This window comes from Patagioenas fasciata, chromosome 5 (genome assembly GCF_037038585.1).
Source record: "Patagioenas fasciata isolate bPatFas1 chromosome 5, bPatFas1.hap1, whole genome shotgun sequence".
NCBI classification, from domain to species: domain Eukaryota; kingdom Metazoa; phylum Chordata; class Aves; order Columbiformes; family Columbidae; genus Patagioenas; species Patagioenas fasciata.
The window spans coordinates 35,906,645-35,962,989 of NC_092524.1; the positions used below are offsets into that span (position 1 = coordinate 35,906,645).

The 56,345-nt window shown below is 39.9% G+C and overlaps 2 protein-coding genes and 1 long non-coding RNA gene across 3 annotated transcripts; 2 read left to right on the forward strand and 1 right to left on the reverse strand.

Moving 5' to 3' along the window:
* The first annotated feature begins 4,622 nt into the window (after positions 1 to 4,622).
* Positions 4,623 to 10,847, forward strand: SRP14 (signal recognition particle 14). The gene is made up of 5 exons (XM_065840272.2): positions 4,623 to 4,762; positions 5,241 to 5,313; positions 5,936 to 6,048; positions 7,134 to 7,166; positions 10,555 to 10,847. The coding sequence occupies exons 1-5, from the start codon at positions 4,739 to 4,741 to the stop codon at positions 10,642 to 10,644; spliced, it is 333 nt and encodes a 110-aa protein (XP_065696344.1). The 5' UTR covers positions 4,623 to 4,738; the 3' UTR covers positions 10,645 to 10,847.
* Positions 10,848 to 13,422: 2,575 nt separating this feature from the next.
* EIF2AK4 (eukaryotic translation initiation factor 2 alpha kinase 4) lies at positions 13,423 to 54,475 on the reverse strand. The gene is made up of 38 exons (XM_065840271.2): positions 54,078 to 54,475; positions 51,987 to 52,102; positions 50,728 to 50,830; positions 47,958 to 48,131; positions 46,415 to 46,495; positions 45,774 to 45,922; positions 42,693 to 42,808; positions 41,851 to 42,008; positions 40,881 to 41,416; positions 40,387 to 40,496; positions 39,684 to 39,841; positions 38,932 to 39,344; positions 38,093 to 38,174; positions 36,911 to 36,994; positions 35,630 to 35,752; positions 35,046 to 35,150; positions 34,792 to 34,849; positions 34,030 to 34,109; positions 33,254 to 33,355; positions 32,562 to 32,612; positions 31,324 to 31,560; positions 30,613 to 30,688; positions 29,155 to 29,276; positions 28,138 to 28,187; positions 27,888 to 28,056; positions 27,286 to 27,402; positions 26,576 to 26,641; positions 25,895 to 26,065; positions 25,174 to 25,308; positions 24,936 to 25,043; positions 24,242 to 24,370; positions 22,550 to 22,636; positions 21,120 to 21,232; positions 19,531 to 19,589; positions 18,303 to 18,397; positions 15,805 to 15,873; positions 15,147 to 15,191; positions 13,423 to 14,125 (listed from the first exon to the last, which is right to left on the reverse strand). The coding sequence occupies exons 1-38, from the start codon at positions 54,228 to 54,230 to the stop codon at positions 13,931 to 13,933; spliced, it is 4,995 nt and encodes a 1,664-aa protein (XP_065696343.2). The 5' UTR covers positions 54,231 to 54,475; the 3' UTR covers positions 13,423 to 13,930.
* LOC139828104 (uncharacterized) lies at positions 14,121 to 20,440 on the forward strand. Its single transcript, XR_011739364.1, has 2 exons — positions 14,121 to 17,297; positions 17,912 to 20,440. It is a non-coding gene; the product is annotated as an uncharacterized lncRNA (long non-coding RNA).
* Positions 54,476 to 56,345: the final 1,870 nt, after the last annotated feature.

A 56,345-nucleotide genomic window follows, 5' to 3' on the forward strand; every position in this document is an offset into this window, starting at 1 on the left:
ACTTAAAAATACTGTAAATACACATCCCTTATCTTCCCTGACAGAGCAGGTTTCTACAATCTGGATGATATTTTAAAACCACTAAACCTTTTTCCAACAAGCAATCTTTTTGTGTCTAACTCCAGATAGGCTTTGGTTTGAACTACAATAGTAATGTGGTGCATTAGAGTTTTAAGAAACATATCTCTATTTCCTGGTCTCCCTCACAAAATATAAATCACCATTAACATTGCTATTACACAACAAAAGTCAGTGCCTGTTGAACTCAAGGTTACACTCAACCTAGCTTTGAAAATAAATTTGTGGATGTAAAACTTAATACTAAATAAAACAGGAGAAATTCACGAAGATGAACAGAAATGTTTAGGAAAGAGCTCAGGGTGCATGAACTGGTTCTTAAGACATGAGAGAACACCTCTCGTTTCTTGTGGAGAGCTTCTCTTTGGAAGTTGGCCTTCTCACCAGAGGCTCAGCAGTTTTCCAGTGGCACATCCTGGTCTCATCCTGTTTAGTTTTCTGCCTGAATCTGTAAAGGATTCAGAATCTCTCTCTTTTTTATGGTTACTGAATGACCATGCTTCGTGCCTCTATACCTCTTGTTCAGTAGATCTCTCATCATCATCCCCTGGCATGTCCTTTATTTCTTTTTATGAGGACCACCTGTAAAGCAGGTTAAGACCCAATCTTGGGACTGACATTCACCTGCAGGCATATAACCTGCTAATTGCTTTGCTGGAAATCCACCTAGCATCAGAAAAAAAGAATAATGCTTCACTGCTCTTGTTAAAACTTTTCTTCTTTACTTCCCTGGCACAGAGCTCGGCGTTGTTTTGGTAGCTGTTCCAGGCTCCCCAGTATTTCTGTTCTACCGGCTGCTGTTAAATGTTGGGTTTTCTTTTGCCCATTCATCTCATATCAGGTGAGGCCAGTGAGGTGTGCATCTCTATGTACTTGAGGTGGGCATCTCTGGTGTGACACTGCTCGTGACAGACTTTTAATGGGGGGAGGCTGTTACTGGGGTTTTGCTGTAACACTGTCTCTTTTTCCTGTACATAGCTATATTTTGACATGGTATGCTTGAACTTACAGATCAAAGAGAATTACCAGAATGATCCACTTGTGAATTGTGGCCCATTATCTGTTATTAACTCATCTGGAGCACTGTGGTGAGCAAGCTGTAATTTACAGAATGTTATTACATTTCTGCTCGCTGTGGTGTGCAGCAGCTGAATGTGTGTGTCTGATAGTCCCTAACGAGAAGTAATGTTTTCTAGCTAATTCAAAGAGATCTTTGCCAACCTCAACTAAGGTTGAATAAGAATTTAATTTACTTGTAATAATTTTGTTTTGCTGCTTCCTGCCCCTCCCACCACATTTAGGAAAGCAGAAGGTTTCAACTTCTCCCTTTCTCTTCAGTACACGCTTGCTTCCAGGAAAACTTGGAAGCGCAGCAACAACCTCCTCCAGTCCTCTGCCAGATTTCCTTCAGGATTTAATGATTCAGGTGGCTTCATTTGCTAAATTTTTGCCAAAAAAAAGTAGTTCTCTACTGACACCATATAATAAGGTTGAGCAAACAAGAGGGCTGGTAGGAGACTTATTTTTATTGCCTGGCTCTAGTCACATGACAGATCAGGTTACAAAATACTAATACCCCTGCCAGCTCTCAGGATCCACCAATTCCTCTTACTACTGTTTTAATCCAACCTGTCTTCCACACCTCCCCCCCCCCTTTTTATTTCTTTCCTGAGGGCAGGCTGTCGGGGGAAGGCATTAGGCTGGGGCAGGAGATAGAGTGAAAAGCAAGTATATCATGATTGGGAGTATCCCTTTAGCTCCTTCAGTGTTTGTTCAGCACTTTTTCACCAGCTGAATAGCTTATTCCCTCTGAGTGTTGGCAGCCTTTGGCAAAAGTAAAGCAATGTCAGCATTCCCCTGTTCCATCTGTTTTTTGGAAAAGAATCGTTAAAAAGATTCCATTTTCACCTTGTTTGCAAGTTGCAATGAAGGCTTCTCCCCCAATTTAATTGTGATGCTTTGGCTTGAAAAACAACTTCAAGATCAGGAAGATAAGCTAACACATACGCACACGAACCAAAACGCAACCAAAACCAACAATAACCACACACACAAATCCTCTTTCTTATGGAAAGAAATTCAGCTCATTCTGTGGAGCCACTTCTTTCATTAGCAGTGAGACAAATACATTTTCAGAAAAATTGCTGATAAAACAATAGATTTGAAAAATGTAAACTTTATGCAACTCTCTAGAGTTGTTCATAAAGGTTTCCCCTTTGTCCCTTCTTCCAGCAGGCAGCAGTACCAGAAGCTTTGGTGTTACTCAGCAACAGAAGTAGCTACTAATGCTGGGCTGAGATTTTTGTGCAAATGGGGGAAAAACTCCATGGTGCTCATCCCACAGGCACTGATGCTATTTGTTGTATAAAAAGTACAGAAAACAACTACATATCTTTCTTTACCTTTATGAAAGAAGAGCTGCAGTACAGGGAAGAGACCAGTTCAAGGCAACACAAGACTCTTCTGGTGAATTCAAGGGCCAGAATTCAGGTGAGAGTTGTAGTGCCGGTGTTTCAGCAACAAGACCACCCATCTTCTCTTCTGGCAAGCATGAATGGAAATGCATTTTTTCTGCCTTCCAGTGTCTGTAACCACAGTAGTTTCAAGGGGAAGTATGTTGCAATTGTTTTAGTTTTTCCATTTCTGCTCTTCTTTCACTAGTTGCCTATAAAATCTGCAACACTATTGCATTGTCCTCATTCAAAGCTCTTCTGAAAATACAACCCTACTCTAGATTTCTGACAAAACAACCTCTAGTAAATAGGAGTTTGTTCTGATTGCTCCTGCAACCAGGCAAAGGCTCCTTGCATCCACCTGTCCTCACTTGTTGCGGACACTGACTGGAAGCTTTTAGGGGCAGGGACCTTCCCTTTCTACAAGCGCACAAGGCTTTGGCCTGTCAGTACTTCCGACCACAGCACTGATGATGTCCCTTTAGAGTGCCAGTTTTCAGAAGACTTACATAACATATATTCCTCACTTCAGTTTTTACGAGATTTTTAGTGCTATGAGAAACAGCAAAATTTACTTTTGTTAAGTCTTTCCTCCTCAGCTGCAAAGAGTAAACATCAGGAGGATAATACAGTGAAGGAAAGGCAGTGTTGGATTTCTACACTTCCTTTGACTCCAACATAATGGATTTAATTTAATAAACTGATAGATTTTGATAAACCATGGCCTTGTTGTGATGACCTGCTTCTTGGGGATTTGTTTCCTTGTTCTTTAGGCAGTTTCTCTTCTGTCTGCGCAATCACAGCACCCTCTACTGCCTCTGGACAAACCTGCAAAAGGATAGCAAATGATTGTAAACTCTAAATAGGACTTTTGGAGTGACTAGACGCTTTCATTACAAAGTGTTGTTTTATATATGAAACAACACCCCCACCATGAGAATGATAATGTGATAACACAGGAAGGTATTTCAGTTCTGTGTAGAATGCTGTCCTAGCACCAGCTCCTATATTAGCAGTAGAAATTCCCCAGAGCCTAAAGCACCTATCAGTGCAGTTTTTTCCCTTTTACCTGTATGGCATTATGTACCACTTTTGTTAGGTCCTTAGAGGAAATAAGAAATTTTTTCTAGTGAGAAACATGGAAAGGCACTAGATCAAATGCTATTTCTGTGTGTTCCCAGATCAACAAACATGGGCCTGACAGAAAACTCCCCTTTCCAGGATCTGCCCCTCAGCAGCTCCAAGTACTCTGGGTGTGAAGTCCCTGCCCGCCCGCCCGCCCAGATGCTGGTTTGTTGTACCAATCTAGGTGTCTTGTTCAGTTTGAAATCACACCCTCTACGGTCTGAGCCTTCAGCCAGTCACTCTTGCCATGACTCTTTGCAAGGGCCATTTTGGCCCTTCACTGGCAATAGTGGCCAGCAGCAGCGGTTTTCAGGCACGTGGGTTTGCGAGCTGCCCCTGGTGCCTGGGGGACACTGAGGCACAGGGGGCCTGAACACCCAGCCCACGGTACTGTCAGCCAAGAGCTGGCTTGCAACCTCCCACGCTTGTGGGAGGCGTGGCGCCCAGGCCCGCGTCCTGCTCCCCAGCAGCCCGAGCCTCAACATCTGCGCCCACGGCCGGTCCCTCAGCCCGAGTTCCGGCCCGTGGGCCCGCAGGGATGCGGCCGCCCCGGTGAGACCACCACGGGCCCGGCGCGGTGCCGCGGTGCCGGAGGAGGAGCCGCGGTGGCGGTGCCGCTACTGCCGGCCCGGTGCGCGCCCGTTGTTTGCTCGGGAAAGCCCGCGCTGCGGCCGTTACTGGACAGCAGGGTGCACAGCGGGGTGGAGCGCGTAACGGCGGTAGCGGCAGGGCTGGCCCTTCCCGCCGGCCTGATCCGTGTCTCGGGTGACAGACCAGCTACTGCCACCCCACACAGCACCGGTGAGGCCCCGAGGCGCAGTCCCGCGGCGGGGCGGGGCGGGGCGGGGCGGAGCGGAGCCGGCCTGGCGGGGCTGACGTGGCGCTCCCCCCGGGCTCCTCCCGCGGGGCGGGACCTCACGCCGCTCCCCGCCTCTCCGCGCGCGGCGCTCTCCGCCGGGTCCGTTCCGTCAAGCGGCACGAGCGGCTTAGGGGCGTGGTCGCCTGCGCGGTTCCGCCTCGCGTTGCGGTGCGCGTGCGCCCGCGGGTGCGTGCGCGCGGCGTTTCCGGCCTGGCGGAGCAGGATGGTGCTGCTGGAAAGCGAACAGGTCGGGCATCCCGGGCCCATCCCTATCCCCGGGGAGTCGGCGGGTCACTGGTCGCCTGGGGTGTGCCCGTTGCCGGTTGCTGGGCGGGGGTAGGCCCCGCAAGGCTCCGGGGTGCGCCGGGCCCGTCCCCTCGCCCCATCCCGGCGGTGGGGGAGGGGAGCGAGCATCGCTGTACCCAGCGGTGTGGGCGAGGCGGGGAGCGCAGAAACGCCGGGGCCGTGGCAGGTCTGGGGGGTTCAGACCTCATTTTGCGGCTGGGCCGCCCTCGGCTGGGACCTCGTGTCCTCCGGCCTCTGCGTGGGGAGACCCGGGAGTTTCCTGCCCTTGGTGCCAGTTCCCGCGGCGCCGGGACGGCCCGGCCTGTGGTGGCGACGGGGCGGGGCGGGGGCTGCCCTGGGGCAGCGAGCCCCGGGTGCACCGGGAGAGGACGGGAACGCTTGGGGCTCTCAACCAGCGATGGCCACTGTCTCTCTTGCAGTTCCTGACAGAGCTCACCCGACTCTTCCAGAAGTGCAGAACTTCGGGGAGTGTCTTCATAACGCTGAAGAAATGTAAGTTTTAACTCTGTTATTGGATTAAAGAGGTGCTCATCTAAATCAAACTTAGTGTTGTTAGCATGGATTTTTTAATACACAGCTGTAATTCAGAGCATCTGAAAACAAGAGTAGGCATGTGGACAAATCAATCATTGTAGCTGCAGTACTAAAAACCTTGAATAAGACTGTGTTTCAAACTGCAGGAAATATTGGGACTTTATAATTATTAAGCAATAATTGGGAATCCTTGGATATCTGTAAAAGGAGAATTACAGTGTTGTTTTTACATGTTTGTTTCTCTGTTTTCTGGCTAGGTGGCACCCACCACTTGAGAAGTCAAGTGTCCTAGGCTGCAGTTTGTGCATGTAAAACATCCTGCTGCTGAAGCAGGCAGTTCATACAGCATGTCAGAGAAAGGATTTACATTTTTTTTTTCTGGCAGATGTAGTTCATGGAACAGATATTTCTGGGGCTACAAAGGAAGGGGTCTGTCAACGGTTTGGCAGCAATATCAGTTCAGATGGCCTTAAATTGCAAGGTGTTTTTCAGATCTCCTCATGAGCAATTTTTAACATCTTGGGAAGCATCCGGTGATTTTAGTGAAATATGAATAAACCTCTTGTGTCTTTCAATACAGATGATGGCCGAACAAAACCAGTCCCACGCAAAGGCCATGTAGAAAGTTTTGAGCCAGCAGACAATAAGTGTCTTCTAAGAGCAACTGATGGAAAGAAGAAAATTAGCACAGTGGTAAGTGACAGCTTTGGGTTAGAAAGATGAGTGGCCCTACTTGCCTTTTGTTTAATGTCCCATATTTCAAGTGAAATTTCTCTTTACATGAATTTCATGAGAACTACCCTCTTAATTCCAGATAAGCCATATGGTAGGTAAACGCACAGCTAGACACTGAGGTCTTAGTGCTTGCACTCAGCACTACAGATGGGACAGTAGTTTATAATTTTACTCTGTCTGCTGGATTTTTCTTCAGAATGGTATTGCAGGAAAGCAGATGGGGACTCTGCCTGTTTTCAGCAACCCTGGCTGTTGTGAGTCGGATGAGAATATTTGGAGGAAAGGGGGAAATTGTTTCTAGAGACATGGGCAGAAGGACACAGGGCAGATACAGAATCTGCAGTATGAGGACAAATGTTGTGGCTCCAAGAACAGTCCTACACTCAAGCATCAGGTGACGTACAGGTAGTTTCCCGTAGACCTCAATGGATTTACTGAAGGTTTGTAGAAACCAGGGAAGAACTGAGTGTTCCCAGTTTGGGGAACAGTAGGGGAAGCATCTGTGTTTCCTGGCAAGAACGTGTGGGCATGGGTAGACTCCTCTAAGCCTTAAACTTGTTGAGCGTTATCTATTTTTTCTCATTTACAGAGCTATTTGTATTTCAGGAAATGTTAACTAGAAGTTGAAAATCTGATGTGTGTTTACTTTGAATGAGAGATTGGGAGAGGCTTTCACTGACTGTAGCTCTCCTCTGTGATGTAACCCAAGGAAAAATGTTCCTTTGAGAAATAATTTAGAGAATCTGGGCTGCAATGTATTTTTATGGCCCTATAAGTAAATAAAACCTTCCTTGGAACATTATTCCTATTTGAAAAAACAAATTTGGGGCTAATGGCATCCAGAGGATTTTGTTAATTGAGTAAGGAGTGTTTTCAGTTTTCTGAATGAGTGAAATTCTATGATACGTCAGTGCAGCCTACCTACCACTGAATGTGGCAAGTTGATCCAACTAGATGGTCACTGGTGGGTAAACATGTACTGGTACTTAGTTTGTAATAGAAGCTAGTGTTTTCTTGGTTAACCTTCTGTGTTGCTTTTGTAGGTGAGCTCAAAGGAAGTAAATAAATTCCAGATGGTAAGTTTTGTATGCCTTTACCTTCCATTTCCATAGGTACCTTCCATTTCCATAGAGGCAAAAGGATGCTGGGGCAGGAATTAGCTGGGCTCATTTGGAGAGCTTTAAACTAGCCTCGAAGGGGGATGGGGTTGTAGTTGGGCTTGCCCCAGAGGGGCAGCATTCTAAAACAGATGAGGACCGGGTGGCCTCCTGTGCCCCTAGGGAGAAATTGGTGTGCTCTGCTCGCTCCCTGAAATGCCTGTACACCAATGCGCGCAGCATGGGGAATAAGCAGGAGGAGTTAGAATCCTATGTTCGGTTGGGAGATTATGATCTGGTGGCAATTACAGAAACGTGGTGGGACAGTTCACATGACTGGAATGTGGTCATGGATGGCTATGCCCTTTTCAGGAAAGACAGGCCAGCCAGGCGTGGTGGTGGAGTTGCTCTCTATGTGAGAGAGCAACTGCAATGTACTAAATTCTGCCCAGGAGCGGATGAGGAACGAGTTGAGAGTATATGGGTCAGGATCAAGGGACAGGCTGGTAGGGGTGATACTGTTGTAGGTGTCTATTACAGGCCACCAGATCAGACTGAGGAAGTTGATGAGGCCTTCTATGCGCAGCTGAGAGTGGCCTCACAGTCACAGGCCCTGGTTGTTGTGGGTGATTTTAACTTCCCTGATGTTTGCTGGAAGGACCATTCAGCCAGCCAGCCACAGTCCAGGAGGTTCCTCCAGTGCATTGATGATAACTTCCTCATGCAGATGGTGGAGGAGCCGACCAGGAGAGGTGCACTGCTGGATCTCATCCTCACTAACAAAGAGGGTCTGGTTGAAGCAGTAAAGGTTGAGGGCTGCCTGGGTTGCAGTGACCACGAGATGGTGGAGTTCAGCATCTCGTGTGGCAGGAACAGAATAGCAAGTAGAATTGCAACCCTGGACTTTGGCAGGGCTAATTTCGGCCTTTTCAAGCAACTGCTGAGGGAAACCCCATGGGCAAGACTGCTTGAAGGAAAAGGGGCCCAAGAGAGCTGGATTGCATTCAGAGATTGCTTCTTCCATGCTCAGGATCAGAGCATCCCCACACGTAGGAAGTCGAGGAAGGGAGCCAGAAGGCCTGCGTGGTTGAATAGGGATCTGTTGGGTATGCTCAAGCAGAAGAGGCGAGTTTACAGGTCATGGAAGCAGGGACTGGCCACTTGGGAGGAATATAAGGCTGCTGTTAGAGGATGCAGGAAGGCAGCTAGGGTAGCCAAGGCCTCCTTAGAATTACAGCTGGCGAGAGGGGTCAAGGACAGCAAAAAGAACTTTTTCAAATACATAGCAGATAAAACTAATACCAGAGGCAATGTAGGCCCACTGATGAATGAGGTGGGTGCCCTGGTGGCAGAAGACACAGAGAAGGCAGAATTGCTGAATGCCGCCTTTGTCTCTGTCTACTCCGCTGGAGGATGTCCTGGGGAACCCTGTACCCCTGAGACCCAGGATGAAGCCAGGTTAATGGAGGAGTTTGCTTTAGTCGATGAGGACTGGGTTAGGGAACAATTAAGTAGTCTGGACGTCCATAAATCCATGGGTCCAGATGGGATGCATCCGCGGGTGCTGAGGGAGCTGGCTGAAGTCATTGCTAGACCGCTATCCATCATTTTTGCCAAGTCTTGGGAAACGGGAGAGGTGCCCGAGGATTGGAGGAAAGCAAATGTCACTCCAGTCTTCAAAAAGGGCAAGAAGGAGGACCCGGGTAATTATAGACCGGTCAGCCTCACCTCTGTCCCTGGGAAAGTAATGGAACAGCTTATCCTTGGTGCCATCTCAAGGCACATCAGGGATAAGAGGGTCATTAGGGGCAGTCAGCATGGCTTTACCAAGGGTAAGTCATGCTTGACCAACCTCATAGCCTTTTATGAGAATGTAACAAGGTGGATGGATGATGGCAGAGCGGTGGATGTGGTCTACCTTGACTTCAGTAAAGCCTTTGACACAGTCCCTCACAGCATCCTCACAGCTAAATTGAGGAGGTGTGGTCTCGACAATAGAGTAGTGAGGTGGGTTGCAAACTGGCTTAAAGAGAGAAGCCAGAGAGTGGTGGTCAATGGTGCGGAGTCCAGTTGGAGGCCAGTATCTAGTGGAGTGCCTCAGGGGTCAGTACTGGGGCCAATATTATTCAATATATTCATTAATGATTTAGACAAGGGAATTGAGTGTACTATCAGCAAGTTTGCTGATGACACTAAGCTGGGAGGAGTGGCTGACACGCCAGAAGGCTGTGCCGCCATCCAGCGGGACCTGGACAGGCTGGAGAGTTGGGTGGGGGATAATCTGATGGAATTTAACAAGGGAAAGTGTAGAGTCCTGCATCTGGGCAGGAACAATCCCAAGTTCCAGTATAGGTTGGGGCATGACCTATTAGAGAGCAGTGTAGGGGAAAGGGACCTGGGGGTCCTGGTGGACAACAGGATGACCATGAGCCAGCACTGTGCCCTTGTGGCCAGGAAGGCTAATGGCATCCTTGGGTGTATTACAAGGGGGGTGGTCAGTAGATCGAGAGAGGTCCTCCTTCCCCTCTACTCCGCCCTGGTGAGACCCCATCTGGAATATTGTGTCCAGTTCTGGGCCCCTCAGTTCAAGAAGGACAGGGAACTGCTGGAGAGGGTCCAGCGTAGGGCAACAAAGATGATTAAGGGAGTGGAGCATCTCCCTTATGAAGAAAGGCTGAGGGAGCTGGGGCTCTTTAGTTTGGAGAAGAGGAGACTGAGGGGTGACCTTATTAATGTTTATAAATATATAAAGGGTGAGTGCCATGAGGATGGAGTCAGGCTCTTCTCAGTGGCAAACAATGATAGGACAAGGGGCAATGGGATCAAGCTGGAACACAAGAGGTTCCACTTAAATTTGAGAAAGAACTTCTTCTCAGTGAGGGTAACAGAGCACTGGAACAGGCTACCCAGGGAGGTTGTGGAGTCTCCTTCCCTGGAGACATTCAAAGCCCGCCTGGACACATTCCTGTGCGACCTCACCTAGGCGTTCCTGCTCCAGCAGGGGGATTGGACTAGATGATCTTTTGAGGTCCCTTCCAATCCCAAACATACTGTGATACTGTGATACTGGGGAGTGGTCAGTAGGAAGTACTGGACAGCCATGAATGGGTTGATTCAGTGCTGAACTGGCACACAGGATAACCTTACACTACCCATCTATCTGTATTTGTTTTAAAAAAAGAAAATCCTGTTGTATTTTACCTAACTTTCTGCATTGGTTTAGAAACTATTTCCCAGTGTAGGGTGTAAGACCATGATTTGCTTGAGAAAATGCAGATACCTATCCATTAGCAATACGTAAAATGTTACCTCTAGTATATTGTCACTTAAGTATTTGTTCTTTCAATGGTTCCAATTGTTGTTGCAGGCATATTCAAATTTGCTGAGAGCTAACATGGATGGCTTGAAGAAAAAAGACAAGAAAAGCAAAAACAAGAAGAGTAAAGCAACACAGTGATGGAACTGTGCCCTATCATCACTGTAACAGACTTGACCCTTGCTCAAAGCAAAGTCCATTTCTTTTTGAGTTACCAGTTGTCTTTGGCTTTCCTTCCAGCAGGAAACTGGGATGTGATCAGTACTTTTCGTTAAACTGGGAGCACAAGGTGCTTTTTGTGGATTGCTGTATGGTGGGAGTATTTACAGAGTTATGCTGAAACAGCTTTACACTCAGCTGCCAACTCTTTTGTACTTACACTGCCGTTTGTTTTGTATTATACAAGTGGGCGGTGTAAAACCTGTTTGGGGGGGTAACAAAGGGTGAAGAGAAATGCACTGTGCCAGGAGCAAAGCAAGACTGGAGCGGGAGTCTTAGTGACAGATGCCCAGTTTAATAGATAAGTAGTACTAGGGAAAGCAGGTGCCAACATACTATCAGGAACAGCAGCTTTCCTGTTTTTCTCATTTTGAGGGACATGTTGCCATGATGCAGTGCAGATATACCTAAGGCAGGCAGCACAGTGCTGGCAGCTGTGCCTTTGCTCCATGCTGATCCAGCTGTGCTGATCTTGGCTCAGGGTGCGGGGGCGTGGGGCAGGACTCTGCATCATATTCCCTTCAGATATGGCTTTAAAAAGCTCATGTCACCTAAACCTTTTCTTTCCTTTTTTTTTTTTTAAGCTTCATTCTTCAGTATATTCAGGGATCTGAATTTCCCCATACTTCACGTCTTAAAATAGCTCCTTCATATGAGCAGATGTAAAAGGTCAATACTTAATTGTTCCTATTAAACACACTGAGAAATGGATTTGTTTGTGATGACTGATGTGACTTGTCTTGGTGAATTGTTAGGAATGGTACCATTATCAGTGCCTTTAGGACTCACTCCCCTGATGCTACTTTGTGTGGTGGTGGTACAACTTTCACAGTTCTCAGAAGTACTTTGGTTTCTCTTTAAAAGTTCCCTCTTTACATACTGATAACTTTGCCCTTCTCTTTACTACATAAAAGAGCAGAAAAAGTAAGTATTTCTTCATGCAATAAGCCTGCAGTGCTAAAGGCAATTATTTCAGTTAGAGAAAGAAACAGGAGTAAGATGTTTAAAGAGAAGGTACCAGCTGGAGAGGGAGGATAAACACCGGTATATTTACAGAAATCCCTGAGTTTTCTGCATATTCACTCCAGTAATATAAGCAGTTTGATGTAAAATATAATGCATAGTTAACTATGTCTGCTCTAACTCCCCTTCAGATTTACTCAGCTTCACTTTTCCTGATAGGGTTGTATTACAGCTTAGCTTCAAGAAGATAATTATAAAATTCCTATTATTACTATGACTTCCATCTCAGTCTGTCAACTCATGTGAAAAAAGCTAGTTCAAAACTTTGGTTACTTTCTCTTAAAAGAAGTCTTATGTTTACGTCTGAAACAAGTTTTTCCTGTATCGGGTCTTATTTCAGCTCCCAGGAAGCTGCTGCTTGATTTTAATGCAAAAGTAATGGACAACCATAGGCAGCTATGCTTCCCAGGACTCTTTCAGCTTTAAATCTACTACCTTTTCTGTAGAAATTAAAACAGTAGGATTAAAAAAAAACAAAACAAAACAAAAGAAACCACACACACACAAAAAGCTTGTAATACATATTTCAAGGCAGCTCAGTAGCCAGACCTTTTATTCCATAAAAACCCTTCTTCAAAAAAATTTAAAAGTTTTTTACAGCTGAAGATAAGTCATCCTCTCTAAACCTTGAACTGAGTTTCTCATTTCAGTACTACTGTTGCATGTTCACATAAAAGACATTCTGAAACTGTATTTAAAACCAACAAGCAGTTTTATACCTGCACAGCTGATAATCTCTTGTGGCATAAGGGGGCAAGAATCACATGATAAAACCTATCTCTGGCTGTAGTCAAGACTCGCTCCTTAAGTGCCTACAAAACATTTATTTCCACTTTTTGACAAAAATTTACAGTTTTATATTACACATGAAATTCCATCTGGACACATAAAAAGGCATTAGTTGCCTGTCAACATTCTACAGCTTTTTGAAATTCCTTTTGACAAAACACTTGTCTGTTAGTAAAGGCATCCCATAAAAGATGCTTTAAGCATTAGAACAACACCTTGTATTCATCTCGGTAGCTGTACAGGATAAGCACAGGAACCCTGCAGAGGGAAAGAAGATTTTTAAACTTTGAAATTACAGGTTCAAAAGCTAAAAAACCTGTGGCAAATCTTAGCAATAAGCTAATGGCAAAGATTCAGTAGAAAATAATTTTCCCCTTTGTTCCTTTTCCATTTATCTAGTCTGCCTGGTGTTTACTCAGCGATCTAAAGGCTTGTGGCTAAGCACTGAATAGGAAAGGAATTGAATTGGAATGCAGGCATTGAATAGGAAAACTTTGTCAGGGACTGCACTGCATTCAGACCAAACATTGTGTGAAATATTATTTGTATGTAGTAATTGCAAATCACAGCTTTGCAAGTCCCAGAAGAAAAAAGTTTCACTTGATACTTAGTTGCCTTAGTAAACATTAGGTAACTTGAAGCTATTTGGTGTATTTCTAAGAAAAATGAATAAATTTTGAGTCTCCTTTTAAGGTTAAGTAGTACCTTCAAGCTAAACACAGGTTTAAGAAAACGTATTATAAAATGAAACCCACAATAGGACATAAATGCCCAGGTCTCACTTAACTGTACCAGTACATGCAAGAGTTGAAAATTTGAGGCTTAAAACTGTATGTGCCCAGACGTATCTGTTTCACCCTCACCAGAATCCAACAAGGAGACCACAAGTTGAACATAAATGTTTTTATGCTTAGAAGACAGAAACAGGTTTAACTGTACAGGTCAGGAGAACATGCATCATGTTTGCTTAAAGCTGGGCTCTCTGTCAGCTGTGCCAGATTCCCATCATGTTCCTTCAAAGCAGAAGGAATTAAATGTGCTCATGGGTTTCAAAAGGCAAGCTGAGTCCCTCTCATGAGTAAAGATGGCTACTGTGTAGTAGAATAGCAGTACACCTCAGTGTCTACAGTTGTTTGCTCTCCACTTTTATGGACAAAGCAGCAAATAACATAATAGTGGGAATACATTTTAGAATTTCTTGAAAGGGTTTATAAAAATGAAGAATTTACATGACCAAAAATTTACATTTTACTACAAGTAAGGATTAGATGACCAGTAAACTCTTCCCATTTTGTTTCATGTTAGCGAAGATCAGTACTCAAGGAAGTATACACATTTCCTGAATATTTCTTTTTTCCTCAGGGAGAGGGAAAGGGGAGGACAAAAGAAGAACAGCTTATTTAGTAAAGTTTGAATGCAGAAATAATGAAGATGTTTTATGTACCCATAAGAGCTTAACAACGTACCTCTTTTCCATTTTGATACTGTAAATTTCATCACAAATTGCTTGTAAGTACGAACATCTCTGTTTTGGCCATCGTGACACCAGTTGTCTCACAGTAGCATCAAAGGCTTGTCTATCTCCATCAAACTAAGAAAAAACAATTGACAAGGAGCTGCAATACAGTCTTACATTCTCTCATGAAGGAAATAATCCTCCGAATAGTATTCAGTCTTCTCAACATTGTGTTATGATGCCAATGTTCCTTAACTGAATAGGTTATTAAAATGGTTTCACACAAAATTCATATAAACAACACGTGTAACTTGATGTTTTGTTTTTAAAAAAGAAAACGTATCAAGAATTTAGTGATCAGTTTCTTAACACCACAATAAAAAAAGGTGTAAGCAATGAAAATTACTCTGTCAGTTTTGCAATGCTGGACAGAATATGAGAACTGTGCCATAAGGGTTGTCAAAAGTGAATGATGGAAGCTGATCATGTGCATTTTATATTATTTTTTACAAATAAAAACTGATACACTATCTCCATTATTTGGATAGACTGGATGAACTAAGCATTTTGAAAATATTTTCACATGTCTCACTGGGGGCTGATTACCAGACAAGCGCTGCTTTGGAGCAGCAGATGTAAGGTGTGAAAGTACTGAATCTACTTCCAGGCAGGACGCCCTTCCCGAGTATGCTTTTCTGGGGGGTGGGGAGGTGTTCATCTCTCTAAGAAGAACTTCTGACTTTACTGCTGTCATTAGAAAAGAAGAGAGCTTTTTATCTTGGTTTCACCAAGAAATGTTTCAGGTACTGTACTTGAAACAATTGCCTCTTGTGTTTTGGGACCTCCTTTATTAACAGCTTGAAGAAATGCTTTTATTGAAACTGCTATTAATGCTTAATGGTTTCTGAAAATGAACAGTAAGACTTAATTTCAGTTAACTATCCTTGGGAAAAAAACCCAGAGCTTTGGATTAGGACTTCCTACTGGTGTCTTGTGTAACTTGGACATTTGACAAAATGATTTTTCCAGCCTCAGTCAAACTCCTTGGGTAAAAAAATTCCTTTCAAGTTTTAAAACCTAATTCAAACTCCATTAGGAACAGAATTTATCATCTATTGTTCAATTAGAGTTTCAACGACAATACTTAGTTGCTTACCTCTAATGATAAGAAGTGTATCACAGTTGCTTTTGGCAGATCTACCTGTAAAAACGTCATCAATAAATTAATATTTAACCATTCTTCTGTTACCAGTTCGCCAACTGGAGATTAGCTGTACTGAAGGGAGTAAGACTTTCTGATTTCCAAAGAAGCACTTGTGCTGACAGAACCAGGAATTTACCAAGGTTTTAAGCTTGATCTGTTAATAACAGATCCCACTATGGAAATCTCCAAATAGGCAAAGGCAAATAGGCAATATGTTTCCTGAGCGCATGTGTCATTTTAAAGTCCTTTGTGACATGGTCGGCAAAGTCTAAAAGCCATATACAAACAACAGCTATGTTGGTTTAAATATAAGAGCAAATCTAGCAGGAACAAGTTATTAAACCCACCACAGTAGTTAGCTTAAGTACAGCTGAAGAATTTACAACTAAATACTTGTTAAATTTTGTCCTGTGCACCTGTCCAATACACACAATTTGAGATACTTTTCAAGTATTAAAGAAACATGCCATGGGTCTTATTTAAGCAGAAGTTTGATTCATCTGGTATCTGTAAAGAGAGGCTGCTGGCAGTAATTTGTTCCAGACAGCAACTGCATCATACAATTCAATTAAGAATTTGAAATTAATTCAGGCTTCTGCCAAATACTTACTGCTAAAATCTCAATCTCACTTGTTTTCTGTTGCAGGCTAGAAATGAATGTCTGAAGTCTTGTTTGCACCTGCCAACAAAATATGGGAAAAAGTAAAATGACACTACTGTTATTTTCTATTTCATAGATGGTGAGAAGAGGCTGCTTCTAACACAGGATGTATAACTACTTCATTTAAACTAAAACTCACATTTAATGTAATTATTAGTAACAATTCCAGAATAATCCTTGATGAGTAGACAGGAAGGAGACGGGGGCTGAGCCACTCCTGCAGCAATGGTAAAGTTCTGATAATACTGGCATTGTACTAAAGCGGACAGAGCTGCATGTTACAATGTGAATTCTCACAAATGTAGTTAAAAAAACGCATTTCCGTTTCCGGGTGTTAACTTTGAGGAATGTGAGAACCTGTGACTGATGCAGTGAATCATCTCTAGCTGAAGGAGGATAACTGATTTGATAGCCAAACCAAAGTACAGGTCATTGTGGTGGATGCACTTGACCACCTCCCAGCCAAACCAGCGGCAGTTTGGTTCAGGATCCAGAACAGGTAAAGGCCTGAGCTGCAGCTGGGCCAAGAACTCCTGTTAGGAAACCCACAAGGAAGCAGAAGAGCACATTGAACACCAGTAAGTTGTGAGTTCAGGGAATCTCATGCAGACCTTTCCCATTGCATGCAATTTGACTATGAGTCAACCTCTTTATTATATAAATACGACAGCCTGGATGAGCCCACTGAGCTCCCTCTGCTAAGTAACTGGCTGTAGGGCGCTGGTTTATATTACTCACAGATCAGTGGATGAGCCCAATTTAAGTTTCATATAATTTAGCTTAAGCAAATGCATACTAAAGATAATGAATCATCTAGAAGTATAAGGATGTGTGATTTTTAATATACTCTCTGCTTCACATTATTTAGGAAGCTGGATTTGCCAAAATCTTAAGCTGTGAAGTTCTGCTCATATTTACCAAAAGCAGATACAGACTATACTAAACATCTGCGAGATAAGGTTTAGTTGGCACTTTGCTGGGAAGAATGGAAGTGCCTGGGGAGAAAATGACGACTTCAAGGCTAATACAAAGACATTGTGGACATCTGCAAGATAGGGCTTGTTCTGCACTTCCTGAGAAGAAAAGGATTCATTTGGACAAAACACCACTTTCAAGGCTATGGACTATAAACACACCTACAGTTAAACAAAACAAAAGCCATCTGAGATCAGTGAAAAATATCCAACAAAAAGCAAGCCGACCTCAGAGTTAAATATTGCTATTGGACTGAATCATGGTGTGAATGAGCTGTAAAGATATAAAAATCCACGTTTTTCTGCGCTTGGGGGGGACCTCTGCGCAGGCACCCAGCTCCAGCCAGCCCTCCTGCTATTCTAATTCATTATGTTTTTTATTTCTATGAGCCCTGATGCCTGAGAGTTTGCTTCACGAGTCCAAGGATCCAGACTGGAACGACCTGACACCAGGCCCCCGGAGGGAAGGTAAGCAGGATTCAGCTTGGCATATTTCCTCCGTGCAGGGCACAATAAAGTGAACCTTGCCACTGAATGTCAGACTTCCTTTGAGTGATCCAAACACTGTTCTGTGGAAAGCAGGACCCTAAATCACTCCCCTGCAACAGTCATGCCATGTAACGCTTTTTTCCAGAGCAAGCTATTAGTAATCCTGCAAAGGTAACACTTTACAAACATAGTGGCAGCCTTGCACAATGTTGTCTCTTGTACCTTAGAAAGACACTTTTGAATATTAAAAACCTGAAAACAGGAAGTCTGTTTAGTACAAAGCTCTGAGAGTAACATCCACTTCTTTTTTCGGGTTCCGAGAACTATTTATAGTGGGGATTTTCTGTTGCACGCCCAAATTTGGACTGAAAGGAGAATAAGATTACAGTTCGTTTTATCATGTACTCTAAGTATCTTGAAGCCAACTGTCCTAAATGAGCAAACCCTGACGTGTTTCTAGCATCACTTAATCTTTTCTACATTATTATAATAATATCATATTTTAGGTAGGTTTTTGGGATGTGTGTTGTGGGGTTTTGTTTGTTTCTGGTTTGTTTTGTTTTGTTTTTTAAATCTGTGATTTTTTTTCTTAGGTCTTTAGTTCGAGACAACATAATTACATACTTAGAGTCTGTGTTCCAAACATATTGCAAATTGAAAGTATGCTGAACTCGCACCTTTAACACACTTCAACATTTATCAAAAATGGAAGATTCTTGAACCACTGTTCCCACTAAAATGACATTTCTAATATAGAAGTACAATGATGGCTGAGCCGCATCAATGTCACAGATAATCCCCAAGATCCAAAATGTTAAAAAATGTGGTCTTTGCCTTCAACACTCTATGCTGTTCATAGTCTACTTTATGAATAAAGAACAAACAGGATGTATTTTTGTAAGTTAGGTGACAGTGAAAATATGGATTCTACCATTCCTTAACTTCTAACTGTCACTTCTTAATTCCTATTTCATGTGTGTGTACCTGAATTTCTTGGCGACGCCTGGCACTGGCAGATAATTTTTCAGGAGCTATAACGCTAACATTGGGCACAAGAGTTCCATGTGATTCAAACGCACCTAAAATGCAAACATAGAGTTTTAGATTATATTCTTTCTTCATAGAAGAAGTAGCAAGAAACACAAAATTCACAAATATTAATAAGCTGAGGTTCAAAAAGCTGCTAAAAAAACCCGAAGTCAGTCAAGTAGATAGGATAATGAACCGTGTGTGTAAATTCTCAAATGCTCATTTATGGCTTTGAAAGACTGGTTGGTAAGAATAAGAAATCTGATATTTTCTACCAGTATTTCCTGAAAATAATAAAAGGTTCCAAATGGTTTGCAGAATTTTACAGAGGAATATAGCATACATAATATCAGAAAAAGAAAAGCTATTACAAGAATGGGGCAACTATTTAATGGACAGTCCCACAGCAGAGCCAATGACAAAGCAAACAATAAACGCCAGACCCTCCCATTAACAATAACTAAAATCTGAAATGGCTTATTTTGAAATTCGGATTGCCACTGCTGGTAATCAGACACACACAAAAAAACCAAGTTATGTGTGGCCATCTCTCTCCCTCACTGTTATGCAAGGGGACCAAAAACAAGTGTTACTTTTTACAACCACCACCACGTACTATATGAGTACTTAAAAATATTAATCAAAAATGCCAAGCTATCCACACAAAAAGTACTTAATATTATTTTTTATCTACAAACATCTATGATCAGACTAAGGAGTGAAAATCTGTAGCTAGAAATGTAAAGGTAGTTTCATTTGAAGAAAAAAAAGACTCTTAGAATAGCAGGTCAATGTACATGGGTCTCAACACCATAACAATCACAGGTCATGTCATTTGTCATAAATATAACATTTAATTTCTCCTCAGCTAGGAAATATTCATGGTTTTTGGCTTTCCTTCCCCCATCCTGAATCACTGCATCAATGAATGCTTGTATGGGAAATATTCAGTCTGTTGGCCAAGGCACTTATTTTGTTAGTTTGGAGAAAATTCCAGTTTTAGATCACTTGGAACAATATTTGAGACTAGGAATAAGTTTCTAACCAGAGGCACTGCTAGAAAACATTTTACTGCTCTGACTTTGGTAGTAATTTTAAAAATTATGTTCCAGCAATATTTTCTTATAATACAGTTTTTAAGCAGAAATACAGTTTTTATGTTCTACAACTAGAGACTAAATACCTGAAATGTTAGTAAAGGATCCCTTTTGATTTGGTACTGAAAGATTATCTGAGGTTTCTCTAAAAATAAACAAAGACAGTTAGGGAAACAAATTCATAACAACAAAGAAATACTGTAATAAGACGTGGTTTCAGATTAACATACAAACATACTTATTTCATTCCAACAGATAAAGAAATTTATGGAGAATTCCCAGCACGTATCTGCAGATTAAATTCTATTCTGGAACAGACAGGAAATCATACAAAATTACATTATAAAATGTGATCTAGAAGCAATCTTTGTTTGCTATGGATAAAAAAAGACCCCGTGCTCCCCATCATGCAAGAATGATTTAGATCCTAATACTACAATATATAATGAGAATATTCTTTCTAAATTGTTAATTTAATCTACAGCTTCTTACTTATTTCTGTGAGATAATGCTAAAGTATCAAAGTAATATTTATACCTAAGGTCACACATATCAAGGAATCTTTCAGTTATTAGTTTGGATCCTTTTACTTTCCATATTCAGGATTCATTAACAAAGAAATTTGCCAGTGTTACTACAATCACAATTACTGCATTTCTCTGTTTACTATTACCAAATATGAAGTTCTCCCTCTTCCGTTCTCAGGATCTAGAAATAAGGTAACTTTTAGAAAGAATTATTTTCTTTCACAGCTTCTAACACATGAGAATCAGGTTAGCTGCAAAGGTAAATGCCAGGCCTGGCTGAGGACAGACACGAGATGACGAGGCGCAGCAGGAGACGTCAGCCCTGGCACAAACTGCTGCTCCAGTTTAGCAGTTCCCAGCTTAACTATTTCCTTTATTGTTCCGCCTATTTAGAAATACTTTGGATGTCAGATCTGTTAGTTTCTGAATTCAAGTTTGTGTGAATAAACCATGTCTGTTCCTGCTGCCACTACGTATGTACGTATATATGTACACACATATAAATATCTATATAGATGTGTGTGTAACTATGTATTTACAAAGGGATCTGCATGAATAACAGCTATACTGCTTATGCACACAGGTGTAACTGTAGCCTCTTCTATGATTTCTGTACTCAATTCTATTTGTGACAACAGTGATTTCAACACAGATAGGATGATGGGGTGTTGCTGTGTACCCCGAGTCTTTGCTGGGTGTTACTTTCACTTGTGCCAGTGTGTACAGGTGTGCTACAATTATACCTTCATTTTTACTGTATGAACACCTCCTCAGAATGAAAGGGATTTGCTGCTTTAATTCTTTGATTACACAGTACCTGAACATAACCAAATTCTGGTCCTGCCATACAAGCAATACTGCTGTTCTAGTAGCATTTGAGCTGGATAACCATGTATGAAGCACTATGGTTGTTTGACTATAGGAGCAGCTGGGTAAAGTGGTCTCTTTCCTAATCTCAACAAAAGTCCATAATCAAACCTTTTGCTTTTCCCCTCAAAAGGGATTCAGCAAAGCTCTAATTCTTTATCAAATAAAATCAAGGTTAATATCTTAAAATATCTTAAAATTATTTCATATTTTAAATTATTTCATTAAAACAAAGTCACTTCTGATTTTGACTATTCACGTTGACACGTTATGCTACTTACCTACTACATCTTTCGTCACAGATTTTAGTTTTCAGTTTCTGGATCAGGTGATCTACTAAGTCAGATTCTAAAATCCTTTTCTCCGTCTGTCTGTCCTTCTCAAAGGATTTCACCTATGGTGTAGTTCAGTGGTTCTTAAGATTGTTGATTCTTAAAATGGCATATGAATAAACTTATCGAATTCAATCAAAACCTAACTGGATTATTCAGCCATCAAGGGTGAAGCAGTCAAAGGCAGGAAGCTATCATCATTACCAATCACTGCCAATTAAATATTTGATTAGATTTTTTTTTTAACCAACTGATTTTCTCTGCATTTCCAAAGCTTAAACTAGCTTGGCTACTTGTACTTGTAACGTGATAATTAACTTTTCAACAGAATGCTTTATAAGTGCAAATACCCTATTAATAAGAGCATATTGGTTTGGGGCTTTTTTGTTACGGAATTATGTTAGAATATGGCTTGCCTCTCAGTTCGCAAGACTTAGACTCAAACAGTCAAAACTTAGAATATCTGCTCCACCTTTACTGGGAAGAGATTAATCTGTAACAACACCATTCACCTGATTAGCATGTTCTTTGTTGGTTTTACTTCAATAAGGACATATCTAAAAGAACGCTCTGTAATAGCCTTGTGGAAGACACTGATATATCACATTCTCATCATCAAAATCTACTTGTTCATACAGTTAATGCACAGTTATTTGCCATCTCTGTTATATTGACATGGAACGTGAATAAAAGTGGAAAAATATTTTAGTAATGCACATTGACCAGGTAACATGGCCACACCAGATGCTGTCAAATGACCACTTATTTCAAAGAATAAATCTTCATTCAATGAATGATGGACTTTTTCCTAATGTTGCAGAATCAATAATATTTTAGAGCTTTTAACTTCTAAAAAGATACAAGAACCACAGACTGCAGAGCACCTAAGGTGTTAATTCATATTGTGACACAGTCCAGTCTTTCTATCTTAACATTAGCTTACAGAGACTCTGCTTAAATTACATGGCCTTTTTTAGATTTATGTTTTAGTTACATTTGTTTTGTAACATGGAAAGCTGCCAACTGGAAAGATGACTGAGTCACTTAATTCATTTTGATTCAAAGAAATCAGAGACAACAGAAACCTTTTTCTATGTAAAGACACTGGTGACTCAAAGTCAAGCAATGTCTGAACTAATTTTTCAACTTTCCTAGAGGAAAGGAGGTCTGTAAATAACAGTGTTAGGGAGGGATAAAAAACAGGCTTCTCCAGAAGAACTTCCTGTTATTTGGCAACTGAACTTGTATTTACCTAAATTCCACATTCTTTAATACTTCACTGAAAATAATCATGATCTTAAAAAAAAAAAAAACCACCACATAGAGCAACAAATAATAAATCTGAAACACCATCAAGCATCCCCTGATCCCACACTTACCTTCACATGGCTTCCCTCTTTATCTGACACAAGAGCCACATATGTAATCCCAGAGCATCTGCAATACTCCTGCAGTTCTTCCTGGGACTGAAATGGGAATGGAGGAAGTGGAACAGGTTGGAAATTTAGCAAATTATAAAATTAACACTTAAGTAACTGAAGTCTCCTCTCCTCCATTAAAATAACTTGGTATGCAGCAGTTCCACTAATTAGATATGTGTCTGAGAGTGGAAAGCTTTATTAACAAGTCCAGGAAGTGAAACTTCATTATGCATGTATTTATCCACCTAACGCTCCTTGCAAACTGAAATCTACATTAAACAGAGATAACGCCTAGGCCCTGCAGTGCTGACTCCCACATGGAAGGGCTAGCTGGCTCAAGCAGTGCGGGGTTCAGGTAGCTGTAAAAATGTGCAACAGAACATCAGCCAAACAGTCACCACCCCACTGGCTGCACCTGTCAGGAACAGCTCAGTCCTGCACGACTGGCGCTCTGCCATAAAAAACTACTGCAGCTGTGTTTCATGCGAACCTGAGGCTGACTGACACCATCCTCAGCGCTGAACTCCCTGAAGGCCTTGCTAGGCTGACCTAGCAGGGGGCTGCAGGACAACATTAGGCAGAGGAAGTAACTACCCAAATCTTCACTCCTTAAGAGTCACAAAAAGAAGAGAACTCAGGGTGATCATCAGAAAAGCATAATGATCTGGATTCTTTTAACAATTCTGAGAGTTTAAACCATTGGAAATGTTATGGCAATAGATTACCAAAAAGTCAGGCAATAAAGTGATTGAGCTCAAAACTGTCTGCGCTGCAGCACGTGACTCAGGACGGCCAGCCGCACAGTGTGTCTGTTGTTAGTCACCATCTGGCACGCTCATAGGGGAACCAGGCTCAGTCCTCAGGTAACTGCCACCACTGTCAAAAGGGACTTGAGCACTTGTGCGTTGCTCACGACACCAGTGAGGCAGCAGTGGCTAAAGGTCTAAATGGTTTCAACTGGAGAAAAAAGGGCACAGCTCAGCTTGTCACTCTCTGCTTCTTACCATGCATCTCTCCAGGGATCCCACAGTCTACCTAGTAGCTCAGGTTACTGAACTATTTGTCTAACAGTAGAATGATGTCAATATTCCCCCTGTACCCCACAGTCTTCAGCCATCTCTGGATATAAAAGTTGATGCTACTGTTCTGTTCCAGACGTGCCCTTTGATTAAGGATCAACTTCGTACTTCAGGGATCCTACTTGTATCTGTCATTGAAAGGAAAATTTACTGCCTTCACTGGCACAAAAAAAAAAGAAAAAAGCTTTGGATTTGAAGAATCCTCACTTAAATTAATTGGAGTTAATTGGCATCATTTAAAATTCATTATGTGACCTTCCCCTTCGATTTCAATTGGCCTTGGACTCCACACTCTCTGTGTAACTGGGGAAGGTCACTTAATTCCTCTGTGCTCTGGGGAGCACATAAAGATCCTCCATTGCACTTTTAAATATGCTGGGAGGTAGAGAGGAAGAATCATACAAGGCCAGAGAGACTTAACATTATTGTATCTGAGTAACATCCTACATGCTCAGTTTTATGAGTCTGTAACTCAATAAAAGCTAGAAAAAAAACTGAAAAAAGATGGTTTCAGGCTGCACTAATTTTAGAGAACAACAATATAGCTAAGACACAGAGACAGGAATTCTACCTGGGACCAGTCATACATTATCTCGGCTGGAATTCCTGCAGTCCAGAGTTTCTGAACAATATTGATAGCTCTACCCATTGACATCTGACCAACGCTTACAACCAGCAGGTCACATGAGCTGACAGAAACCTGAAGGGAAAGTAAAAACAAGGGGGACGACATTAGCCACAAGACCACCCTTCCCTCCCCACCCTCTAGCTTAGCAATGTTTACTTATTCTTATAAAGAAAGGTTACTAAAACACGCATTCCACAACCAAGTGAAATTGTGTCACACTACACACAGTAGCCCATTTTCTTGAGTTTCCTTCCATCTCTACCTTCTATACTTTTATAAAGGAATAAGTGGTAAGGGCAGAGTCACAGTTATTATAATAGCTAAGTATCTACACTTGTATTCTTCCATCTGAAACAACCCACAGGCTGAGAAAAAGATGTCCCACTTAAATTAAAAATAAAAGGGTATAAGCCTGATGATCCTCTCTTCCATAATTCTTATTTTACTAAGTAATTCTATGTAGAGAAACACAGAAGAAAACGTATCATCTTGGTGTTTCCTGTCTATTTCGGTATGGTTTTGTTTTGGAGCACAACTGAATATCTTATTTTTTGCCTGTGGCTACAATTAGGTTACTGAACTATGAGGGGCAAAAACAGACAAATAAACAACTTCAACTCCCCAGAAAAACACTTACAGAATCTTCCACACCGGAAACAGCAGCAGTTATTTTATCTATAGCTATGCTGACTCCAACAGCTGAAGGAACTGGTCCTACTGTCTGTGGCCCTCTGAATTGTGGAATCTCAAAACAAGAGAAAAACAAAATGGAAGACTCAAATAGTTACCTTTGCAAAATGGCAAAAACATGTTCCATTAATTCATGTTGTTTTTTAAAAAAAAATCTAAATTCATTAAAAGATATGAGTGCATACCAGATGATCATATCTGCCCCCTGCAGCAAGAATTTCAGGCACAGTTCTTTGTCTTCTTTTGATGTATGCTATAAACTGAAAGATAATACCATTGTGCTGCTGTATTTTGTAAACTAGTCCCAGATTTATAGAAACCTGTAAAATAAAAATGAATATGTTTACAAGACTTGTACCAATATTGCCAGCTAACATAATTAACTTCCTATTAGCAGTATGGATTGAAAACACTGTTCTAACATAAGGAAGACATATGGAAACACTCATTATTTCCAAATAAAATAAAATTAAAAATAAAGAAATGACGCTTTAATCTTAAAGCATCCAAAGGGACATACAGCACAAAGCCCAAACAGCAAGACTCAAGGAAGGTGGAGGAGGTAGAGAGACCTTTAGTACTCATCAGCTTTCTGTATTTTTAAAATAGTTCGTTTCAAAACTTACAATTTCTTTATGCTCTTGGTAATGCCTTCAGTCTTGTTTGGGAAAAAAAAAAGGCTGTGTCATTATACAGAAATTAAGCCAGAGACTTCTGACTGGAAGAGGTCTTATTCTTAAAATGCATTAAAAAAAAAGTAAATAAACACCAGCATTTTTACTTGTCATCCAAAGGCACTTAGATGCGCTTTTTCTATTCTAAAATACCATTACTTTTTTTCCTGGGAAATTACAAGGCCCGGCGGCCTATAAATCTATTAACTTATTAGCAGAGCATTTTACAAACCTGAAGTTTTATTCCAAGTTGCTTTAACAGACCAATGATTTCCTCTAAATCCTTCATGCCATGCTTCAGCAGCTGAGTGACACCTGGCTTTTGTTTCATCATTGTGTTTAAAAATGGAAACACGTTACTTGCTTCTCCCTTCTGCTCAATGAATCTGTAGAGTCGAGAAAGCTAAAAACAGAAATAAAATAAAAACCACTGACAGAGCTCCTAACAGATCACATCTAAAAAAAAAGAAAAAACATTTGATTTGGCATGAGTAAACTATTTGCCTTTTTTCCTTATTTTTCCCACCAGCTGGTTTCTGCTTAGCGAGTTGAAGAAAAGAATGGACAGGCACAAGTCTCATTATTCATCAACATTTGCAGACAATTTTTTTCCTCAAGTTTCTCTCAGTGTGTTTTACTGAATACATCTGTACAGTACTCCATTTACCCTTTAATTGCTTCCAAAATCTTAAAAATACATTTAAAAGAAGAAAGAAACTTGGACAGTTGCAATACTGACTTCTACAAGGAAGTAAGAGCAAAATCAGACTACTTCCAAAGAACTAATCTATTTTGAACAGCAGATGCAACAGTTTATGTTTCTTATTCTGGTTGATTAAATTACAAAGTAAATAAAATATTACTGACTTATGGCAAATTACAGGGAAATTAACACGGAATTAAAATTACTTACACTATTTGATGTGAGAGAAAGATTACAGAATTTGGCTTCTACTTCTCTTTTAGTTAGCTTTTCAGTCTACAAGAGAAATAGAATCAAGTTTTCAACAACTTTGCTGCAAAAAAAAAAAAAACTATTTTTGAGAAGAATTAAAAGACAATTTTCCAATACCTTTAATTAAAGGTTGCATTTACAGACTGCAATAGTACTGTAAAAGAATAAAAATAATCAATAACACATTTTTCACCTCTCTTTTAGTGAGGTCATAATTGTCTTGGTTTCAAGAAGCCACAAAAAATATAAAAATACCAACTTTGTTGAAAAGCACTTCTGCATAAATACTGAAATGCTTATGTAAATTAAGAAACAGAAAAAAAGAATAAAATGAAATAAAATAATTTACTGGGATTTAAAGACTACCTTAATAATTCAAATGAATTTAATCTATTTTCTCTGCTTATAAGGTAGAAAAGACCAACATAATAAGATACACTTTAAAGTTTTTATTGAATAACCTACCAGTTCTTAATTATACAGGTGAATAATTCTCTCATAAATACACATTTAAAAGTCATCTTAAAACATTCCAATCCAGAAGCAACAGAAAAGTAATTAATTTAAATTTACAGCCCGAACACAGCCAGCCTTTTAGAGACAGCTCCATAAAATAAGATACGCTACAGTGATGATTACAGAGATCAGATTAATAACTACTGTCTTACCACAGCATCATACAGAATGATATAAACTTGATTGAGTTTATCCTCTGGTATCCCACAGTGCAAAAGTATAGCTTTCAGTAAGGCCGTATGGTTCAAGTAAATACTGTAATTTCTTTCCTAACAAAGGGTAAAGTAAAAGGGAAGGAAGAAAGGAAAAAAGAAGTTTTAATGCACCCCATGTTGCTTAAAAGAATAAGAATAAAAAAATAGGTTTCCTGAACATTTAAGAATAGTTCAAAACCAACTTCAGACCTCTCCTTCCACCACCTTACCTTCTGCTTATAACTAAAGAATGGCAGGGCTTGTCCCATACTACAACAATCACTTTCCTGACAGAAGACAGACGTTATTTCAGTGGCCCTGTAAGGATTCAATTAATGTTTCCTTCGCACACAAACCTATGCTTCTTTTTAAGTTTACTTATGAAACATATTTTGATTTCGATAAGTGTTCTGTAACTGACTATTGACAAAAAAATAACACAGTTCTGTACTTGTTACGGTTAAAAGGACTACCCTTTAAAAATATATTAGACTAAATATTTACTTAGATGAAATTTTCAGGATGGACAAGAGAGCAAAGAGGATGATTAGAGAATCTACCTGTAAGACTGAAAACTCTTGAATGATTTCTGAAATGGCATAAATTGTTTCTGCTACAGGCAAAAAGCTATTTCCAGTAGATGTAATGATGTCAAATGCACATTCTAGGAGTTCTTTGGGATGACAGCGGTCTAATTTCCGAGGTCGAAAAACTCTCTCTATACAGTATCTAAAGGAAACATTGAAGAATGAATCAGTGTCTTCAGTGGTCACCATCATCTCTGCAAAATGTCATCTCTATGTCCCTTACCTTTTCAAGTTTGATATGTTATTTCTAGCTACAAATCTTGCAAAAGGAATCTGAAAAACAAAATACATTAAAATTGTTGAAACAAAACATTCAGTTTGACTGAACTCTGCAAATGGAAATGAACTACTACTGTGCACTTGTACACTCATGTGTAATAATGCCTTAAATATTTGCCATAGCCAAGTAATATTAATCTAATCAGCCTTGTGACAAGTTTTAAATAAAAACATTTCCCCGCCAAGTTGCTGGAAGAGCTCGGAGAGGGACACAAGGACATTTCTTAATTACCCTAATGCATGCAAAAAACATCGTAAATCAACTATGAGCAAATGAAAATGTACAAGCTGGTATTTTGCTGTTTACATGAAGATATAAATGAATATTTTTAAATAAGTCTTTGATCAGCACATTTTCCAAAACAAGTAATTCCATCAGAAAGATCAATTTAGATCCTGCACAAATCCTTAACTGTGATTCATATGGTATAGCTTGATGTTATAAATGCAAAGGAAGGGTGAGTCAAACTGATCTTAAATTAATGAAATGGCATATAAGAAGTCAGGTTCTTTAACCAAACAAATAATATAATTTAACGTCTAAAGGCTTTAAGTTAAATGCTAGGTGATTAAATAGGCCAACTTCGCATATGATTGGATATTACTAATACAGGAATCCCAGACGGTAAAATCTGAACAGCACAAACATCAATTCCTCTCAAGAGTAGAATGCACCTTGACAACATCTGTTTGAGGAATATAAAACTACACAGACCGTTACTCACATTCTCTATGTTAAAGAACAACAACAACAAAGAAGTATATTTCTTCCCTATGCCTTCAACTGTGAAAACTAGGACAGCACTGAGGAATACAGGAACAGACACTGAAAGACACAGTACTTCAACACTCAGAAGAAATACAAGCGTAAACCAAGTTCGTGACTAGTGAATCAAAGGTATCTACAAACACCACAGCGCTCTTCAAACCCAGCTTTGCCTACAGAGATGATACTACTTACCCTGAGGTCATAAGGAAGCATCACCAGCATCCCACTGTGATCCATGAAATATGAAGCTTCATTATGTTCATATAATTTCTTATTTCTGGGCAACAGCAGTGGAGTATGCAGTTTGATGGCTCCTGCACAAAACCAGTAAAAAACTACTACCTCGCATTTCAGAAGTAACATCTGCTTTTTACAAGCTCATGAACAACCTTGCAAGGCACGATAATCTGAACCAACACCTTTTAAAAAATTACACTATTTTAGGTGTCCTTAATAGACTTTCCTCTTCCACTGTTTAAAGAAAGCCATCAAACAAACTGACATTTTATCTTGCAAACTTGTTGGGCACAGCAGGCAGCCCACAGAGAAAGAGAAGTGCCAATCCCAGAGCCCCAGCAGAATCTGCACCTTGCCCTCCCTCTTTAAACACCACCCTTCAAAAAGGCACGCAGACCAAACAGATGAGAAACTACAGATAGGAATAGCACTGCGTTGGTCTAGAGACACTTCCACAGAAAATAGATAATGTTCAAATACGTTGCATTCCATGTCTCAAAAATGTACTAGAAGTGTTTATGGTTCACTTTAAAACCTCATAAACACCTTTTTTTCTGGCTATATTTTGCAACCATCTACCACCATGAATCCAATCTTCATTGAAATCTTAGTATTAACAATAATATCACTAATCACTGAAAAATACTTTCCTCTTTTAAATTCTCTACTGATTTTCAAACAGCTGTTTCATTATAGCAGCTTTACTCAGGTCTTCAATTAAATTTCAACATAAACATTTAAATCAAGGAAAAAAAAGCCCCAAATACAGGGAAATGCTTCTAACCATTACAGATGGCAGATACAATCTCATGGAAAAAATATATATCCAAAACCCCCTTTTTTTTCCCCTCAAAAATGAAAACCTTTCAATCTCTAAAATGCTGATGAACACTTTCTAAAATCTGTTAATCTTTAAATGAGGAGGTGGGGGAAAGTAACTTCTATTTACTTGCCTTCACATTTCTTAGTTTCTCAGTGTCTGTTATTGTCAAAACCCTGATAATGCTTAATCAGATTATGATATATTAGAAAAATCTCCCAATTTCTTTTTAAAAATCCTCTACTTTTATACAAAATACCATGAACGCCTATAAAACAATACAATTTATAACATTTCAAATGTGACAGTGTTTGTATAAACTTTCTTCCTCTCTTAAAAAATAGTTTTAAGCAAATACTATTACTAGTGACTGGATAGAGTCCTGGAAAGAAATCCCATCAAAAACTGGTGAACACCACGACGTTAGCTCTGGCTCAGGAAGCTCCTGAAGAGCAAAACGCTGTAAAATTTTAAATTATATGCAACTACTGAAGGTACTTTCTGACTCACACAATAGCAGTAAAACCATTCCATTCTCTGAAATCCATTCAGTCACAAAAAAGGAAACGAACAACTTTTGTAAACACACCCACCGTGTCTTTTAAATATCCGGCTGACAATCTCACACACATGCTGCTGTATCTTGGCTGCCCAAATAGAAAAACTACCCTGAAACCATCACAAATAAAAAGTACATATATAATTCATATGCCGTGAACACTTAATGTAACATAGGCAATTATTCCATGTCATATAGCAAATAAGCATTCTGCTATCTCATCTCACTATAATAAATGGTAATGCTTACTTAATAAAAAAATAAATACAGCTTTACAAAGCGTTGTTGTACTGTGTTGGCTTGTATTCCTTTAGATTTAGAAAGACTGAAGAGTTGAGAAACTGAGAAGGATTACTTTGATTGCCACGATTTGAAAGGGAACAAAACAGTCCAAGGGAGCACTTCCCATTGGCACTCCGACGCAAGTACCATTAGTCTGCCAGAAATTCAGAGTAAAGAAAGTAATCATCTCCACATAAGCTTAAAGCTTTAGTTGCTACAATCCAACACTGCTTGTTACTTCATTGAAGAATGGATGTAAGGTTCAAATGGGAAGCAGTTATTCAAGCCCACAGAGTACAGACTTGTAGCTTTAAATAGTAACTAATGTGAAGGTTAATCTTAAGAGATAATGCAATTCTCTCAAACATGTTTTGAGTTTAACCATATAAACATTTTTTTTTTTTTTTTTTTTACATCCAACACAGGAAACATAACTCCACATGTGCTCTAAACACATACAAACCTTCAGCATATCACTGTCATAGGTATAGTCTATAGCTGGAGATACACGCTGTGAAAATATCTGACTCATCATAGTCCGGTAGGCCTTTCCATCCACATTTGCCAAGGTATGGTGGAGTACTTCATGAAGTTCAGACTCTTCCATCTGGGGTGGTGGAAGATGTTCACTTTTTAACAGCTCCACAGCTGTTGGTCGTGCTGCAGGATCGTGGTTCAGGAGCCATGTAATAACTGATCTCTACAAATGAAATAAAAATTTAATAGTTTAGAAAAACTGTATATATTAGCAGTATTACAACAAACTTCTCAGTCACATCATGTTAATAAGAAAATGAGACTCTACAAGGGACAAAAAAGCAGGACCTGAATCTTCGAGGTGGATATTCTTTGCTTATTAAATTCTAGATATCTTTTATTGTGTCATTTTCTGAATAAAATTTACTAAAACACAAAAAGTATTAGAAATGTGCCTCTTGGGATGACAAAATACATAGTATTCTTTGTTGTTCTATGTTGTGCTAGCTCTGGCATCTCTTTACTGACAAAGCTACGAGAAAACAGAATCATATGCATAACAAAGATCTGAGAGCTCCAGATATTAAAGAAAGGGGAATCTTCCTGGCATACTTCAGTAAGTGTTACAAAACAAACATTTTTGTGGTACTAGTAACAGCAGTAACTAGAAACAGAAACTGCTGTTTCACAGGCGTAACAGACAAAAAGCTAATGCTAATGGTCAACAAAAGAGAATTCACTAGTATAAGGAAAAAAAATCTGGATGGTCCAGAAAAGATTACACAACTCGTTATTACTTCATTCCTCTGCCATAGAGGCATCCAGAACAGCTCTTGGCTGCTCTTTTTCAAATCAGAGCAGTCAATTTAGCTGGCACACCTCTTTCTGCTCTGTGACACAGATTTCTTTAAAAAAAATTAAGAGTTAAACAACAGAGCTGCCATTTGTCTGTCCCTAAAACATCAGATTTGTCCCTCAGAGCTTAAAAGGCATGCCAGGGAACTCTGCATTCCTTTATGACTGTGCTCTGGGAATTTTGGGGGTAAGTATATTTCCATGTTAAGTTAGAATATTATTTTGAGATGTTTTTAATTCCTTACTTTGTTCTAATGTTATGTAATAAGAACTTGGCAGTGACTACTAATTTAAAACTAAGTGGGGAAAATTATAATTAACTTTTCCTGAGAGGAAATACCTAATAAATTAAAATGTCTTTAAAATTACCTGCTTTGCATGCTTGACTTCATCGAAGTCTTTAGGAAATACAATAGTGGGCTATAAAACACAAGAGCGACATCTGAATTATAACAGGCAGTCCAGGTTGCTCATGCTAGCCATATTTTTAAGTTCTACATATTTAAACAGAGAAACTAAGCATTTTTATTGCCCATGGGGGGAAAAAAAATACCAAAAACCATCAACCAACCAATCATCAGAAACAAACTCCAAAAAACATAAAAAAGATCCCCATATGACAAATTTAGTTTGAAGAGCTAAAAGGGAAAAGAATGTCACTGAAAGGCTTTTATGATGTTTCGTACAATGAAGATATATCTTATAATCGCAAGCATTTACCAACTACTAATACCAGCTGGTTCCTGAGAGAGACCCACCAGGTCTAAACCCAGGTGTACTAAAGCCATGATGCCTGATATTCACACCTTTAAAATTCTGTACTGTAAAAATTAATTTCACAGACAGAATACTGGCTGATGGTGATACCATTAGGGAATCCACAGTGCATTAAGGGAATATCAGTACCAGCTCTGATTTCGTTCTTCACTTTTCATTATATATTTTATAAACTTTTTTAAAGTACTTCCTGTGGAAATGTTTTTGTTGTTTTGCATTCTTTTACTTCTCTGAACAAACTATGTGATGCATAGGATTAGTATCTTTTATTTCTGTGTACTTACCAGTCTTAACTGACTGAGAACAAAGATCCTTTCTGATGCAGTACTCATGGGATGGTAAGACATTTCAAAGAATATTATACCTAGACTGAACAGGTCCACTTTCTAAAGAAGACAAAAATGGAAACTTAAATGTAATACCTGTGAATTCTCTGCAGAAGATGAGAGCAGAGAAAAAACAATGTTTTGGTTAAATTTTACAGTATATTATGGCCAGAAAGAGGGGTGTGTGGGTTTGTGATTTAGTTTTAGTTTTTTGACACAACGCATTAAGATTTGGTAGACTTCAATGACTTGTATCATCAGAGCACTACCATGGTGTAAAGGACTCCCACTTTGAAAACATTCCTGCTTTGAAATTCAGCTCATCTCTGCATATAAACAGTATCCTCTGATGAAAAAATGCACCCCCCACCTCCCAAATCGCAGTCTAGGGATCCAGGAGAGCAATATCTACTTCTGATGACAGCATTTTACCTTAACTAAAAACTGTAAGATTTCTACCCTGTTCATTTACCAAGGCCCTCCCATGATTACCTGCTTTCAACCTGAAGTTGCTTGTACCTTGTCATGGCCACAGCACAGGAAGAAAAACTGACTTGCCCACATCCTTCTACCCTTGGTCTCAAAGGAATACCCCTCATTGCCCTGCTTATCGCAGCAGTCCCACCATACCCTGTTCCACCTTGAATTCACCTTTGTTGAGCAGGAATGATTTAAACTGTACCTGGTACCTTGGATTCCGTGCTACTTTTTTATTAAGTCTACTTCAATCATACCTGATTGTATGTAGACTTTGTGCTTCCTTGGACCTCTGGGCTGACGTACAGCGCGGTGCCAACCATCCCTGTCAAGTTACCTACGCAGCAAAAGATGAGAGTATGAGTTTCAAGTAAGCGTTGGAGAAATGCAGCAAAGTTGAGAAAAAAGCCTTACTCATCTTTTGTCCTCATTTCTTCTAGGTTAGAATGCACTCCTTATTGAGAGAGACTCAGTCAAGAACAGTTTGCAAAATAGTTCTTACCTTCACAAGTCAAGTATCTGTGTCTATCTATAGTATCTAAACCCATCTACTGCTTTGCGGAGTTGCAGTAGGTCAGCACACACGTGATACAACTAAATTTCACTTCTTTCCATTACACTTATCTGAAGACACACAACGTACTGAAGTTTTCTCAAAACACAAAATTCAGGCTGTTACAGAAGGTGTAAAAAAAAAAACCAACCAAACAAAAATCCCTGAAGTCCTGAAATTGTTCTGTACAGGCAAGAGAACAGAAGTGCAGACAGAACAGATATACGGGATCTCTATATACCTCAGCCTGAGAAGAGCACCGATCTATGGCAGAAGGCTAGCAGTGGAAGCAAATTCATTTTTAGGTAACAAATGTAACACACATACCCAAAAGCTGGTGGTTCCCCCCCCACCCCATAAAAAAAGTTTTATTCTCAAAGAATGAATGGAAGTTCTATCAGAGTATACAGGACTGCAGAATGTGTTTAATTAAAATCATTTAGAACAAGCTACTATGTGAACTAACCTGATGGATCAGACATAACAGAACTATCTGAATGATTTTCTTCTTGTTTAGAGATCACCTGAAATCAGGAAAAGAGACATATTTTAAATGGCATTTGAAATTTTTCTGTCGGCTTTTCTTGCTGCTTTGGTTAGCAGTACATGGCTTAATTCTAGAACATTTACAATATAAAGTCCAATGAACATTATGTTTTACTTTCATCTTTCATGTTATTACAGCACCAAGTTTTTTCATTCACTTTCAGCTATACTTACTGCACTTGCTGGATGATCTGTAGCTAAACCAAAGTCACCAATTTTGACATGATCATCTGAATCTAAAAAAATGTTCACAGGTTTCAAGTCTCTGTGGATCATTCCCTGGTACAGCAGGAGAAGAAAAAAAAAAAAGACCCACAGAATATTAAACAATAAACACAATTCAAAATAACACTATTATAGACTGGAAAATGGTATTATATACTTTATTATTACAGTGGGAAATTACTGCATTAAGTCACTGATGATTAATTTTGAAGTAAGGCTGCAGTCTGTAGCCCAGAGTCTTGAAACAATTTTCTCTGCTAGCAGATACCTAACAAAACATTTTTAAAGGTGGTCAAATTTTTTGTGACAAAGGGAAAAATGTGAAGTGGTTCATTGTAAAATTAAAGTTTATGATAAAATACTCTAAACTGCTAGAACAAATTAATAATGGAAAGGGCAAGGAATGAACCTTGCTAGTAAACACAGTTATGTAGAAATAAACACCCCCAAATGAATAGAATATAAAGAAACCCATACAGAAAGAGGCATAACATACATGTTATGGACAGGTCATAACTGTCATATTTACTAACCTTTTCATGGATGTAAGCTAACCCATCTAAAATCTCTCGGAAAAGCCTCCAAAGCCGACTGGTGTCTTCATATAATCCTTGATCAATAGTATCCCTTAATGTGCTCTTTTCACAATACTCCATCTTCAGTTGCGCATACGTAGGAGACAGAGGGAAGAAAGAGCAGTTTCGTCAAGAAAAAAGAACATCAGAAATTTGTATCTGTCTGTATCTTATGTATGGCTCTGTAACATACAGTTCAGGAGCAGACAGTACCACCAAAACATTGAGTGGTGTGGAGTTCTCCTGAGAGAAGTATTTTAGCGAGAAAACATGCATTCACTTATGGGTCCTATCCTATTTTCTGGGACAATGGTACAAGCTTGTAGAGTAGTGCATTCTCCAACATGAATGTTAAAAACAAGGTGAAACCAAACAAGCCATAATGTATGTTTAAGCCAAACTTTAAAGACTTTCTGGCTTTATTTTACTTGGTTTCTTATCTGCTTGTATTACGAAATATACATCTTCCTTCCAGACAAGCTCTAGCATTGTGTTATTAAAAATTACATATCACTACAGAATTGTTATGGATTATAGTCAACTTCTCCCAGTACCAGTCTATTTCCTAACACAAAGGAGAGGTAGTCAGCAGTAAAGCCTGAAGTTTCAAATCTGCAGGAATTCTATTTTGTGCCTCCTGTTCAGGCCATACAATGGCTTTGCAAATTACTGGTTTCTGTTAAAACAAAGTGCATAGACAACATAGTTCATTTGAAGAGAATGAGGAAGTTTTCATAACTGTGAAATACAACTTCACCTCTGGAAGTTAACTCGGTACACTTCAACTCCACATTGGCAATTAACGCCATAACCAAACTCAAGAAAAGCAGCTACAGTGTTAAGGAGTGGGGACTGATATTCTAAACAAATAACAAACACAAGATAAAATAATGCTTTGGAAGCCACAAACTCAAAGAAGTTGGTTGGGTTGTTCTAAGGTTAGGTCAGGAGTTGCCAGCTTTCCCTGGTACACAAGCAACAACAATGATCCCATCCCCCACTACTGCTGTCTCCAGGGACAACCACAACTGTAATAAGCTGTAATAAGCCACATGCATTGGGCAGTTCCTTCCCCCAGCCAAGCCTTGCTGAAAGCCAGTCTACTGCAAGAACAACTTTGTACTTAGTCTCATCAGAATTTTTTACAGGTCATGGCTTTTCTAATGAAAAACAGCCATTAATCTCTGCAGGTTGGAGTAAACAGCATCCTCTTATCTGAAAATGCAAGCAGGTTTGTACCTGGATGTACAGGTAATGCACTGTCTGAATGATTGGTGTCCTGTCTTCTTCTCTGTGGCCATTCTTTTCATTTCCTTCTTCATCCTTTACCACAGCAAACATAACAGAACAGTTAGCTACTGGAAGCCCTTCAGAGTTTTTTATGCATTCTACTATTTTTCATAGCTGGAACACATTCATGAGAACTCATCTGCTATGGCTGGGTTTTAAACAAGAGCAAAATAACATATTTACATTTTTGTAACACCACTGCTTCTAAATAAACCAGAAAAACAGCTATGACTCAACTCTTATTTTCAAAGTGAGAATGAACAACATTTTGCCATAATTAGACACTGGAGGAAAAACATTCCAGAGGATCTGGATGAAATCTAAATCTCAAAGTGTGTCACACTGAAGAAAAAAAAAGTTTTGAAACAAAAATACACAACGCTTACTTAACAGAGTTAATAATGCAACCCCCTCAAACCAACAACTTTGATATAGTGCATATATATAGTGTGACAAAAAAATGCACTGCCATATCATTAAATCATATATTGCAAGCTTTGTCACGCCAGAGTACACTACAACAGAAAGAGGAAGGAGATGAAGCTTTGGTTAAGAGCTGTTTACAGGTCAGCAAGACTGGCAGTGACAGATTTTTATATGCTGTAGAAAACTGCATTAGCTTTCCAGTGCACTGACTGTTCACAGCAAGTGCTGTCACACAAAATCTTAAAACCAATGAAAATCTTACGCATATATTCTGATGTCCCATCTCTGACTGCTAACAACATGTATTGTCACCACTTTGAAAAATGGCTAGTGTGAGTGAATGTATTGGTTAATGTAATCTAAAAGCAGTACAGAATTTTAACCTTCAGAGCACATAAGACAATCCATATGGTTAACTGATAAATCATTTACTTACTGCAGTCTTAAACTTGGAATAACCAGGCTCATGATCGCGAAGTGCAACTCACACTGAGCTCAATGAATACTACGGGATACAGAATCCAGATCAGCTGCATCATACTATCATTTCTATGGGATGCAGCTCCTAATGGCACAAGATGTACTCTGATAGAGCATAAGTGTATGCGGTTCTGTATTTACACTGGAAGTGAAACAAAGCCTCCTGACTGACCTGTTTGCTTGTCAGAGGCTATTTTATAAACTCTCCATTTTCACTAGTTTTACCTGTATACTTACTGGGGGATCGCCTTTGCTGTTTTCATCCTCATTTTCAAAAATTATTTCACTTTCAGAGTCTGTGGTTGGTCTGTTTAAAAGATAGAAAGAAAAAAAAAAACCTCCAGAGTTTTTGTTTTCCTTAAAAAAAATATTACCAAGAAGTATTTACTTAGAAATCTGGAAAACTATTTGCAGAAAAAAGGTAAAACCTAAGCTTCTGTTGTAGACCTTCCATATGCCTCAAACAAAAAAGCAAAACAAAACCAAGACCAAAAAAGTACCCTGCTTGCAAAGCAACATTTCTTTGACAGCTCAGGCTTTTAAAGGGAAGGTATATATTCACACCAGTCAAATTTGATTTCTATATTCAATAAGCGAAACTGAGATAAATTTCCCTACTTGCTTAAACAAAAAAACCACCATGAGTGAAAGAACCAGCCCATACACAAAGGCTGGTATGGATTATGTTAATAAAAATTAAAACAAATAAAAAGAAAGGACAAGTAAGGTATTTTTCAGGATTTCTAACATTTGCCTCCTATTGTTTATTAAAAACGTTCCCTCTCAAGTTTGGAAAAAAGAGCCAACATAAATGAAGTAAACAGTCATGCATAAGAAACTTCTAGAAGCCTAAATCAAGATTTTCCTCTTACGCTGACAGTTCTTAGCTAGAAGTTTTCCTCTCCCTGGCTGACTGCTGGTGAATAGTAGTTTTGTACTAGAGGACAGAATGAAAATGCAGTGAATTACCTCTGACAAAAGAAGTGGGAACGATAAAAGACACAAACTTGGAAAAAACAACTGTGCTCATGTTCCCTATAATGCCAATACTGAAGTCTACTTACAGAAATGAATGTGAGAACACCCCATCACCTTCATCGTCGTCATCATCACTGGACTCCTGATCAGCTCCACTGAATTTGTTGCTGGAGGATCTTTCACATGAAGTACTCCACTCAACTGAACTTGTCAAAACTGGAGGAGGAGCATTGGCTTCCACATCATTTGTCTCCTCAGTGGCAAGGATGAAGGGACTGCCTTTGGTTTCTGTTCTTTTCTCTTCAGTTGTTTCAGATGACACAGCAGGGACAGGGCTTTCATGTTTTTCTATCCAGGCATTGTAGTACCTCACGATATTCTCATGGTTCAACCGGGAGAGTAATGTTACTTCCCCCTTAATCCTTCGAAATTGCTTGCTGGCAGGGTTTATGTGGATACGTTTCACAGCATAATAGCAACCATCAAGCTTATTTCTCACCTGCAAAATTCAAATAAATCTGAAGTCATATGCTTATAAGCGCCTTACCAAGTAAAGCCAGAAACAGAATAATTTCACAGAAGAGGAAGATTTCCTTCTACCTGGAAAAAGACTACTATTCAAATGCAAGCTTCTCCGTACCATCACGCTTCCCTCCAGATTTCCAGCACCCCTCACAAAATTTATCAGCCTACTAAACCCCAGATAAAAACCACAACCCAGGCACAGCACACCAGAAAATAATAAACAAAACCATGCAAACATTGAATATATTGTTATGCATCAAAGAAAGTAACTACAAAAAGGATTCCACAGTGGGAAATAATTTTTATACCATACCTTGATGACTGCTCCAAAAGCCCCTTTGCCAAGTAATTTTAGCTCTTCAAACTCATTGTAGTAGCGTGAAAATTGTCTCTGTGTTTCTGTGAAGAATGAGGCGCTGGATATCTGACTGCTGGGTACAACTGTTTCGATGCAATCTATATCTGCTGAATCTGTAAGAAGGACATCGAAATTATCACTGATTCGCAGTATGGGGGTAGAGGTATAAGGAACAAGGGATTGTCAAATAAGCATCAGGAAGAACATAAAATCTAAATAACTTCAAGCGTAACTAAAACCTAAAATACGGAGGTGCTCTGCTGTGTAGAGTTAAGCTCTGGTACAAGTATAAACCTTAATATAGTTACTAATTACTATCATTATGCTGGACAAAGGAACTGATCCTAACAAAAACATAATGAGGGATAAAGTCCAATTGGAACAGATACTTTCAAGGAAAAAGTTAAGGCTGACATTTACACCATGCACGAGGTGGACGAATTTACAGACTTCATTAAAGCATCACCGTCTTCCACTGATGAGACAACAGCAGTCAGTTCACCCCAGCTAGTCATAGATATAAAAACCTGTATAGTCTTTAACTTCTAGGTTAGTTAATGTAAAACACTTGTGCAGTGTTATGAAGTTCTAGTACAGTTCAGTTTTTCTGTTACTGCAGGCATGTAGTCCACTTATTTAGCAGAATCAAGTTTCTTACCATCTAGATTTTCTTCAGCTACAGGTATTTTCATTCGTGGAATGTTTATAAAACTATGTTGTAACAGCTGCTGAGGAGTCCATCTTTCCTTGTCTTCTAAGCAAACACATCTATTAGCAAACCAAGAAGAGAATTGTTCAAAGAGCAATTCCATATCAGGCCTAAATGTTCAAAGAGGCCTCCCTATAGTTAAGAAATAATCACCTTTCTCATTCAGATGGGAATGAGAAGCAAAGAGAGACTAAATGACTTATCAAGTGACACACACAGCTGGTGGTACGGCAAAGAACGGAGCACCAGACCCATTTTCCCAAGTACCAGATTAAGCAACCTGAACCGTGAATAAACAATCACCTCTTCTCTCTAAAATCTATGACTACTGACACAGGGGAACTGAGCTGCTCTTTTGAAATAGGGTTCAAGTCTTTAAATTACAAAAAAAAAAAAAAAAAAAATCAAAGACAAAAAGATACAGGAACACAACAAAAACATACTTTTCCAGAAAGTCTTGGAAGTCGGCAGGTAAACTGGTAGGAACAGCAACTGGATACTCCTTGGTTACTTGGCCCTGGCTGAGTGAAAGCAGAAGCAAGCCCAGACTCCACACATCTCCTTTTTTTCCAGGTTTGCTCGGAAGACCATCCTCACTAAAACGCACTTTAGTTTGCTCAAAAACATCTGCTTTGCAGATATCAGCTAAGCGCTTGGAAATGCTGTAGTCTGTCACCTTGATGTTTCCTTCAGCATCTACCAAGATACTGGCAGCACAAAGAACTTTGTGCACTACTGAATTACTGTGCAAGTAGTCAAGAGCTGACAAGATCTGGGTCACATAATGGCGCAACTGCTCAACTGGAACTGGAGTCTCTTTGTGTAAGTAAGTAGAAAGGCTGAAACCATTTATGTGCTCCACTAAAATGTCCACCACAATGGAATCGTTCCGTTCTTTAAGGTTCATACTTTTATAATGTACTATGTTTGGGTGACTTAGCTTCGTCAGTGAGCTGAACTCTGTTTCTGCACCCTGAAGCTGTCAGAGAAACACAACATAACATGCATTGTGTCACATCTCATGAACACACCATTACTCAAATATATAACATATACAAAATACACATAAAATCTATGACATTCTCATCCTTTTCTGAAAAGGAATGATTGCACACAAGAGGCAAGAACAACTCCGTTTTCTGCCAGGTAAGCCTGAGTCCCTCTTTCTTCAGATTTTTAATATTAATTATTTTATTCCTGCGTATTTGCAAATATACTTTCTTGTATTTATGTTGCTGTAAATGAACCTCTTAATACCCCAGTACAATCATCTTCTGGGGTGCAGACACTCAAAATACTAGCATTTTCAAGTTCATCACCACCCTCTCACATTTTATATAAACTAGCAGCCTCAGGAAAAGCACTAAACCCCACCTAACCTTTATTAAGCCAAATACAAAATACAGGCATTACCTGTTTCTTACACTTCTCAATCTTTTCTAATTCATGCGATGTAAGAAACCTTCCCATCTTTTTTTGCCAGTGCAGAACCCACTCATATATTAAAACAAAGTCTCCACTGCGAATTTCCAAGGCATTGTAGACTGATTTACCCAGCTGTTCATCCTTGCCTACACATAAAGAGAGAGAAGAGGAATATGTCTTCTTTTGTTTCTAAGGACATGACAAGAGCTCCTGCAAATGCTAAATAAATACATACCAGTAAGCCTACTTTCTACAATTTCAGAAACAAAAACCTACTTACAACTAAACAAGATCCATACCTACAGGGCAGGAATGGAAAATATCAGGTGTGATGAGACAATATAACGTAGCAGTAGTCAAATGAAAGTAAGACCACATTGGCAAAAAACTGCTACACATTTTAAAGAATTTCAGGTTTTAATAAATGAACACTCTTCCCACTGAGCAAATGCCAAACTCTGTACACAGTAACATAACTGTTCATCCTCAAACTGCAAAATAATAAAATTCTCTTTGCTCCAGAAACTTTCAGGCTGTTCATCCTGCCACTGAGGAAGTGCTGTGTTGAAAACACACAGTGAAAACATTTGATGGGCCATTTACATGGGCACTTCATGGAGGCCTTTCAGCTCTCAAAATCTTCTACCCTCGTTGTACTTATGTTTTCATTAAAACTGCTGCTTTTATGCTATTGCTATCAGCAGCAGTGGAAGGAGAGTACGCATGCACTTCTAACCCTGCTCTTATCACTGGTTTCACACACTGCTGAAAGCTAAATGACTTCTCGGTTAGTAGTCAGTATTTCAAGTTGCAACTGTAATTTTGCTTACCTAGACATTTTCCTTTATGGACCATAAGTTGTCCAGTACTGCTTGTGCTGAAGTTCAAAACTTCATGATTTCCAGGAGACTCTTCATTATTACTAACAGAAAGCTGGCGTTCTCGCCTGCAACATGAACAGAACATTTCTCTCCAACTCAGAAAGACAGTCTTGTTGCAGTCCCTAAATATAACAACTAGGCAAGATGAGCTTTCAGAGACTTTTGCATCCAATGACAATGTCCATTAATTTCAAAGATACTGAGCTAGCACAAAGATACATGTCTGATTAGAAATACAGTATTTTAGTAGCAACGACATGTTGCATTGAGTCTCTATTTTCAAAGCCAGAAGTTTAATCCAAACTTTACAATTTCTGCATCTTAGGATGACAATTTGAGTCTGAGGAGGGTGGGGAGTGTGAAATATGTAAAAAACAAAACCAAAACACAACAAAAAACAACAACAAACACAAACCCACTAAAACATACCAAAGCTCTGAAAATTATGAATTATGTAAGTTTGACTTGATTTGCATTCTCTTTCAAAACATTACAAAAAGCAAAGATATGAAATACTAGAAGTACATTCCAGCTCTAACTTAAATATTTTTCCTAACTTAAAGCTGGTTTCCCCATTTGCCTGCTCTAGTACACTAAATTCAACCTTTGAGAAAACAGGTTTTCAAAAACTTTCAAAGCAAGTATGATTAAGGTGTTTCTTCTGACATGCATGTAGAGAGTTGCATGTGAGATCTGAAAGAAATCAAGACCACTAATTCAAATCAGCCTCCATTACTTATTGCTTTCAATCTATTTCAAAATTAATAGAAATATCACCACTGCAAAAGTATCCTCCAAATAAATGCAATCATGTATAGAGATCTTTCTAAATATGGAATCACAGAATCATTTGGGTTGGAATGGACTTTTAAAGCTCATCGAGTCCAACCCCCTGCCATGAGCAGGAACATCTTCAACTAGATCAGGTTCCTCAGAGCCCTGTCCAGCCTGGTCTTCAACGTCTCCAGGGATGAAGCATCTCTGGGCAACCTGTCCCAGTGTTTTACCACCCTCAGTGTAAAAACGTCTTCCCTACGTCCAGCCTGAAACTCCCCTCCTTTAGTTTAAAACCATTACTCCTTGTCCTACCACAACAGACCCTGCTAAAAACTCTGTCCCCATCTTTCCTATAGGCCCCTTTTAAGTACTGAAAGGCTGCAATAAGGTCTCCCTGGAGCCTTCTCTTCTCCAGGCTGAACTACACCAACTCTCTCAGCCTGTCCTCACAGCAGAGCTGTTCCAGCCCTCTGATCATCTTGGTGGCCTCCTCTGGCCCCTCTCCAACAGGTCCGTGTCTTTCCCGTGCTGAGGGCTCCAGAGCTGGACACAGGACTCCAGGTGGGATCTCACCAGAGCAGAGCAGAGGGGCAGAATCACCTCCCTCGACCTGTTGGCCACGTTCCTTGTGATGCAGCCCAGGACGCGATTTGCCTTCTGGGCTGTGAGTACACATTCCTGGGTCATGTCCATTCTTTCATCCACCAGTACCCGCAAGCCCTTCTCCTCAAGGCTGCTGTCAATCCCTTCAGATCCCAGTCCGTAGTGGTACCAGGGGTTGCCAGGTGCAGGACCTTGTGCTTGGATTTTTTGAACCTCATTAGGTTCACATGGTCCCACTTCTCGAGTTTGTAGAGGTCCCTTCAGATGGCATGCTCTCCCTCAGGTGTGTCAACTGCACCACTCAGCTTGGTGTCATCTGCAAACTTGCTGAGGCTGCACTCAATCCCACTGTGTCATTGATGAAGATATTAAACAGTACTGGTCCCAGCACAGACTCTCAAAGAGACACCACTTGCCATTGGTGTCCATCCAGACACTGAGCTGTTGAACACTACTCTCTGGATGCGACCTCATCCACTAAACAGTCCACCCATCAAATCCCTATCTCTCCAAGTTAGAGAAAAGGATGTTGCAGGGGACCATGTCAAAGGCCTTAGAGGAGCCCAGATAGATGACATCCAAGGCTCTTCACTTGTCCACTGATGTAGTCAGAATTTAATAAATTCAATACTGAATTTATTTAAAATAAAATTTTAAAGCTAAAAAGAGCTACATGGAAAGGAGTTGCCACAGGGAACTTCTCTCAAGTGCTGCATAAAGAAAAATATACAAAGAAATTAGCTGGCTTTCTAAATTCAAATATATGTTAGAAATGAAATTATTTTCTATTTTAATCATCTCCTAAAAGTTTGTGTCCCAGTAGCCAAAATTTCAGGCTTCATAAACAGATAAAAATATGGCACCACTTCTTTTCTGAAGAGACCTCAGAAAACTGAAGATGCCTAGCTTCCGCCTAACTCCAGAAACATGGCACCATGAGGTTTCAACACTTAAAAATCTTTTTTTATTATTTTTACCATTTAAAAAATAGTCTGCCTTTTGAAAAATAAGAACACATAATCTAAGAATTTCTGTGGAAAGTTAATGTAAATCCATTGTTCTGCAGTAAAACATACTAACAAACTTCGGAGACACTTGTCTTGTTCCACAAGCACAGATTGTGCCTCATTTTGTTACGCCACAATTAGCAACAAGACAGGAAGATACATTTATGGACTACCAAACACTGTACAGAAACAACTGCCAAATATGACTTGCGACAAAGGGAAGAGATGGCAGCACAAATCACAGTAGGAGAGATCAAAGAAGAACTTCTGCTTCAGTTATCTACTGCTGTTGATAAATAACGCGAAAACAATTCTGAAGTCTATATACAAGAAAAAAACCAGGAATGCATTATTTCCATTAAAACAACAGTCCAAATAACATGTCATTGGCACAATCTGCATCAAAACTAGGAAAACTAAAACCAGGACATCTTCACAGTACTTGACATTTGTATCAGCTATGAACATGGGACAGGGAAAAAAAAAATACACCACCACCCGACCATGCCAGCTGAAGAAAGGGAGATCAAACCAAACAGCTGAGCAAGACAGCACATTACTCTCTTGCCTTCAGATTTCATTTTGAAATCTAATTTTTGAAAAAAAAAAAAAAAACCACCTACATGTAAACTGACATACTTACTTTGAACGTCCAGCTGAATTTGGTCGGTGTTTATTATTCGCTCCATGTTCCAAACCACTTCCATTTGAACTGGAAGCAACTCTACATCCTGCTGTATCTCTCTTGTGAGAATTTTCTCGACTTGCCAGAGCAGCTATTTCCAAACGTTCCTATGGATCAGGAAGAAGACCAAGCAAGTACAGAAACGGCTCCTACACTCAAAACGTGAGTACCTGACTATTATTCTATAAGGTCACCCTAATCACAAAAGAAATAGTGTTTCATAATAAATGTACATATGAGGCTGGGGAAGAAGTGATGAGATTCAGCATGTACATTTCAGCACTCTCTATGGGCAAGACTCTTTACAACAAAACTGGAAATATTAACATATTAGCTTTTTTCTATGTTTGAAAATATTAATGCCAGTACAATTATGATACTAATATGTGAAACTATTTTCCCTCACAGCTGATTTTATTCCATAAATAAACCACATACATTCAAGAACCTATTTTAACACGCATCTATTAGAAGCACTGGATTAGAAAAGATGTCCCAGACAATTCAGTCATGTAAATCTCTCAAATTTTTCTAAGCATTGCTACAGTACTGGAAAGAAGTTATTGCAATGTTTTTTGCAGGCTGCTTAGAAAGAATACCTGTTTAGCAATCTCTTTCTTTTTTCTTTCTTCTCTTTTCTCTTCCTCCCTTCTCTGAATCTCTTTGAGGATTTCATGTTGCTGAAAAGAATTTTGGTCTTGTTAGAGATGCAACAGTACATGCAATGCAATCACTAATCTTAGCTATGATGCCAGTATTTCAAATGTATTAAAGATGACTTGTGGATCTCACAAGGATTAACAAACAAACAAACAAACAACATATCTCCTGAGGAAATTAACAGCATCAACTGTGTGATATAGGAAAATGGAGTTGTAGACAAAATTCTACTGATAGACCCAACAAAGTTTCATAGACAGAAAAGATAAAGGAATAAGCTAAAACATTACTTTAAAGAAAGAGCTATTCTATCGATACTCCCACAATGCAGACAGTTCACACTATTAGTCTCTGTGAGACTAAAATGAATCCCGTCGTTTTGAGTGAAGACTATAGGCAGATCCGAGGTCTCTTTACATTAGGGCATTGTGCCCTAAGTCTGTCATAGTGAACATTGCAGTCACCCTACTGGTGAAGAAAACTACAATTACGTATTTGTATGGCTAATACTTCGTAAAGATGGAACACACTTGATATATACATTTGCCTACACTTTTGTATAAGGTCCTTTATTCATAAGTGATTTTCACAGGATGAGGAATCAACATTTAGGTTTGTTTCAGGCATAAATATTTCTCAGGGTTAAAACCACATGTCCTGGTTCTGTTAAAAACAAGTTTCTCTTTTAGTGAATTTTCCTGTCAACTAAAGTCTTATTACTAACTGCACTTTTCTGAAAGCTAGATACATGTTTTGGTAGACATAGCAATGGAATGCAAAGTTACTGATAAGGATGCATGCCCAGCGAGAGGGGCACGCTGAAACAGGTGACTGAAACTGACCAATTAAGTATTCCATCCCATTCACGTGATAGTTCATATAAAAGTGGGAGATCACGAGGATCTCGTCCTTTTTCTTATGGCTGACATTAGGAGAGGACCTTGTGAGTCGTCCCTGCGAACTGAGGCCTAGTGACAGACTGAATCCAGTTCCAGTTGGCTGTAGAGTCCAGTCCAGGACTTCAGGTGCTGGCCCTACGCCTACCGGTGCGGTTGCTGGGATTTTCAAGATTGGTTTTGTATATTTTGTATTATTTTCTCTATTTTATTAGTGGCATCAGTAAAATATTTTTAGTTTTTTCCAACTCTTCCTCTCTGTCGTTCTTTTGCCTTCCAATCACCTGTCCTTAGTGGGAAGAGGGGAGATGGGGGCCTAAATGGGGAAAAGCGGGGGAGTGGGGATTAACAATACATCTGCCATGGTTTACTGTCACCCTGCAATCAAACCTTGACAACACATCATTAAAATATTACAGTTGCAGCAGTAGATAGTTCATATACTACACATCGATCAACTCATCCTGACAGGTCTGACGAGTAAATAATTCACTAAAACCCACTGCTATGCAGGATGATTTACAAAATCATGATTGTTTATGCTATTTTAAGAATATAGGGTTATTCAAACTTTGTTTCGTCTTACCTCCTGCTCCTCTCTTCTCTTAGCTTCTTGTGCCCTACGTAATTCCTCCTGAGCCAGTCTTTCTTTTTCTTTTTGATGGTTTTTTAGCATTTCTTCATGAAAAGACTTGGAAGGTGGTTTATTATACTCACTGAGAAATGACTGTACATGGTCTGCAAGTTCAAATATCATCACCTAAAAAAAAAAGTATGACATGCAGAGTTAAAAGAATAAGTAATCACACAGAAAATTATACCCAGCTTGAAAAAGCAACACAGTAGTAGGGTGACTGTTCATCTTTTTACTTAGCAGGGAGAATTTCCTATATTTCAGTATTTCTGTCAGAAATATTATTAATAAACTCTAACACAAAAAATCCCTGACCACAGTACAAAGATGGTGAAAATTACTGAAAGACAGACAATTTCAAACATCTTATTCTTCTAAGAATAAATAAATATTAAAAAATCCCTTCTCTCATCTTCTTTCAGGCACCTTTTCCTATTCACAAAGATATGTGTTTATGACATAAGAGCTACCACAGCAAAGGTGCAATTGTCTATTACAGTATCAAATACTATTAAATAGTTACTTATTTCACTGCTAACATGAAATCTAATCCTTCCTCTGCACCCAACTAGCTGCACCCCAACTAGAACTGTAAAGCCACTTGAGGCATTGCACATTCATATAACCACAACTATTAAAACAAGAACTGCACTGAAAACCCAGCTGAACTCTGCTATGTGTTTTGCAAGGTTAGAATCAATTTTCAGTTAATGCTTACTTGAACTAGGTATGTGCTGATGATCTACTGCCCTGTCAGGGCTTCAGCTTTCATCAGTCTAGTAGTATCCCTTTATTAATTCAAGCAATCCACAGGGCTAGTAGACCATTGTATCTCCAAAATTAAAGAATACAGCAGAGAGATGCATCCCAGCAGTCAGCAGTAGCACTGAGCTGGATTTGCATGTAGAGGTGGGAGAACAGCCATACCAAATTGTATCATCTGCCTTTAGAAGGCTGACATTTAGAAGATTCTCAAACACTGAATTCCCTGCTTGAAAGTCAGAATGGAGCCAAGATCTATTTCAGAAAAGAAAGAATAGCACAATACATACATCTGATGTGCAAAGGAAAATAATCTTTCCCAAGTTACTGTTCAGCATGCAAGACAAACATGGATGCATACACATGTATTTAAAAAAAAAAAAAAAAAAGACAGAAGGCATCTCAATAATTAGAGGACAACAAGCAATCTGCTGTTCAGTTTGACAGGTAACTGAGGCACATTCAAAGTTTCTGTCTTGCAGAGTACACTTTAATGAAGAATACTTGACAAGGCAGAGAAAATGGTTATTGCCCTTTCCCTACAGAGAAGGTAATTCGGGACCACACTGTGTCTGTCATTCATAAAAAATGTGTATCATATATGTAACTCTCAACTCTCTCTACACATCCCTGGAGCAAGCATGATTCTCTCTTTAGAAAATTAACGTTAGGAAAACCTATAACGTGTTTGTAGATCCCTTCAATACAATCAGGAATCAAACTGGGATTTTAAGTTCTACAGGCCAAGAGCACTGCTGGGATCAGCTGTGAGCAGACCAAGCACGTGTCTCGCAGTGCAGAGGTTACCTAGAGAACTTGCACCTTGTATTTCCTATCAATTGTCCATAGCACCATCACTAACAAAAGAAAGAAAGGAAAAAAAACCACAATAGAATACACTGTTAAATGCCTAACTTCCAAAGGTACTCAAAAAACCTGAGGAATTATTCATTATTGAACAGAATGTATCTGGCTAAAACAGTACTTTTGAAAGTCTCTGCATACAAGTTGGCAATTGAAATAGAAATATAGTATGGAAATGAAAAAAAAGACTTTATGTGGCAAGACTGAAAGACAGGCAATCTCTGCCAAACCTGTAAAGTTGACAGGCTTGGGAAACTGAAAGCAAAATATTATCCCATTTCAGCATATACCTTCCACAGCTGTGCATTTCTCACTTTTAAAAAGGTAAGTTGAGCAAATCAAATGTGTTCATCTGTAACATTTCCAAATAGTGACAGGAAACATACCATAATCCCTACTTTTACTAAGAATTCAATGTTTGCTAGAACCTCTTCGAATAATATCAGTTCTCAGCAGCAATGGAAAGGTATCATTAATAGCAAACACACCTGGGGACTTATAAAATTCCTTAAAATAAATACAAGCCTTACAGGTTTCTCCAGCTTTCTCTTTATATCCTATTTGAGGGGAAGTCAAGTATCGCTATTCCTAAACAAAGGAGGGAAAAAAAGGCCCAATGGCACAGAGTGACAGTGCTACAGCCACATTAGTCAACTGTTGAACTGGTGTTACAACTAAGGTCTCTCGCCCTTCAGTTCAGCATTAGACAAACAAGGTCACACTGAAAAACTCCCCACGAAACTGCTGTTTGCTTAAACAGGTACAGCCACTTAAAAATTCAAACTAATCTGAAAAGTGCAGAAAACTCTCCATTTTAGCTAGTATTGTCTTTCATACTGTGAAATAACTGAGAACAACATGAACCTTTAAATAGGGATAAAGCTTGTGCTATTCGCACATGCACTGTATTTTAAAAGCACGCATATTCCAAACTTTCATTAATTAGAAACGTTCTTAAGAAATAAAGTCTCTTCTTCCTTCAGAGCAATGCAACTTATACTTCTAATGTGCATGTATTCCACTATATTATACCACACAGTTCTTTAGAACCACTTAGGTCCAGAGTAAATTCTTCGAGCAAATGAAAAGCTCTTACCTCTCCACAGCGCTGTTTTGCCAGTTCAGCTAGTCCAGATTTTAACTCATTTATTTTCTCATTTGACAAGCCTTTTGAATTTTTTAGTTGTATTTCAGGGACACTGGAGGACAGCAACAAAACATAAAAAAGTCCTCATTAGAAAAATTGAGTGTAAAAAGCAATAGAACATTGATAAAAACAGAGTGAGGGAGAAAGTAGTGAGTTTATAGTAACTTGGCAATTAGTCAATACTCAAACAAGCAGTACATAAATATTACACCTATAATATTGAATAAAACCAGAAATACTGTTTTATATTCCCAGCCATTATTTTTTCTGGCTGTACATTAGCTGTCAGTTATACCTAACCACAGAACTACCAAAGGAACTCCGCAGACTCTTATAATTAAACTCTTAACCAGTAATTTACATAACAGTCCTTTAAAAATATTACTAGCATAACATTTAGGCATTTAAATTTTTGTTATCACCATTATACAGGTTACACAAACCTAAAGAAACGTGCAATAAATAAATAACAGCTAAATTTGTAGTGAAGTAAACAGGTAAAATGTCTGTAGCTAAGCTATCTTAAATTTAAAAAAAAAAATAAAAAATAGAGTGGCTCTGATGTGGCATGTAACAGGGTGTAACTGAGCTATCCCTTGGTAAGGAAAAGCACTCTCCCTATACACTGCTGAGGCCACAGCACAAACGGACAGGCTCAGAGGAGCTGTGCTGCACACACAACCAGTGGCATAAGGACTGAACGAAATGGGGCACAGAGCAAAACACTTAACCCAGAAACTACTTGCCAACCCAAAATGCTGGGGGAGGGGGCTGATCACCTGCTATTCTTTCTACATTCTGTATGGAGAACTTTTCCAAAAGGCTAATCCAGCAGAAAACAGGAACAGCAGATAGAACTAAGACAGCAGACTGCTTTCAAAATGAAGGTTCAGTCCCTTTCTCAGCAGGTCATGAGCTGACAAAGTTTAAAAAAGGCACTAAGATGCCAGCAGGTACACCTGTATTTACATCTTCTCAAGCTAAAAATTTGGGCTGCAGTCTTGCACTGACAAATGCATCTCCCATTGCACAAGATACCGCATCCAATCCAGCTGTTAAATTTTATAGTCGCCTATTATAAAATATCACAGCCTTAACAAATACTGACACACAGAAAGCAAGAATAAGAGGTTTTTCCAGCTTATACTTCATTAGTACAGAAAACCGAGAAAAATGTTCAGAGAAAAAAGGTTTTAATATTCACTCACGTATCAGGGTAACTATGTGGACATTTGACCCACAGATCAACTTTGGCATACACTTCATTATCACTGGTCAATCCCTGAGGACGCAGCACTAAGTTAATTTCAGGAGGCTGTCGTACCTAAAATGGAAAACAAAACTTTTGATTTAAAAGGGGTTTTTGGTTCTATTTTAATGAAAGCTCAAAACTAACACAACCTAGGTGATGGTAGAATTCTGGTTAGACCATCCAAACCATGAAAAAATATATTTATGTATTGACATTGCTCATTGAGAGTGAAGTGGATCACTGATTATCACAGTTTATCCAGTATACTTTTAGAACTTTTTCAGGTAAGTCTAGTTACAGTTATCATAAAGATGATTCAGACTGATCTAATAGAAGCTTTTAAAACAAACCCCTTTTATTTCACTTACTGTATGCTAGCAGTAGAAAAAAGTTAAATAAATGTAATACAGGTTCTTCATGGAATAACACTAATTAAAGCATTCATTAAATGAACAATATTGTTTCTTTTGTGTTTGTTTTAGATCACTAACAAAGACTAGTCAATATTTTATATTCTGACACAGAAACAGATTATAACATTACATCTATACACACCTTGTGTGGCCAAACAAATGGATAGTATTTTTTTAAATTTATGTTTTTGGTTTTGACATAAAAAATAATCTTAACAATATTACCTTTCCCCCCATCCTGTTCAAATCACCTACTCAAAATCCAAATAAAGTAAAACACATCCATATATTCTAATTTTTTAATGAGAAAATCAAGGTATTGGGGGGAAAAAACAAACAAACCAAAACAACAACACATAACAATAAACAAACAAACAAAACCAGCCAACCAAACAAGTCAGCCCTTACAAACATGATACACAGGTAGGGAAATAAGACCACAAGGAATAACAAATATGGAAACAGGTTAAAAGATGGTCACTATCCCCTCTATTTTCCCTTTGCATTTCCAACAAGGAAAAGAACAGATTAAGCGAAGAGGAAGCCAGGTATAAATTTAATAGGAAGTGAGGTCTGCAGCACTTCTGAAAAACCAGCAAATTACTAAGTGTTCATGTCAAAATCCATTAAAAAAAAAAAAAAAACCACAACACAAAACCCACAACAAAACAACAACAACAAAAACCACAAAAAAACAAACCAACCAAACAAAACCAAACCAAAACCACCAACAAATAGGTTTCTGCAAGAATTTTATGTTCAGTTTTACAGCAAAAGAATAGAGCAGAGGTTTTGATGTTTTGTAGAAACTAAAGACACAAGAAGATGGCAGTGAACTCGAGGAACTGAAAAGAGTGACCAGTACCTCCAGGTACAGGAAAACTGCCACAGACACAGCTGGAAAAAATTTTTTCATTAGACATTGTGGACATCGTGAATCGAAAAGTGCAGCGACTACTAGACTTGCGCACTAATTAGTTGCAATTAAAAAGCCCTCAACTACAAAAATGAAAAGTAAAGTATTAAGTTCTAACGGCAACAGCCATAGTTCGAGTAAACCATTGCATATAATACATATGCAAATATCAACAACATGTATGCCGATTAGGTTAATTAGTTAAGCGTGTATATAATTAGTTGGTTAAGGAATGGACGGATGAACGAATAAGCAATTAAGAAAAAAAATCTGACAATTAATCAAAATGCAAGTTACATGCAGGTGGGGAGACGAGCGGGCGGCAGCCAGCGACAGATAACCAGGACCTGGGAGCAACCACACATCACTGACACTGTTCCCACCGCCCTCCCGCGGCCAACGCCACCGGCATCACCCGGCCCTGCAGAATCCGGGACCCACTCTGCTCCCCGTTCGCTGGGGGGACCGAGACAAGCGGTGCTGCCTCTCCAGCCACCAATGGGCGCAGACAGCGCTCAGACACAGAAGGGTCGAGGCAGCTGCCAGAGGCCAGGCGAGGGGCCGCCCTGCTCCGCCGGACAGCGCGGCCCTGCTCGGGTCAGGCCGCCCCACGCCCCGGCCTTGCCCTGCCCCGGCGGCCTCCCCGCGCCCCGGCGGCCTCCCCGCGCCCCGGCACTCGCACCGGGAGCGGGCCAGCCGCGGGGGCCCCGTTCGCTACCTTCCAGGCCTGGTGCTGCCGCAGATCCTGGAAGTCCTGCCCGTAAATGGACTCCAGAACCTGGAGCTCGTTCTCCTGCCGGAGCTGGTAGCTCTCCGGCGGCTCCTCGGCCACCTCCGCCGACCGCTGCTGCGCGCCGCTCGGCCGGGCCATGTCAGCTCCCCGGCGGGAGGCGGGTGGCAGCCATGGCGGAGGGCCCCGCCGCGCTGCCACCCTGGAAGTGGGGCCGGCCCACCGGCGGCCGCGTCCCACCACCGCGGCGGGAGGAGGAGCCGGGGCCGCCCGGCCCCGCTTGGGTCCCGGTAGAGCGTGGGGTGACGGTGGCTGCGGGCCGGGCCGGGGCCGGTGTGGCAGCGCCAGCAGGACTATGTGCCGGGGTGCGGTGGGCTGGCGGCTGCCTCAGCACCGCGGCAGCCCCGCGCTGTGCAGGAACGTGGAGCCGACGGTGCCCGCTGGCTTGTTGAGGGCCCCGCCGCCCCGTGGGGGACCGGAGTGCAGGGCCTGCGGCCACGCGTGGTCCTACGTGCCTCGTCCCAAACGCCCCGTTCTCACAGCTGCGGAGGCTGCGCATGACTTGAGTCACAGAGTATCTCTAGTTGGAAGAGACTTAAAAGGGTCGTCAAGTCCAACTCCCTGCTCCTCGCAGGAACACCTAAAATTTAATCATATGACCAAGAGTGTTCTCCAGATGCTCCTGGAACTTTGACAGGTTTTGTGCTGTGACTGCTTCTCTGGGAAGCTTGTTCCTGTGACCAACCACCTTCTCAGTGAAGAACCTTTTCCTAAAGTGCAACGTGAACCTCCCCAAAATATCCTCCCAGGTACATCTGCAACTATAGAGATAATGCACCAAATACAAGTAGTCACCATAAAGGGTTTTTGTTTGTTTGGTTTTTTAATAGGCCTTGAGAAAGGTTTGGAAAGGGGAAAAAGAACCACAACGTTCAGAATGGATTTCATGTAGAGCTGGGCCTGGATACAAATCCATGTGGAAATTAAAAAAAAATGTTTCCACTGAGGATTGCTTAGGACTACCAGGAGGTGGAGTGTGAGCAGCCTTACCCTCTGGTTCGCCGAGCTCCAAATATAAAGTAAGGCCAGACTCTGTGAGACCCTCTCAGCCCCTGGGTCTCCTTGGTGCGACCTGCCAGAAGCGAGGCAGCTCTCAGCGGGGCGGGCACGCTGCCATTTTGTCGGGGAGCGCCAGGGAGGGCGTTGCTGCCGCCGGCGGGGACCGGTGGTAAGCAGTGAAGAAAATCTCATTTTCTTCAGTCAGTTCATGTGGTAACTACTAAACAGAAAGATTGTCACAAGATGATGTAGCCTTTAAAGTTCTGGGATCTTAATGAAAAAAATCCAAGTAAATTCATACATACAGGCTCATCTGTTAGGTGTGTAATCCCCAGGCAATGAAAAATGCTACAGCAGTCTGTACCTTGCTGCCCTGCACTCATAGGCTATACTTAGGTGTTCATTTGTTAGGAAATGTAGGAAACAAGTCTGATCCACTGAAATGGAATTAACTGGGAGTTTTTCTTCTGTGTCAGACCTAGTCATGTTCATACTAGGATCTCCATTAGTTATATTATCTTTCCCCTAAATGTCAAATTCCGTCATCTTAATTGAAAATGAGTGAAATAAGTTTCAGAGCCATACTTGTACTATTTCAAATCTGTACTGTTGCAGTTACTTTTGTAATTTCATGAAAAAACCTCTAATGCTTCTCTTTTACTTACAAGGTTTACAGTCAATGGAGTTTTGGTGATGTTCTCTTTGCTCCCTGACCTTCAATTGCAGATGTCCTGTTATAAATAGGTCACTTAAGGAGGGACTTACTCTAATGAATAGTTTCTATAGCCCTCAGTTTGTCCTTCTGAAATTGAAAACTTGTTCCATGCATACTTTTGTTTACTATTGCATAATTCATATGGTCCCAGCTGGGGTTATAATTTATTTAATAACTGGTAGTTTCATAATGTCATTAAGTATCTAGCCAAAACCAAATCTTAAACCGTGCCACTGTTCTGGTGCTGTTGTCTGTTGCTTACCATGTCTGGGAACGCTTGGAATGTACCTTTAGTGGCAGCGTTTTTCTGTCTGGTGGTTTTTTTTTTTTTGTGTGTGTGTGTGTCTGTTGGGTTTTTTTTTTTTTTTTTTTTTTTTTGGTGGGAAATGCGTAACCAAAGCTGTGTTTATCTGACAACAAGAGAGATCTCTTTTTGCAGTCAAATGTGACCTGCGGCACTGTAACTGCCCACTAGTTTATTG

Coding starts and splice junctions, on each gene's coding strand:
- SRP14 (XM_065840272.2), top strand. CDS start 4,739: ATGGTGCTGCTGGAAAGCGAACAG. Junction 6,049..7,133: donor AGAAGAAAATTAGCACAGTG/GTAAGTGACAGC, acceptor TTGCTTTTGTAG/GTGAGCTCAAAGGAAGTAAA. Junction 7,167..10,554: donor AAGTAAATAAATTCCAGATG/GTAAGTTTTGTA, acceptor TTGTTGTTGCAG/GCATATTCAAATTTGCTGAG.
- EIF2AK4 (XM_065840271.2), bottom strand. CDS start 54,230: ATGGCCCGGCCGAGCGGCGCGCAGCAGCGGTCGGCGGAGGTGGCCGAG. Junction 25,309..25,894: donor AACTTGGAATAAAACTTCAG/GTTTGTAAAATG, acceptor TTTATTTTACAG/GTTTCTATAAATCTGGGACT. Junction 25,044..25,173: donor GGGGCAGATATGATCATCTG/GTATGCACTCAT, acceptor TCTTGTTTTGAG/ATTCCACAATTCAGAGGGCC.